The sequence below is a fragment of the Rosa chinensis genome, chromosome 1 (genome assembly GCF_002994745.2).
Source record: "Rosa chinensis cultivar Old Blush chromosome 1, RchiOBHm-V2, whole genome shotgun sequence".
Classification (NCBI taxonomy): domain Eukaryota; kingdom Viridiplantae; phylum Streptophyta; class Magnoliopsida; order Rosales; family Rosaceae; genus Rosa; species Rosa chinensis.
In genome coordinates, this window is record NC_037088.1 from 15,922,150 (window position 1) to 15,993,652 (window position 71,503).

Sequence of the window (71,503 nt, forward strand, 5' to 3'; positions counted from 1 at the left end):
TAAGATAGCAATATATTCTGCTCGGAATGTTGATGTTGCAGTTAATGACTGTTTGCTAGTTTTCCAGGATATTGCTCCACCAACAAGCATAAATATGTATCCAAATGTCAACTTTAAGTCATCTGGATCCTGCTTGTAAGAAGCATATGTAAAGCACTCTACCTTCAATTCTTGATCCTTAATTTTTCTGTAGACCAGCACATGATCTCTAGTTGCTTTTAAATGCCTCAAAACCTTTTTCCCTGCTACTCAATGCTCATGACCTGCATTGGATTGAAACCTGGATAGCATATTGACTACAAAAGCTATGTCATGTCTTGTGCAGACTTGAGCATACATTAAACTTCCCAGCAGCCTTGCATATGGAATATTTTCCATGCTTTTTTTTTGGAAATTGTTCTATGGATATTGACCCTTTTGAAGCTTATCACATTTTTACATTGGTGATTCACCATTTCTCCCTTTCTCCATGCCAAATATATGCAGTATTTTATCCACATAATGCTTTTGAGATAACCCCAACACATGTTTGCTTCTATCCCTCTCAATTTCAATACCAAGTACATAGTGTGCTTCTCCCATATCCTTCATGTCAAAATTCATTTGCCGAAATTCTTTGATTGGTTGATTTCAACAATGTTTGTGGCAAGTAGAATATCATCAACATATAAAATTAAAATATCAAATAACTCCCACTGATCTTGCAATATATGCATTCATCAAGTTTATTCTTTTCAAATCCAAAATTTGTGACCACCTTGTCAAATTTCAAGTACCATTGTCTGGATGCTTGCTTTAATCCATAAATGGACTTCTTTAAACTACAAATCTTGTTTTTATTTTCCACATATCCCTCTGGTTAAAGCATGTAAATTTCTTCCTCCAAGTTTTTATTCAAAAATGTTGTTTTGACATCCATTTGGTGCAGTTCCAAATCATAATGTGCCACCAAAGCCATGATGACTCTAAAAGCATCCTTGGTTGACACAGGTGAGAATGTCTCATTGTAATCCACTCCTTTTGATTGTAACTCTTTGCAACCAGCCTAGCCTTGTACCTCTCTATCTTTCCATTTGCATCTCTTTTGGTTTTAAATACCCATTTGCAACCTATAGGCTTCATTTCTGCACTTCTTTCCACCAAGTTCCACACATAATTCTTTGACATGCTCAACAGCTCATCCTCCATAGCCAATTTCCATTTTTCTTTGTTAACAGATTGCATTGCCTCCTTCTAACAAACAGGATCATTATCTTCTCCCAAATCAGATTCCACCTCAGTAGAAAATAGATGATAGTCATCAGAAATTGCAAGCCTTCTTTCTCTTGTTGATCTTCTCACTGGAACTATTTCTGGAACAATTTCAGGTGCTTCATTTTCAACATTTTCGTTCTCTTGAAATTCCACATCATTATTTGCTTGATTCTCTGCTACTGCAACTAGTTCATTTTGCACAACTTCTATTGGAATTTGATTTCCAATGATCATGTTTTCTTGAGTACAAGCATTATCCTCAATCACAATTTCTAGATAAACAAACCATTCTTCAAAGTTCTTCTCATTCTGATTTGTACATGATGCATCTACTACTGCTTCGCACTGGTCAAATAACTCATCAAAGAATGTTGCTCTATTAGTTTCAAAAATTCTTTGACTTCTTGCATAATTATAAAACTTGTACCCTTTGATTTTTCTGCATTTCCAACAAAAAATGTTGATATTGATTGTGAGTCTGACTTATCTTTCCTCTCCACATCATAGACTCTTGCTTCAACCTTACATCCCCATACATGAAAATGATTCAAACTTGGTTTATATCCGAACCACTGCTCAAATGGAGTATTTTTCACAGCTTTTGTAGGAGTTCTGTTACTAATGTAATTAGCTGTCTTTAAGGCTTCTCCCTTTAAAAACTTTAGCAGCCCTGATCTAACAAACATGCTCCTAACCATGTTCATTAAGGTCTTGTTTCTAGCTTCTTTTAGAAACCCCATTCTATTGAGGAGTGTAACATGTGGTATATTGAGCAATAATTCCACACTCTTCCAAATATAAAGTAAAAGGTCCTTTATGTTGTCCCTTTTCTGAGTATTTGCCAAAATACTCACCTCCTCAATCTGATCTCACCATCTTAATCAATCTCTCAGTTTGTCTTTCAACTTCATTTTTGAAAATTTTGAAACAATCCAACACTTGTGACTTTTCAGAAATAAGATAAATGAAACAATTCCTTGAAAAGTCATCAATAAAAGTGACAAAATATGAATTTCCACAAATTGTTTGAACTGGAAATGGTCCACACACATCTGTATGGATTAAGTCTAAACAATGGTCACTCCTTCCAGAATTAAACTTTCAGGAGTTTGTCATTTTTCCTTTTAAACAATCTATGAAAGTTTCAAAATCATTGAAATCTAATGTAGGCAAGATATTTTGTTTAACTAGTTCCTGCATTCTAAATTTTGAAATGTGACCTAATCTCTTATGCCACAGAAAAGAAGATGCATTTTGCTTGAACTTTCTTTTGACACCAGAAACTTTATTTATTGAAAACACATCAGCAGAACAACTATTTTTGCTGAAAACTTCATTAACACAATTAACATGCCAATAGCCATCAATGATATCAGCATTACCAAAACAAAAATCAGCTTTATAAAACAACATCCTAATATTATTACCAGAAACACTAAAATCACCATCTTTTACAAATTGAGAACCAGATACTAGGTTTCTCTTTATTTCTGGAATACAATACACATTAGATAGTTCTAACACAAATTTATTCCTAAACAATAACTTGACAATTCCTACAGCTTGAACTTCTACTTTTTGTCCACTTGCAGTACATCCTTTAGTCTCATTCCTTCTTGGGATTGTTATTCTGGATAATCCCTGCAATGAGTTCACAATGTGAATAGGTGAACCAGTATCAAACCACCAAGAATTGTCAGTTTCAAAACTATTTGACTCAATAGAGAAAACATATCTAAGTAAAAAGTTACCTTTCTATTTCGTCCAATTCTTCAAGCCATCACAGTCCTTCTTGAAATGTCCAACTTCCTTGCAAAAGAAGCATTTCACTTGATTTGGTGATGCATTGAGAGATTTACCCTTGGTGAAGTCAGATTTCACAGGGTTCTTAGATGAACTTCCCTTGAAGTATTTTCCAGAATTTTTCTTATACTTGGGTTTTCCTAAGTAGTTCATTGAGTTTCCCATGTAGTTTATGGTTACAGCCTTACCCCTCTTGGGTACCTCAGTCTCCTCCTGTACACATATGGAGAAGAGTTCATCAAGACTCCATTTTTCCTTCTGAGTGTTGTAGAGACTCTTGAGATGTCTCTATTGGTCTGGCAGTGAATTAAGTAGCAGATACACCAAGAAAGTATCTTCAACTGACACATTTCGGCCTTTCAACTTTCCAGCAGAGTCTATCCCTTGCATAATGTACTCCTTGATGCTTCCTTGTCCATTGAACCTCATCTTGATCAGTTTATTCATCAAATTTCCAGTCTTAGCTTTGTCAGACACCTTGTACTTGTTTGCAATGGAGTTGAAAAACACCCTTGCATTTTCAGAATCTGGAATTCCTCCCTTCACTGCATCTGTCATGCTTTTCTTCATACAGATCAAGGCCATTCTATTATGCCTATGCCACTACAGGTACTTGTCCTTAGTCTCCTTGCTTGCATTAGCAGTTGGCTCCTGTGGTGGATCCTCCCTTAGCACATGATCAAAGTCTAGAATTCCCAGGTTCAATTCAATGTCTCCCTTCCATTTCTTGTAGTTTAATCCATTGAGTAGTTCAATGTTACTGATGCGCATTGGAAAATGCAGTGTTGCAATATGTATTGATGTATTCAATATGGTGTCTACATATCATTGACTCAATATATAATTTCCCAACTGCAAATTGATAATTTGCATTTCATATAGTGTATATATTTAAGATAAACATTTGTCAAAATAAGAGTGCTATCATTTGTGATATACAATCTCAAAAGACAACTAAAAGTTCTTTCTTACATATACACATATCATCATACTGATTTAATTGAAATGACTTCTTTGGAAGCATATAACAATTCAGATAATGTTATCTTGATCAATGTTTTCTAACAGAAAACTATAATCTTCTTTAACTATGACTACTTTGATAGCGTACAGTATAAGAATATTGGTTCTTTATATGACATTTCATGAACTTTAACATGTCAATTTATGTGATGACCAGAATTTCTGTTATTTAATTCTAGTAATTAATAATGGACCAGTTCTACGAATAATTGTAATTGTGCTTTATTAGTGGGTTGTATGTGAAGTGTAATGGTTTTTGTACCTGTAATTATTCGAATTTCACAGTTTAGGGGGTCGTGTGAAGTTTGACTTTTATACGTTGGGATTCTCGGAAAACATCCTTCATGAAAGTTGTAGAGCGCGTCGATATAAGTTCGTAGATATGTGGTACGCGTCAATCGGAGTTGGTATGAAGAAGTTATGACCATCGGAAGACGTTTCCATTTTAGTATAAACAGAGAAAAATCAGAAAATGAATTCATAATTCCACTTTCCATTTCCGGAAAGCCATTTTCTCTCTCTTTTCTCTCTCGGTCGACTCCTTCAGAAACGAAACTTTCCGTCTGACCCAACCCGACTTTTCTGGCTGTTTCCGGAGATCTCTGGCCGTGAAACTTGGTCAACTGGTTCGTCTCCTCCGTCTGGTCATCTCTGTGGCATCCTCTAGCGGTGATATCCACCGTGTACGGCGCAGCAAGGCGGCGCAGTTGGTGTTTTCCGACCCGACCGAAAAACGCAGCTTCAGTGACTTCGTGGCTTCATGCTTCCTTGGTTTAGTTCAGAGAAGGCTCCTTGATCGATCTATGGTGTTTGTTTAAATCGATTTACGTGGAAATCGGTTCAACTCGGATTGAGCAAAAATCTAAAGCTTGTGAGGTAGTTTTCGACCCTTTATGCTTGTTTTCTGACTTCGAGCTAGTTATGAAAATTCACAAGTATGCTTAGATGAACAGCTTTGATGTTGGGAGTTTTGTGAAATATTGAGTTTTGGCCGGCGGTAGTGCACCACCACCTGTGGCGGCGTTCTGGTGGCTTTCCGGCCATGTAGGGAACAGTTTTTGGTACTATATATGTTCTATTCGTTGATACGAGCATTTCGATATATAATATGCTAGTTTTGGAGTTCGTATAGATTTGTTATGATTTTTATGGTTTCATACCAGTCGATTTATTCGATCCGTAAGGATTTGAGCTTCCAATCGACTTGTGAGTTGGTCATATCAATCGTGTAAGTATTCCGGAGACTTTGGGAGATCTCAGATGTGGTTTTGCCTCGATTGGCGCCACTTTGGGGATTTTAGTTCAAAACAGGGGTTTCGAACTTAAATCAAATGTGAATCGTGACTAAGTTGAAACCGTATGTGATTAGGTACTTGACGAAGTATTTTGGACATTTATTTTGTGGATTGGCTGGTTTGTTCTATATTGAAGACGCAGCGGGAGTTTCGAGGTGAGTAATCTCACAAGGTTCATTTACCAACGGAATTACCATTATTGTTTTGGCGTTATTTATTTAACTGCAAACTATAGTTGGTATTAGTAGGCATTCCTGAGCGAATGACTACGTATATATATATATATATATATATATATATATATCCTTGTGGATGATTGTGATGAATAATATGCATGATGGTGTTCATATTATTGTTGAATGTGACTTTTCAGGAAACAAAATTGTGGAAAAAGATGTTTTCTATTGTTTGAAAAGTATTGAGCTTGATGTTACATTTTTGAGTCAAGCGTGACTCATTTTAGATGTATTGGTCTTTGTTCCAAGGGTCACAGATGGTGAGCAGGGATTGGGAAAGCCGAAACTAGATGTTTGTAACGTTTCTAGGTCTGGTGTGACCTACTTAATGTTTGACTTTAAGACCAGACAGGATCTAAAGATCATATGTCACAGATGGTGACAGGTTGCAGACAGTCACCTTGATGTTTGATTTCATGACCAGATGTGGTCTAAAGATCATGTGTCACAGATGGTGACAGGTCGCAGATGGGGACCTTAATGTTGATTCTAAGACCAGACGGGGTCTGAACATCACATGTCATAGATGGTGACAGGTCACAGATGGTGACCAAGGAAGGAATATGGTAATCACGTTCATGGCCGGACGAGTGGTTACGATTTCAGTAGAGCTATAGGATGTCTGCCATTATAGCTTATGGGGGTAACGGTCGAGATTGCTGGAGACTCATAAATATGTAGTTAAAGGAGAGTTTCGAGAGTATTCTTTTTTTATTGTCTAGATGAGACTTGAATTGCTTCTTGATGGTTAAGTTAGCAAATAGAACATTGTGACAGCGGTGACTTATGTTGTCCTTTCAGTGGAAAGGATATGTAATGCTAGAAGGAATCATGGTTGCATGGTTTCCTTAAGTTAATGTGTGTGAGTTGTTGATTGATGTTCATGAGTTACTCATACGAGCTTTCATAAGCTTACCGGGTTTTGTTGTGTGGAAACCCGGTGCACCATTCTATGGTGTAGGGGTTAATCCTACAGGTCAGGGTAATCGTGGCTGAGTTGAGGTAGCTTGTTGGCAGCAGAACGGGTAGGAAGCATATTTTTTTGGCTTTGCCATTGTTATGACTTCCGCTATATAGTCACCTCTGAGGAGCATTTACGTCTTATTTGTTATGACAATTTAATTCGTAAGTTTTGTAATATATGACTCTGTGGAGCGGGTCAATATTTGAAATTGTGGGTTCAGGGCATCAATATGTACTTGCTGTAAAGGGAAGATGTCTCCATGTATTTTGTTTTGATGGCTGAACGATCGCGCATGTATAATTATGGGATTATATATCGATTTTTATTTGTATTAAAAATCAGGGGCGTGACAGATTGGTATCAGAGCGTAAGGTACATATTTGGTGACAATCAATACTCCTCGAGTGATGGCCCGTCTGCAGCGGATCCCCATCAGATGCTCTTCGGTATTGATATAGTCATTGGGTATATAGTGAGCGGTAGGATGAGAGTCGTTAGGGTAGTGTCGGCTCAAAGGATGAAGGGTAGGAGCTAGATGTAGCTTCTATGAGTTAATGACTTTTGAGGAATGATGACCTTTAGTTTTAACTCAAGATTGACGTAGGGGATGGAATTGTATCCTCTGACGTAGTGTTGTGGTTGATCAAGTCATAGCATTGACTTATGCTTGTGTTTGAGAGTTATACAGGTATTAACCACATGTTGCTATGCTCCTTAGGTGATGGATTCTCAAGGAAGCAGAGCTAGGGGTCGAGGTAGACCCAGAGGCAGGGGTAGAGCCCGAGGTAAGGGCAGGATTCCTCCTCCTGTTGAGGAAATGTTCGAGAATGACGTGGAGGCATTGAATGTTGAGCTGCCTATTCCACCTGTTGTGGAGGTTGCAAATGTTGTAGATCCCACTCGTTTGTCAAAGTTGGCAAAGGAGATTTCGAGACTGGGAGGAGTCCCATTTCAGGGAGGTACAGATCACATGTTGGAAGATCAGTGGATCGAGAACATTAAGACCTACTTCGAGATGGTCGTCTACAACAACATTGGGAAGAGGAAGATTGCCAAATTTATGCTCTAAGGAGATGCACGGGTGTGGTGGAATGGCACACAGAGAGTGATGGATGTGACCACCATGACCTGGGACAGTTTTGTGGAACTGTTCAGGAAGAAGTACTTTTCGCCTTCTATGAGGGAGCAATTGGAAAGGGAATTTGTCTCATTAGTCCAAAGGACTAAGAGTGTAAGGGAGTATGAGGCTGAGTTCTCAAGGTTGTATCACTTTGTGAGGCAGATGGATGCTGAGAGCTTAGCTATGAAGTTTCAGTGGGTACTGAATGCTTCGATCCAGCACGTTGTCGCTGTTCTGGAACTGAAGACGGTGGAGCCCACTTTCGTTAAGGTTATGGCCATTGAGCAGGAAAACTTGACTTTCCAGGAACAGGAATCGGCTGAGAGGGATTTCCAAAGAAAGGGAAAGGTAACTGCGGGGAGCAGTAAAGCATTTGGGAATCGAGGTGGATTCTGGAAGAGACAGAGGACTAATCAGCAGGCGTCAGCTAGGGCTGTAGCTGCACCAGCTAGGGTTTCACCTAATAGGCAGGTGGCAAACTAGAAGTGTTTCAATTGCAATGAGATGGGCCATGTTGCTCGAGCTTGCAAGAAACCGAAGAACTTGGCATGCTTCACATGTGGCCAGACGGGGCACTTCTCAAAGGATTGTACCCAGCAGGGTAGGGGACAAGGGAACCAGGAGAGGCAACAGCCTTAGGGGCAGGCTAGGGTGTTTGCTATTGGTTAGCAGAATACCGGAGTGGAAGGTACGTACCTTATCCTTATTTGATTTCTTTGCTAGAGTGTTGTTTGATACCGAAGCATCCCACTCTTTCATATCTAGCTTTGTGGTTGATGTGTTAGGTTTGACTCCTAGGCCTCTTGCTAGACCCTTGTGTGTTATTTCCTCACTTGGTGTTGAGCTTGATATGTTTTGTGATGCATGTCCGATTGTGATCAGTGGTAGGGAGCTTTCTGTAACTTTGATTGTGTTAGCAGATCATAAATATGATGTTATTTTGGGTATTGATTGGCTGAGGCCAAATCATGCTAAAATTTATTGCTTTGAAATGGTAGTGTCATTTCATATACCTGGAAAGCCATTTTCTCTCTCTTTTCTCTCTCGGTCGACTCCTTCAGAAACGAAACTTTCCGTCTGACCCGACCTGACTTTTCTGGCTGTTTCTGGCGATCTCTAGCCGTGAAACTTGGTCAGCTAGTTTGTCTCCTCCGTTTGGTCGTCTCTGTGGCATCCTCTAACGGCGATATCCACCTTGTACGGCCCAGCAAGGCGGCGCAATTAGTGTTTTTGGACCCGACCGGAAAACGCAGCTCCAGCAACTTCGTGGCTTCATCCTTCCTTGGTTGAGTTCAGAGAAGGCTCCCTGATCGATCTATGGTGTTTGTTTGGATCGATTTACGTGGAAATCGGTTCAACTCGGATTGAGCAAAAATCCAAAGCTTGTGAGGTAGTTTTCGACCCTTTATGCTTGTTTTCTGACTTCGAGCTAGTTATGAAAATTCACAAGCATGCTTAGATGAGCAGCTTTGATGTTGGGAGTATTGTGAAATACTGAGTTTTGGCCGGCGGCGGTGCACCATCGCCTGTGGCGGCGTTCTGGTGGCTTTCCGGCCATGTAGGGAACTGTTTTTGGTATTATATATGTTGTACTCGTTGATACGAGCATTTCAATATATAATATGCAAGTTTTGGAGTTTGTATGGATTTGTTATGATTTTTACGGTTTCATACCGGTCGATTTATTTGATCCTTGAGGATTCGAGCTTCCGATCGACTTATGGGTTGGTCATATTGATCGTGGAGGTATTCCGGAGACTTTGGGAGGTCTCGGATGTGGTTTTTCCTCGATTGGTGCTACTTTGGGGATTTTCGTTCAAAATAGGGGTTTCGAACTTAAATCAAATGTGAATCGTTACTAAGTTGGAACCGTATGTGATTAGGTACTTGACGCAGCTGGAGTTTCGAGGTGAGTAATCTCACAAGGTTCATTTACGAACGGAATTACCATTATTGTTTTGGCGTTATTTATTTAACTGTAAACTATAGTTGGTATTAGTAGGCATTCCTGAGCGAATGACTACGTATATATATATATATATATATATATATATATCCTTGTGGATGATTGTGATGAATAATATGCATGATGGTGTTCATATTAGTGTTGAATGTGACTTTTCAGGAAACAATATTGTGGAAAAAGATGTTTTCTATTGTTTGAAAAGTATTGAGTTCGATGTTACATTTTTGAGTCAAGCGTGACTCATTTTTGATGTATTGGTCTTTGTACCAAGGGTCACAGATTGTGAGCAGGGATTGGGAAAGCCGAAACTAGATGTTTGTAACGTTTCTAGGTCGGGTGTGACCCACTTAATGTTTGACTTTAAGACCAGACAGGGTCTAAAGATCATATGTCACAGATGGTGACAGGTTGCAGACGGTCACCTTGATGTTTGATTTCATGACCAGATGGGGTATGAAGATCATGTGTCACAGATGGTGACAGGTCATAGATGGTGACAGGTCGCAGATAGTCCTGTAAATGGACCGGATTTTGATCCAGATCTGTGACTATTGGACGGGTTTGGATCGAAAGTTTTGATCCGTTAATGATCCGAATCCGTTAACCCGTTTATTTAACGGATCAAATACGGATCTAGGTCGATCCGATCCGTTAATGATCCGGCCCGTTTTTGGAATAATAAAATTTTTTTTTATTAATATATTATTATTTTTTTAAAATATAAAATATAAAATATGAAGAATTTCTAATACAAATTTTTTGCATAAATCTAAAGGACAGTCTATCACCCAAGATTTCAAGAAGCATTAAGAATTTTGATAATGTAATTCTACTTTTGGTGATACTTTTCATGTTGTTTTAATATTTTATTAATATCTTATGAGGTATCATGATATAAATTTAATATTACTATTTAAAATTTTCAAATATTTGAAATTATAACGGGTTGGATTAGCGGATCGGGTATCCGTTAACCAGGCGGATACGGATTTGGATTGAGCTATCAAAGATCCGCTGGGTTAACGGAGCAGGTTTGGATCGAATTTTTTTTTAAGTAAACGGATTTGGATTTAGGTCGATCCGATCCAAATCCGGTCCATTTACAGGTCTAGTCGCAGATGGTGACCTTAATGTTGATTTCAAGACTAGACGGGGTCTGAACATCACATGTCACAGATGGTGACAGGTCGCAGATGGTGACCAAAGCAGGAATATGGTAATCACGTTCGTGGCCGAACGAGTGGTTACGATTTCTGTAGAGCTATAGGATGTCTGCCATTATAGCTTATGGGGGTAACGGTCGAGGTTGCTGGAGACTCATAAGTATGTAGTTAAAGGAGAGTTCCGAGAGTATTCTTCTTTTATTGTTTAGATGAGACTTGAATTGCTTCTTGATGGTTTAGTTAGCAAATAGAACATTGTCACAACGGTGACTTATGTTGTCCTTTCGGTGGAAAGGATATGTAATGCTAGAAGGAATCATGGTTGCATGGTTTCCTTAAGCTAATGTGTGTGAGTTGTTGATTGATGTTCATGAGTTACTCATACGAGCTTTCATAAGCTTACCGGATTTTGTTGTGTGGAAACCCGGTGCACCATTCTATGGTGTAGGGGTTAATCCTGCAGGTTAGGGTAATCGTGGCTGAGTTGAGGTAGCTTGTTGGCAGCAGAACGGGTAAGAAGCATATTTTGTTGGGTTTGCCATTGTTATGATCGACTTCCGCTATGTAGTCAGCTCTGAGGAGTATTTACGTCTTATTTTGTGATGACAATTTAATTCGTAAGTTTTGTAATATATGACTCTGTGGAGCGGGTCAATATTTGAAATTGTGGGTTCAGGGCATCAATATGTACTTGCTGTAAAGGGAAGATATCTCCATGTATTTTGTATTGATGGCTGAACGATCGCGCATGTATAATTATGAGATTATATATCAATTTTTATTTGTGTTCAAAATCAGGGGCGTGACAATTTATTCATGACTACTGTGGTAGCATATGAATTTCAATGAAATCACACAACATTTTTTCTAACAGAATTTAATTATGCATACAGGCTTTATTATATCAATATTGCAGATTAAAAATAACATAAGCATGTATTAGCATTCATGTAATCTCAGAATCATAGATATATCAATCTTCGTCTAAGCATAGATGCTTTGATACCAATTGTAAAATTAAAACTAGCCTACTGCAACTCGTATGCAGAACATGTATATAAACTAAAACATATTTCTATGTCAGACTAGGATTAGATATAGAGTTCAAGTAATTGACCAGTTTGATTGGTGCAGTCCATTCCTTCTCCAAGATCCATACGACAAGTTCTCTTTGCATTGGTGGGAATGTATTTATAGAGAAAAAGTTTATGTTCTTGCAGGGGAATCAATTAATCTAAAAAACAGTTATATAACTGTTTTGTAGTTACTGCAGTTCCTTCCATCAAGGAAACTGCTCATAACTTCTTATCTATTCAGACAAGACCTTATCTCAATCAATGCATAATTTGAATGTTCAAATTCAAATCAGATGCCTTTAATCAAGTGTTTATTAATGATTTTACAACTTAATTAAATCACTAGTGTTTCATTTAAATCCCAATAATTCAGTCTCACTCACTTTGTCTGCTACTGCAATTGGTGTGCATACCAGCATTATATATCTAGTTCAATATGATCTCATAGCGCCCCTCCCCCCGCCCCCCCCGCCCCCCCCCCCCCCCCCCCCCCCCCCCCCACTGCAGTGGGCGCCCAAACAATTATCTTAATCACCACCTAAGTCCTAACTTAATTCAATTCAGACGTATGAGCAGTAATGATTAACTACTTCATCAAAAATAAGAAATCATGCCAACTCATCATAGTAAACTTAGTAACCTAGCCTTTTTGGCTTTTCCATGTAAGGATTTGAGCTTCAATTTATAATGAACAAACCACAATCAATAATCAATAACACAACTTGGATGTTTGATTGAAAACTGCAGTAGCAGTTTGAAGCATGAACTGATGAATAGAAAAAATACAACAAACTTGGGTGCTTGACTTTTTTATCTGGTTCACCGCTTTTACATCAGCTAACACTTCTCTTATATAGGATACAAAGTTAACCTACAAAATATCTAGAGTCGAGCATATTAAACTAGATTAAACAAGTAAAATATGTAGCTTAATTTGAGTGGAGTAAACAGTGCAACAAGTGGAAGGAAAATATCCTTAACTGTAGCTATTCCCCGCAGCTAAGTATTCTGCTGTTAACTCACTGATGCAGTTTCCTAGTTGGAGTAGGAAAGCATTAGTTCCAACATTCCAGTTGTTATTATCTTTTATACTCTGCCTTTGGGATTTTTGCCATTTGGAAGTAAAATATGGTGAAGTATATGCATCTTAAGAGTAAAAAGAAAACTGCTACTCAATCAAAAAAATCTCGCCTACAGATGTGTTCTTAGTAATATATGATTTCTTCGTGTACATTGACATAAGTGATTATGGTCATTTAGTTGTGTAGTGTTTTTAATGGTTTTATTTTATTTGTAGTAGTCAGATTTGAAACTTAAATTGAGGCTAAAGCTGACTTTGCAAGTTCACCCTACCAGGTAATGAATGCCTGGCTCTGCCCCTGGCTGAGAGACAGACATAGGTTTTATTTCTTTTTCTTTTTCTCCTGTTTGATTTGTTTGAATGAAGGACTTCTTCACTGGACTAAGCTTTGTGGGCGACTTGGACTACAATCTCAGCACCAGGTTCGAAATCTCATGTATTTCCCATCCATCTCGGTTTGTCTCACTTTTTCGCTCTTCTATATTAGTAATGCAACCGTTGATGGCATATATATATATATATATATAATATTTATATGTAAGGGTCCTTGACCAAAAGCACCAAAATGAGCCAAAGTGATCTCACTTAACCCATAAACAGATTTTTATTCCCTACTACCTAATTTAACATAAAAAGACAATTTTATCCTCAGTCAAATTAATAAATTACACCATATGTCATCGAGTTCTCTCTCCTCTCTCCCCTCTGATCCGACTCTCTCTCCTCTCTCTCTCCCCTCTCCAATCTAACTATCTCTCTCTCTTTCTTAGCCGGCGATGGTCGTGCAGCCCAGAAGCCGGTGCTTATGCAATTGGGGCGAGTTTGTGCAACCCAGAAGATGGCGGTGAGTTCGTGCAGCCGGCGCCATCGATTGTACAGCCGGCGGCGTGCTCGGAGTTCCTTTACTTCACCTCCGTGCAGCTAGGTCGGAGTTCTGGTTCGTGCAGCTAGCTCAGAGTTCGCACCATCTCTCTCCGGCAGTGAGTTCGTGCTAAAGACGGAATTCGCCAGTCGCTTGGCTTTGCCGATCACGAAATCAAAATTGCAGCTCATCTCAGGCAGGATTTGGTGCTTGACCCAAGCTCTCCAGCTCTCAACACAGGCTGGTGGCAAAGGAGAACATTGATCTGGTATGCCGATGGCGGAGGAGAATGGAAGAGAACGACGCTTGGGTGCCCAGAGCTTTTCTCTTGGTGCCCAAATCTTTTTTTTTTGGTAGTAAATTGGTTCAAAAGCCCAAAATGAAAAAAGAAGAAGGTTCTATTGGGGCAATAGAGGCCTGTTAAAGATTTATTGGGAGGCAATTGACGTCTATTGGGGGGCAATAGACGTTATGAATTGATGTAATCTCCTCACTTTTTCTCTTTAATCATAGTTTTATTTATCTAATTTTAGGAAAATTAGTTTCTATTCCACCAACCAAAAGTCTTATTGGGGGGGGGGGGGGGGGGGGGGGGGCAATAGACATTTATTAGGGGATAATACACGGCTGATAGTCGTCTATTAGGGAGCATTAGACGTCTATTGGGGGCCAATAGACTATTGGGTCAATAGACGTCTATTAGGGGGCAATAGACATCTATTGCCCCTCTATTGGGGGGCAATAAACCTTTTCGGTGAGATTTTCAGAAAATTTCGGTGGGTGGCAGCTGGTAACCTGATTCCCTTGGTCGAGGACTGGTAACCGAAATCCAGAGATAGTTGGCCCGATTCCGGTGGTCGGTGACCGGGCTCCGGTGAAGTCTCCTATGGTTTCTCTCTCTTCCATTTTTTTTCTCTCTCTCTAAGTAATAAAGGGGTGAGGGTAAAATGGTATTTAAAAAAAATTCTTAATAGGGTATTAGGGATTAGGGAATACCTCCTTAGAGTGTTTTGAGTAAAAGGGAATTAAAAAAACTTAATGGGGTAAGTGGGAAAAAAATCTTTAAAAATGGGGTCAATGGATAAAAACCCTATATATAATTTCTCTGATTTCTCTGTTTTGAGTTTGATTTAGCATTTGATTGTTTCTATCGATTTTGGTTTCGTTGACAATTTAGTTAAAAGATTGTGATTATCTCAATAACTGGTTATGGGGTCTTATCTGGGTGTCATTTGAATGTAAAAATAAGCCTATACAAAGTGAGTAATTTGTTTGCCAGCTCAGGTTTTGTTAGCACACATCTCAACACGAACATCACAAAACAAACTCATATATATTTATCTCATTGCTCACCATGGTTTTAGAGTTAACCGACATCACTCACCTGTATCGCTTCTTTCTCATGAAACATTTGAGCCATACTTGGAGTTAAGACATACCTTATGGACCAAAGGCTGCATTATTAATTATGTGTTTTAGAATAATAGAATTGAGAGAGATTAATGAGAGAATTTTATATTCAATATTGAGAATAGGAGCCCTATATATAGGGATTACAAAGTACATGTTCTAATGTTACAAGGAAAAATATTCCGAATAGGACTAGGAATTCTAGAACATTCTCTCCTATTACAATCATGAAACTAATTCTAGTTTGAATAGGCACACATAAGTCAATTTCCTTCAACACTCCCCCTTGTGCGCTCAAACTTAGTGGTGACGCTTCATTCATTGCCTCGTTAAAAACCTTGCTCGAGTGAAAAACCTTGTGGGACAAAAACAAGCTCGAGGAGGAGAAAAAGAGTACAACACCTCCTTCGCTCTTCGAGAACGAACATGTAGACATCATAACTCCCCCTGATGTCTGTATCTCCCCCTGATTGCTACAATCGTGGGAGTTCGGATAACTTTCTCAATCCGATATACTCTTCAAATGTTTCTCGAAGGTGGATTTAGGTAACGACTTAGTGAATAAGTCTGCTACATTATCCTCTGATCAGATTTGATTCACTTCAATCTTTAGAAGTGATTGTTGTTGCTGATTATAAAAGAATTTAGGTGATATATGCTTGGTGTTGTCACCCTTGATGAAACCTAACTTCATTTGCTCAATACAAGCTGCATTATCCTCATAAATGCATGTAGGTTAATCCATGGTAGACTTCAAACCACAACTTCCTCGTACATGTCTAATTACATATCTTATCCATATACATTCACGCACGGCTTCATGTAGAGCAATAATCTCTGCATGATTTGAGGAAGTAGCAACAATGGTCTATTTTGTAGACCTCCAAGATATCGTAGTGCTTCCCATGGTAAAGACATAACCCATTTGGAAGCAACCTTTGTGAGGGTCAAAGAGGTACCCGGTATCAGTAAAACCCATCAAAACATCATTGTCGTTTTGATGTAAGAGAGGTGGGTGAGGTCGGCCACCGTTACCGCTGGCGGCTGCGCTGGCGGCAATATGGCCGGCTATGGTGTTATGGTAGACAGCGGCGCAATGCCTAATGGGGTCCAATCCCATTCTTCCGTCATTCATCTTCTCTCTGTAGGGATAAAATAGGCCCATATCAATCGTACCTCTTAGGTATCGAAAGATTGTTTTTACACCAATCTAATGGCGGCGTGTTGGCACAGAGCTATGTCGAGCTAACAAGTTTACTGCGAATGAGATGTCTGGTCTTGTGCATTGAGCTAAGTACAATAATGCGCCTATTGCAATTAAATAGGGCACTTCGGCCTCTAATAATTCTTCGTCCTCATCCTTTGGATGAAACGGATCTTTTCTGGGCTCAAGACTACGGCTAATCATGGGAGTACTGGCAGGCTTTGCTTTATCTTCATTAAAGTGCCTTAGAATTTTCTGAGTATATGCAGACTGATAGATCAAAATCCCATCACTACGATGATCTTGTTCTAAACCGAGACAAAACCGTGTTTTTTCAAGATTTTATATCTCAAATTCATATTTCAAATATGTAGCAGTTTCCTTTTACTCATCTAGAGTTCCAAGTAGGTTCATGTCATGGACATAAACTGCTACGATTGCAAATCCGGAACTTGTTCTTTTAATGAACACGCATGGGCATATTTCATTATTAATATATCCCTTCCCAATCAAGTAGTCACTTAGACGGTTATACCACATCTGTCTGGATTGTTTTAATCCATATAGTGAGCGTTTTAATCTTATTGAAAACTCTCTCTGTGGTTTAGAGCCATTGACTTGGGTAATTGAAGTCCATCTGGAACCTTCATATATATCACTGAATCTAGATCCACATAAAGATATGCTTTAACCACATCCATAAGCTGCATGTCAAGTTTTTCGGAAACTACCAACCTGACAAGGTAGCGGAACGTTATAACGTCCATTACGGGAGAATATGTCTCCTCGTAGTCAATTCTAGGGCGTTGTGAGAAACCTTGCACCACGAGGCGAGCTTTATATCTAACCCCTCATTTTTCTCATTACGCTTTCTAACAAAGACCCATTTATGGCCAACAGGTTTTACATCTGGGGGTGTCTGCGTTATAGGCCCAAATACCTGTCTCTTTGCTAGTGAATCTAATTCAGCCTAGATCGCATCTTTCCATTTAGGCCAATCCGCTCTTCGTTGACATTCTTCGACAGAGCGAGGTTTGATATCATCATATTCTATAATTCCTTTTGCAACATGATATGCAAATACATCATCAATAGCCATAGAATTTCTATCCATCATCTCATGTACACTAGTTAATTCATTGAGGTCTCTCTATTCTCTGGAATTGGTTCTCACATTGGAGCGTCCCCCAATGATGTCTCTTGGACATAACCATAATCCGGAATATCCTCATGAGATGGATTATTCACATCGATGATTAATGAATTATTTTGTGCCAGACTCGCTTTCTTTCTTGGGCGAGAATCCATAGAACCTATGGGCCTCCCGCGCTTCCTAGCAAGGGTCGTGGGCCTAGCCACAACATCACCAAGGGTGGGGACGTTGGCGCCATGCTCAGGTATCCTTGAGATGGCATCATGTTATCTAATTTTAGAGACATCAATCCTTGTAGGCATGTTTGCAGCAGGTATGTGTGATCTCATCACTTTAGCAATATCAGAAAATGCATCAGGCATCGATATGATTCTGCTACGTTCTGAAGATCAAGAATTCTCCGCACTTCAATTTCAGACTGTGCGGTTCGGGGATCAAGATGAGACAGAGTGGGGACATACCACGACAATTCCTATCATTCCTGTTGAACATTTATGTTCTTATCTCCCCCTAACGACGGGAAGACTGTCTCATCAAAGTGACAATCCGCAAATCTAGTGGTAAAGATATCGCCTGTCAAGGGTTCTAAGTAGCGGACAATGGTTGGAGAATCATATCCAACATAAATGCATAATCATCTTTGAGGACCCATATTGGTGCGCTGTGGCAGCGCAATTGGTACATAAACTGCATACCCAAATATGCATAAGTGTGAGACATCAGGCTCATACCCAGTTACCATCTGGGATGCAAAAAAGGGTTGAGTGGCAGTAGGCCTCAGACGAATAAGTACAGCTGCATGCAATATTGCATAGCCCCAAGCAGAAATAGGGAGATTGGTGCGCATTACCAATGCTCTAGCGACCATTTGTAGTCATTTAATGGCGGCTTCTGCGAGACCATTTTGGGTGTGAACATGAGGAACTGGATGTTCAACTTCAATCCCAATGGACATGCAATATTCATCAAAAAAATTTGATGTAAACTCCCCAGCATTGTCTAGTCTTATAGACTTAATAGAATGATCAGGGTGGTGAACCCTTAACTTAATAATTTGTGCTAGGAGTTTAGCAAATGTAGCGTTTCTTGTGGACAATAACATGACATGTGACCAGCATGTCAATGCATCAACCAACACCATAAAATATGTAAATAGTCCTCAAGGTGGTTGAATAGGTCCACAAATATCATCTTGGATTCTTTGCAAGAATGGTATATTTTCTTTAGTGTCCTTTGCATAGGATGGTCCGGATCCTAATTTTGCTAAAGTTTTCAGAACGAATGATGGGCTTTAGAAGCAACCAATGAGGATTTTGTTTGAGCCATAAAGTCACAATTTACTTTAGAAGTAGAAGGAGGAGTCAAAGAATGGTCCATGGCATCAAAGCCATGTTGTTGCCTTAGGGAGTAGACGGCACCGGCCCTAAGTAGCCGGTCTTGCATAGTCTTGGCACCGTGAGGCGTAAATGCATCTCCTCGAACCAATTTTTGGTTCTTACTTCTCTTCGTTCTGAAGAATGGATGTCCGTATGAAGTCTTTAATATACAGATCATCATATCACGACCTGGGTGTCCTAGATGGTCATGCCAAAGCCTATATGTGTCAGAATCCCATAAATCATCTCTCATAACATGATTGGATTCAATGATTCGAATAGTGGTTGCATACAACCCACTAGAATGACACATAAGTTTCTCTAAGACTCTTTTATGTCTGTAGTCATTAGAGGTGGTGCAAAGGAACTCTTGTCCATTCTCACAATATGTTTCCAGGATCTCAAAAGGGTTCTTTCGGCCCTAGGAGCATAGAGAGCTTCAGTGACATTAATGATTATGCCATGTGGCAACAAGAATTGAGCTGGTCCTTGACCATGAATCAATTTAGATGACCCTGTCATCATAGTCACTAAAGATCGAGTAGGCGTCATCTCAAGAAATAACTGCCTATTTCGAAGTATGGTGTGCGTAGTGGCACTATCCACGAGGCATTCTAGCTCTCCGGGAAACATACTTGAATGAATAAAATTCGAATCAAAATCGACACTTTATTAATGAAAGCCAATGATTACTTCAAAGTTTCTAAATTTAATCCGAAAAGGTTAATCAAGCTAGACAAGTAGTAGTTACTCAATTCGTTTGGTAATTCCAATTTGGTTATGACCAGGTAAGGTAAGGAGAGATTTTGGTGGAGCGTTGCTCACTTTTAAAACCGTTCTCTCAATTCAAACCTTTCCTAGACATCACAGTTACTCTTGAGTACGCCTAGTGAGAAAGAGTTATAACCACTGTCTTTGTTGATAGTTTCCAAATTTTTGGATTTGGATTGAAACCAATGACGTTTATATGGTCAAATTTTTATGTTTACTAACGCTCTTAGTCCGTAGTCTACAAACGCTCTTAGTTAGTAAAAATCGATGCTCACGGACGCTTTTAGTCTGAAGATCACGAACGCTCTTAGTTCGTATATAGCGTGAATCCCCACGATCCCGCTTTTAGCAAATCGAACCCACGTTACAGAAAAGTGGAATGTAGAAGAAGGGATTTTGTAAGTGCCCAAAGAAAAATAAAAATAAATTTAAATTTCAAAAACGGGAACAACTTACTTGTGAAAACTTACTCATGAATTTCGGAACTTGAAATTCTCAATACACGCGCGTGTTGATGTAGGCGTGTAGGATTGCAGGCGTGCTATCGATCCTGGGTCGGGGATTGCAAACTATCTTTCAATCCTTGTTGTGTGGCCGAGATGTGCAGGATTGCAACGTCGGTTTGAAAAACTTGTTTCTTGAGAAAAGGTGGCCGAAAATTGCTAGGCTCGGCCGGAGGTGCTACTTGGTTTAGCAAAAGAGTGCAGGTCTCAAAACAACTCTAATAGGGCTGAAATTCGAAGGTCAGATAGAAGAGACAGAGCGAACAACTTTGATGAATGAAGGATTTTGATCTGAGGTCTCGATTAAGACATTTCGGGGAGTGCAAGCAGGCTGATCTGCACAGGAACGAGCGTCCTGCTATGTTGCAGGGGCAGCGGGTGTGCGGCGATGCTGCAGGGGCAGTAGGAGGCACACGGGTGCCTAAGAGCTGCAGGGGCAGCGTTCAGCGCAGGGGCGCAAGCGGGCAGCAGCGGCTAGGCTAGATCGGGCTAGGTGCAACGGTGGAAAAGGTGATGTTGAAGAGAATTTCAGTTTTTGGATTTTTGGTTTTTGTGGTTAGAACTCGTGCTGATAACGTGTTTTAGAATAATAGAATTGAGAGAGAATTGTATATTCAATATTGAGAATAGAATCCCTATATATAGAGATTACAAAGTACATATTCAAATGTTACAAGGAAAACTATTCTGAATATGGCTAGGAATTCTAGAACATTCTCTCCTATTACAATCATGAAACTAATCCTAGTTTGAATAGGCACACATAAGTCAATTTCCTTCAACATTATGTAATTTTTCAGCTGACTTTCAGCGAGATAATACATAGGTTTTATACTGCTCATTCTTCTTTGATATTTCTTTGACTCCAAGTTTTCTTTGATATCTAGTGCTTAGCACCAGAGTCCTTAGATTAAGAGGGGTTTCTGATTAATCTCCCTATTTGCTTCCCAGCTTTATTAGAAATGTCACTCGGAGCTCTCCTGGCTTTAGAACTAGATTTAGGCACCTTTGCAACAACAGTTTTACATGTAGACTTCTTGCTAGCACCAGGAGAATTCAGAATTTGCTTTGTTTTGCTTACATGTAGATGATAAAGGTAAATCGACAGAGGCAACAGAACAAAAAGACATCTTTGGATGATGTTCAAGGAACAACAACACAGAGAGGGTGAAGAGATGGGAAAAGAAACGAAAGAGGGGAAGGAAGGAGAGGAAAGAGCATGGTGGGAGTGGAGATGAGAGGCTAGATGGAGCATACTTTAAAGGGAAAGCCGAGAGAAGAGGCATAAAGCCTCAGAAGAGGGAAGATCCCTAGGAAAATTGCAGATCGGTGCCGCCCCTGACTCTCAAGCCGATGATCAAGATCAATATAGATCTAGATCTGGCAAGAGAGAAGGGGGAGGAAAATTGGGGAAGCGGGTTTGGTTAGTTTAGAGAGAAGGTAGACTTTCTCTCACTAGATCTGGCAAGAGTCAGACCCAAAGTAGCTTTTATCATTGCTAGTACTACCAGTGACAAAGGATTTCCAGTTTGATTTGTGAGACATTAGCATCCAAAGGTCCAGGAGTTCCCATAGAGCCAGCAGGAATTACCTTACCAACAACAGAATCAATATTAAAGTTCATAGGACTTTTGAGTGCAGAACTAGAATTGTCCCCAAGATCACCCTCATTGACATAATGACACTGATCCTTGAAATGACCAGAACACCCAAATTTGAAACAGAATAGCACTGATACCCTCGTACACTACCATAATCTACACCGTAGAGTTATAGAAATGGTTTCAGTGGATCGGAACAATTTCAACAGAGCCACTGAATTTACCTCTAGATCGTGCTACTGTGACTACAAGGCCAATCACAGAGGCAATCCTTGACATGGTGAATTCTTCAAAGTATTTCACAGGGAGCCCTTGAATTCAAGTTCATCTGGATTGTTGGCATAGGCTTTTACATACTACATTCTCTGTCATGTATTGAAAGATGTAAATAATATTATTATAATTTTGGTTTCACTCGTGAGAGAACAAAACTACATTACTGAAAGCAAAACAATAATTAATTTATTTTGTGCTACAAATTATGTATAATATCTGGTTCTTCTACATCAACTCCACAGTCCATAAACATAAGAAACCAACGGTATTTACCAGCCTAGGAAAATTGGAATAAATCCAAGATGCAAACATTATATCCAATCATGCTTAATCCAATCACAATGCATACAAAATCTCTGAAGATCAAGGGTTTTCCGAACTAGATTATAAGGGTAATAGAATTGGTACTTTCTGATACACCCAGCAAAAGCAAAGATTATATCCAGTTAGCTCCAACAGTTTGAACCTCCTCTCTTGCATCACATCATGTCCTCTGCAGTACAAACATTACTACCATGAGTGGACTGAAACTGAGTAAGTAGAAAAGACTAATTTTTCACCAGGAAGACCGACTCGATTACCTGCTGCATTGGAAGGTATAGTTTAAATTCAGGAGGAAGTTCCTCTTCAGAGTACAAGCGGTCAGAGAAATATATCCTCCTCAGGCGACAATTTGCATGAACCTGAACTCGCAATGTCTCCACATAGTTTGTTCCATAGGCTCTCCTGGTAAAATCAGCCAGATTAAACTGGATTTGATTCCAGCCCTCATCCATCCTCAGTGGCATGGTGCAGATATACGGCTTCACTCGAGTGACAGCCTATAAAAGATAAATAAATAAATAAGTACCCACTTGTATTTTTATACCCTTTAATATTTCCAGAGCAGCATACAATCAATTTGATGCAGAGCATCATCAGCCACTGTTGTTATAATTCCAAACACAAGGATTGGTCAAAGAACACCACTTTACCCAAATTAGTTGTACTTGAATGGTATTAAACCAGTATAACAATAAAACATGCAGATTTCACCAAAATATCCCAGTAGTCCAAAATTTGTGTATACCATTCACAGACGAATATATAACAGCACCATGTTCAGACATTAAATCAAAGAAAACGGATAACAGACTACAATACACCATTCCTAAGCAATATTCTACAAGAGTGATCAATGGGTTAGAATCCTGCACTGCTCATAATAAAAGCAAACTTTCACCAAATAGGATTTAAGTTTCTTTTGTTTGACATCCTAATTAATATAGACAGCAGCCATCAGTACATACCAGAATATTACTTGAAATACCAAAAGAAAAAGAAATAAGAAAACAAGAAGAAAGGCCATGTCAATGATCAACATCAATAAACAGGGGCAAACTTACACACTTGAAAATTGGAAGCTCGAAAACGTCGCCTGACATTCTTATCATCCAGAACTTGAATCTCAAATGTGAAATATTTCTTCAGATTCTTCACAATCATAACAAGGAACGGCAGTTTTATACTCAGTGTTACTGATGGATCTGCAGGGCAAGTAATGTATGTGGACTGGATATTCGATCCAACAATTTCAAGGACATTGGATTGTATGTCTTCATCCTGTGGTCTCTTTATATGGCCATTGACAACTGCTTGACATGAAATCAAACACATGAAAAATTTCAACTAGGCACAAACATCTTAAAGGCATCTGCATATAAGACAAAGATACTTCATATTTGTTTTCACAATAGCTCCAAATTCTGTAGTAGTTTATGAACGTGTATAAGTAATGTTCTGTAGCCAGATATAAAATCAAGTCTACAAACTTTCCAAATTGTGCGTTGATTATAGCAATGCTGGCTATCAGCAGATTAAAACATCAGTCACCAATATCAACAAATAGACATGGTTGATCAACAAAGATGAAGTAGACAAACTCGCAATTCTAGTGTCTAGCGTAGCAGATGAGGGATTAAAAACAACAATAACGCATGATTAATGCCCCTTTCTGATATCAACTTTAAGAAAAAGCATACCATTTTAATCCTTGAGCTACGATTTCAACCTTATTTAAGATTCAAATAAGCCTATACAAGTTTGAACTGGCAGCACAAGGACTTGAGACTTATTTCAGATTCAAAGAAGCCCAGACCATATTCGAGAGACAAGAACAACAAATAAAAAGTACTTGAAATAGGTTGTCCGGACTCACCTTCTTTATCCCATATCTGCAAAGGTTTGCTCCTAATTACCCAGAAAAAATGCAGAGCTTAAACATCAAAATTACAACAAGTATGATAAACGAAAACTGAAAAGACAAGAGCGGCATATACCCAAGGCTGTATAGAATGGACAGAAACCCAGATTGGAATGTGTTCTTGAACATTGTTTTTACTTCCTTCTAAGTCTAGCTGCAATCAAAACCCATTTACACAATGACCCATTTGTATTTGTACGATGGAAAAAGGTAGAGAAAACGAGAGTAACAAGGTAGAGGCAGAAACGCTGGTCTGGCTCCATGGATTTCAAATTCCCAAGTTGGGTTTAGATATCATCTAAGATCCGAATTTACTTACCCGAAAAAGACTACTCCTTTGCACCGCAACGGCGATTGCAAAGCCGAAGTCCCTCAAAGCCCTAACCCCCAAATTCTCTCTGTCTCTCTCGCGCGCTCTCTCTCTCTCTCTCTCTGGAACACACCCTTGTCTTTTTGTTGGCCAATTACACCCTATTTCTTTGCCAAAAAATAAAAATACGCCTCCTTAGGCCATCTCCAATAAGGAGGGCTACATTGGACTCCAACAAGGGAAGGTCCAAAGAGCTAGATGTGGAGAGGCGGGTGGAGAGAGCTAAATTTAGCCCTATGGCTAGCCCTTTAGCCCTTGGTGGGACCCACGGAAAATCAGCCTAATCTTACTCTTTGTGATGCAATACATTAATCCAATGGTTCATAATCATGCAAACAATTGAATCTAATGGCTCATAATTAAGGAATATAATTATACACATGAGCAACTTGCCGTTGGCTTCATAACTTTTTTTTTGGGAATAGTATATATGTATTCCTAAAAAAATTAATAACATGTTATCAACAATACCACATCCAAATATACACCTTAAAAATTATTTTTGTACTCATAAATTAATTTTAGTCTAAATTAAAATATTATTAAAGGGAAATGATGGAAAAGGTCACTTTAGAGAGTGAAATGATAATAAGGTCACATAGTTTTCCACTTGATAAAAAGGTCCACTGTGAATTGTTATTAATATTAGTTTAGTCCTTATGAATAATGAGGTCATGTTATAAAAGGTCAGTTTTTAATTTTTATCATTCCGATTCTGCCCTAAGGTAATAAACCTTTATAACCTTCCATTTCAAAATCTGCGAGCTGAAATTTTCTCTCTCCTTTGATCAGAAACCTTCCGATTCGATTTGTTCGGAGATCTCTTTCCGAGATTTTTTCTTCTCCGTCCTCTCCGTCGGAAGCTTCCGATTTAGTTTTGTGCCTCTGCGACAATCTGAAATCTCAGTTTTGAGTGGTTTTGGAGCTTCCGCGGCTCTTCTCTTTTTCTGGATCTTTGGCTTCGTCGGTGTTCGTCTTGATCACGTTATTGTGTTCTTCTTCTTCGTCGACTCAGTGCTTAGTTACGGTCTCTGTATTTCTTCCTCTCTCTGGTTTTCTCTGATTTGATCTGTAAGCCTTCTCTCTGTGAATTTGTTCGTTTTGGATTTTGCAGTGTTTTTTTGTTGTTTGTGTTAAATTGTTGAATTATTCATTTTGGATTACTGTGTTCTTCTCCTTCGTCGACTCAATTCTATGTTGAATTGTTGATGATGTTTTGTGCTATTGCGGTACTATATTTGTTCTATACTGTGTTTTTTTTATCAGTGACATGGCCAGTTACATTTTTAATACTGCTGTTTTGTTCAGGCTTTAACAGTTACTTTGGCAGTGACTTGTTTGTGTTGATTCTGTTGATTTTCTTAGTAGTGACATGGATAGTGATTTTGTTTTATTCTTATGCAGTTGTTATGGATACTAGCTATGTTGTCAAGTTTATTTATTCTGGTGAAGCAGCGACAGTTCCATTGTTGCATAATTGGTCGTTTGTTGACCTATGCAAATCAATACGCTCTCGTTTTCCGGATTTGATTCAAGGAAATTTCATGTTGAGGTACATTATTCCTCCGGATTCTAGTTCATGTTTTCTAGAGAGTGAAGTTGATATGAGAATGATTTTTAGGAATTTGGTTCGTTACAATTCTGATTTCGTTGAAGTGTTTGTGACTGATTTGCCTTCTATTAGTGAAAGCGTGGTGAGTAATACAGTGTGTGAGGATTCTAGTACCATGCTTGAGGAGAATGATTATTTGGGGTGTTATAGGGCAGAGGCACCGAAGAGTTATATGACGAAAGGTTGGGAGAGTTATATTCATTCTGAAGGCCAAAAGTTTGAGGGTGGGGTTGTTGAGTTTAGAGATAAGCTGCGTAAGTATGCCATAGAAATTGGTTTTTCATATGAGTTTGTTAGAAATGACAAGGTTCGTGTTATTGCTCAGTGTTCTAAGAAACATTCTCAGGGCTGCAATTGGCTTGTGAAGGCTTATTTATGCAGGGTTAATGGTTTCTTTATGATTAAAAGGTTGGTTAATGTTCACACTTGTCATGGTGTGATTCGTTTGCAGAAGAGTAAGATGATGGGATCCAAGGTTGTCAAGTCTATTGTGCTTGATAAGATTCGTGCGAATCCAAACAAAAAGCCAATTGATATAGCTGATGAGATCAAGAGTGATTATGGTTTGGATGTTCCTTATCGTACAGTTTGGTATGGTACGGAGTTGGCAAAAACAGCCCTGCATGGTGATGAAGCTGAGTCTTATGCTCAGCTACTTTGGTTCAGTGAGTCTGTTATGAAGTCAAACCCCGACTCTAGGATAGTGGTTGAGTTTCATCGAGAAACACACAGGTTTCAGCGCATGTTTGTGACCTATGGTGCATGGATGAAGGGTTTTCAATTTTGTAGACCTATTCTTTTCATTGATGCTACATTCATTACCAACAAGTACAAGGGACAGATTATTGCTGCATCGGCAAAGGATGCCAATCAAGGTTGAAATCTCCTTCATTATTTCTAGTTTTTTATTTTTATTGCTACTGACATTGTCAGTTACATGTTCATTGACAGTTACATGTCCAGTGACTTAAATGTTCTGTGATTTGAATGACATGTCTCTGGCCATGTCACTGTCAAGTAATATGCAGTTATGTCAGCGACATGGTCAGTGACATTAACAGTTACATGACAGTGACATCATTTTGTTTTTCTGTTCAGGCTTGTATCCAGTTGCTTATGCTATTGTGGATTCAGAAAATGAGAGTAATTGGAGATTTTTTCTTGAGGTTTTGGCTGAAGAGTTTGCAAAACACCCTATGAGGAGGGTGACATTCATTTCTGATCGTCATGTTGGGCTTGTTAGTGCCTTCCCGAGGGTGTTTCCCAATAATCCACATGGGTTTTGTTTTAGACATCTGATGGCTAACCTTTCTGACAAATTTCCAGCTGGTTCTTACCTTAAGGATCGGATTCCTTACTTGTTTATGTGTTGTGCTTATTCTCGCACACCGGAGATGTATGAGTTCAACATGGAAATCTTGAGGAGTGAAGGTGGCGACATAGTTGCTCAATTTCTGGAGGATCTTCCCAAGGAGAACTGGTGTATGGCTTACTTTAACGGTGAAAGATTTGGTGAAATGACAAATAACTTGGCTGAGTCTTTCAATAATTGGGTGTTGCCTTTGAAGAGTCTTCCTATTCTTGATATTAATGATGGGATTAGAGTGAAGTCCATGGCTTCAATTGCTGCTCGGAAGCAGGATGCTCAAGAATGGTTCTCTGAGTTGTGCCCGGTGATTGAAAAGAAGCTGAAGGAGAATTTGGAAGTCGGAAGGCATTGGAGAGTGAGCAGGTCTGATACCTATGTGTATGAAGTTCACTGCCAGAAGTACAATAGCATGGTAAATTTGGAAACTCACTTTTGTTCGTGTGGAGAATGGCAGCTGTATGGCTTCCCATGTTCCCATGCCCTTGTAGTGATCCAACAACATGGTTCTTCCCCGTATTTGTATGTCAATGAGCTGTACAAGGTGGAGAAATATCGAGAAACTTATTCTTTCCCAATTAATCCTCTTCCCTCTATTTCGAAGCAAGTGCATGATTTTGGTAGAGATGCAGTGATATTGCAGCCTCCTTTGACTAGAAGACCACCGGGAAGGCCTAGAAAGAAGAGGTTCAGAAAAAGGAGCGAGCAAACCAGGGTGATCAAGTGTGGTAGGTGCGGAAAATGTGATGGTCACAACAGAAAGAGTTGTACAGCTCCGATATAGGTTCTATTCTGCTTACATGCCTTTAACAGTGACATGGCAAGTGACATAGCAAGTGACATAGCAAGTGACTCCAATACAGTTTGAAATTTTGTTTTGATTTTTCATTTTTTTCAATAAATGATTAGTGCTTACTCATTGGAATTTTTTTTGACTATGAGACAGTGTATCTGCTTTCTTCTTTTATAAATTCTTCAGTATTCTGTGTCCTACAGGTTTTTAATAGTTACATGTACAGTGACATAACCATTTTCTTTAGATTTACATTGACTTGTCCATTGACATTAGTTTTTAGTTATCTTGGCAGTTTCTTGTTCAATGACTTGTAGTTGGATCACTGCATATAGATTTGGTTATTGGCAGCGGAACGCTGTCGTTGCGGTGCAGCGGCACGCTGCAAATGTTAATGAAAAATAAAAAAATTAGCTGTAAAAATTTTTTTTTGGTTTTTTGGTGTAAAAATTAGCTGTAAAAATGTTAATGAAAAATAAAAAAATTAGCTGTAAAAAAGTATACTCTGCAAAGAATGAAGTGTAAGTAACATAGTTTGTGATGTTGGTTATTTATCAATCACATGGCCAATGACTTGGCCAGTGACTTCACTTGCCCAACTCATTGGCCAGTGACTTCCGCATTTACATGTACAGTGACTTGGCCAGCGACTTTACTTGGCCAGTTACTTTGTCAGTTACATGGACAGTGACTTGGCCATGGACAGTGACTTGGCCAGTGACTTCGCCATATACATGGACAGTGACTTTTTCAGCATTTATATGGACAGTGACTTGGCCAGTTACTTTGTCAGTTACATGGACAGTGACTTGGCCATGGACAGTGACTTGGCCAGTTACATGGAAAGTGACTTGGCCAGTTACTTTGTCAGTTACATGGAAAGTGACTTGGCCAGTTACTTTGACACTTGCCAAGTTAGTGACTTGTCCTATGAATTCAGAAGATGCATTAATCTTGAATAAAAAGATCCATACAAGTCATAGTCTGAACTAAACAACAAATTTCTGAATTTCTGAAGTAAACAAACAAATATCTAAAATTCTTAATTTGCTGAGTTCCAGCTCTGCTTATGTTCAGCAAATTTTTTGAATATTTGAGCTTTGAATTTCATGATCTGAGCTTTGGTGACTTTGTTTGGCATCTTCTCCTCTTTTGCCATCCTGTCCATGTAATACATTACAAAAGCTCCGCAATCTAATCTGTTGTCAATTAAAAATTTCATGTTAATGATTTTGACCAACTTAGTAACAGTAAAGTTATCATTTTAAATTTTTGAATATAGACTTACGATCCTTCGTCTTGTTGGGGGCAGATTCTGGCATGGTTCAAAGGGATCCTTCCACCGTCATAATTTTCCTTTATCCACCTTATTGTTCTTATCTCATCATCGCTCAAAATACTTTCAACCATCTTTAATTTTATGTGAGTGCTTTGACTCTTGTCAAATTTCATTCGGCTGCCTTGCTGCAGCATATCGTCTGCTTGATCTTTGACTGCTCTCATCCACAGCTCGACCATTTCAACCTGTATTTTTTAACAGATTAGTGAGTGATAGTTACATGGTCAGTAAGAAGTTTCTTACCAATTTTTTTATGCTTTTAAAGCACTCCCCTGTTCCTGCTCTTCTTGGTTTCATTGAATCAAAATGCAGCCATTGCGGTATGTCCTTGTCAAAGACCAATAGCGTGTGGTGAAATTCTTCATTATGGGTAATTGGGAAGAAAAGCATGCTGCATTTTCCCATGTTTTGGAACAGCGGCTCACACAAGTATTGATGGAGGTTTCTCACAGTTAAATGTATTGTCGAATACTATTTAAAAAAAGAAAGAAAGAAATACATAGAACGAGTTATAAATAAACAAAGAATGAGAGATAAGGATTCAATTTTTATAGAAATTGCTCGTCATACTTACCCAACACATGGTATGCATAAAAGCAGATCTTCCCAAATTTTGTGAACTTTGGTTTTGCATTTCATCCTTCAATATTTCCCCATAGCAATCAATCCAGTTGTTTGCTATTGATTGATTGGTTATGAACATTTTGACATCTGCCCTTGTGATTTCGCTTCCAGGCTCTTTTCCCTCCCAGAATAATACGCTGCATAACATAGAACGGTGTTAGTCCAGTGACTTAGCCAGTTACTTTTCACTTGCCAATAATCTGGACAGTGACTTGGCCAGCTACATGGAAATTGAAAATGATTTGGACAGTGACTTGGCCAGCTACATGGAAATTGAAAATGATCTGGACAGTGACTTGGCCAGTGACTAGGCCAACTACATCTCAATTGCCATGATCTGGACAGTGACTTGGCCAGTGACTAGGCCAGCTACATGTCAATTGAAAGTGATCTGGACAGTTACTTGACCAGTGACTTGGCCAGCTACATGGCAATTGAAAATGATCTGAACAGTGACTTGGCCAGTGACTATGTCAGCTACATTGCAATTGAAGTCACTAGGTGGTGGGCTGTAACATGAAATTTTACCTTTGTTCTGCCTTGTTCCAGTACTTCTCTAATTTGCTTTTATTTGGCATGTCAAGTAGGTTGTACAGTTGTAGCTTTTGCCAATCTATGACTTCAATTTCGCTTTTTTCTGTTTCTTCGTCGTCATCCACTTGAATCGTCAAATCATGTATCACTTCCTGCTCTGGCTGCTGTTCAGCTGTCTGTCCTTTTTTCTTTTTCAGTGCTTTGATTCTGGTCATTTTCGCCCTCTGCCTTTGCTCTTTCACTTCGTCCCACCAGAAAATATGATGTTTTTTTTGTACTGTCTCGTTTCTCTTCGTCCTAACCACATAACAATAGAGGCCAATAGATTCTGAGTCCTGCCCTGATATGTCATCTAATATTGGCTTTGTGAACTCAGCTCTTATCATCTGTTCCATATGAGGACAACAATTGATTGGTTCAACGTCAAAAACAGGCTGAACTTCTGGTGATACAATGATCTGATACTTGTGTAGCTCTGCTTCCATATCTTCCAAATGGACTTTTCTTGGAGGTGGAGTTTGTAACGCGCCCGGAGGTGGAAACACAAACAATGCATTGACCCAAGCAGTATTCGGTGTGCAAGCATCTTCCATCATTCTCAATTTAACATCAGGAGAGGTTGGTGAATGAACTTGTGCAGCTACTTGGGCAAGGCATTCAAGTGGTGACTGATGTCCTCGATCGATAGAGTGAGGAGGAGTTGAGTCGTTGTCATCACCTGGACGTGCTATTGGCGACTCATACTTCTCAGTTAGTGCCATTACTATGCCCTCCAATTGCTTCACTCTTTTAATCAGTGAGGCTTTCTCAATTTGCAACACCTCATTTTCCAATAACATATCCTCCTTCTCTTCGTTTATTTTGCCAATTTCCTTTTCTTTCTCCTCAATTTCTTTTTTCAAAGCACTTAGCTCTTCTTCCTTTCCCTCGAGCTTTGTCTGTAATTCATTCTTCTCTTCATTGGTCTTTCCTATCTCTGTCTCCATCTTCTCATTGTTAATGTTGTCACCTTTCTTTCTCTTGTTTCCAGTTCTTTCTCCAATTTCCTTATTTTTTCTTCCAACACTTTTTTCTCTATTTCCACCTCTCTTAGCTCTTCTTCCTTTTTCTGAAGATTTGTCTCTAATTCTTTCTTCTGTTTATCATTCGATGCAGTCTCCTTCACCATATTTCCACTGGTTCTAGTTTCAACATTTTCTTCTTGCCCATCATTCTTTTTTTCTTTACTTTCTGTGTCTGTATTAGACTCAGAATCTTCTTCCTCTGCATCTTCTTTAACTTTATCAAATATTTTCTGAAACAAAATTACAAAAGTTGTCAGTGACATAAGCAGTGACAGAAATAAAACAACAACACAATCATAGACATGTAAAGTTACATGCACTGTGACATGAAAATATAACAATAACATGAGCAGTGACATAGTCAATGACTTGCTCAGTGACCTGAGCAGTTGGAACCCTACAACATTAACAAGACCAGTGACCTAGTTTGTCTACATCAAATTAACATACCTTCAACTTCCCCATGGTGTTGAAATCCCTTTTTTTTTCTATCAGGGTCTTTAATTGCCACTTTCTTATTCCGTGTTTTTCGGTTTCTCTTCCAGAGATTGGCGGCACTACTCCCGTCTTGTGGCAAAACCAGTACTGTTTGGAAAATAAAAAATAAAAATAGAAAACTAGTTAGTTGTTTTTCAAACAGCTGCTTAGCAATATGAATATCACAAACATAAGCAATGACATATGCAAATACACAAACAGTGACATTGTCAGTGACATAAACTTGACAGTAACATCAACAGTGACCTGGCAAGTTACCTGTCCAGTGACTTGACCAATGACATGACACTGATCTAGTTTTTGTACTTACAACAGCATACGTAGTTAATTATGGTACAGCAAAATGATGCATAAACAAATTTTGAACAAGGTACGGGAATTTACCATCACCAATATCACGCAACCTGCCATGTTTTGGGATTCTTTTCCTTTTCGTTTAATTGATTTTTTAAGGAAGTCGCCAACTTCCTTTGCCCAGCTATATTTTCCCAGACTTTCCACCTCTTCACAGACTCTTATATAGTCCCAAGATATTGTTCCTCCAGAGTTTGGGAACAGGAGTTTGATGAAAAGGTTCAAGAGTATTAATATGGCAACATTTCTGTCCCGTTTCGTTTTTTCTTCCCCTGTTTCTGGAGTTTCTGCCAATGCCTTCTTCAAAGCTTCCTCTGCAGCCGCCTTGTTGATCCTCTGCTTCTTGTCAAAGTATTTAGTCACGAACTCAGATTCGTATGCCCCTTCTTTGGTCTTTGGTACTGATAACCCGGATCCCGGCACTCCTAAAATCATAGATATATCACTTGTTGACATTCTGAATTTCTTGTTTCCAAACACAAAAAGGTCTGTGTCGCTGTCGTATGCTTGTAGCAGAAGTGTGATTAAATCATCTGATTTCTTTGCATCCTTTTCTTTAATTGAACCGCCATGGAATGCATCTATCAGCGTTGCAAAGGGAGTTTTCTGCAGCAGCTCTAAAGTCCCTTCAGTCAGGTTATTTTTGTTTTCTGCAATTGTTTTCAGAAAAGCAATCATTGTGCAGCGATATTGCACATAACCCTCTTTTACATATCTTTTCCTTTTCCCTGGGACTTTTTCCTCTACCTCATCCTTTGTATCTTCTTCCTCGTCAGTTTCTTCCTTCTTCTTTGTACTCTCTTTTTTGCCTTCCTTTTATCCATTTTCTTCTTCTTCTTGGCAGGAACTTCTTCTCCATCAGATTCTTCTTCTTCATCTTCAGTTTCTTCCCTGTTTCTTCTTTTCTTCTTTTTATCCTTCTTCGTCTTCTTACCCCGGACTTGTTCTTCATTAGATTCTTCTTCAACTTTAGTTGTTTCTTCCTCATCTTCACTTGATTCTTCTTCATCTTCAGTTTTCTGCTTTCGCCTTTTTCTCTCATTTACTTTATTCCGTTTTATTTGTTTTAACTTTTCCGCAATTGTTTCTTCTAAACTTTGTTCTTCAGATTGTTCTTCTCTGGATTCCTCACTTTGTTTTCTTTTTAGTTGGGCCATTTCTCGAACTTTTTTAAAAAATCCTGTAAACAGTTAAGAAAATTAGAATTCAATAGTTATTTTGATAGTTACATAACCAGTGACATATTTATGCACATGTTTATGATAGTGATTCAATAGTTATTTTGATAGTTACATAACCAGTGACATAATATTTATGCACATGTTTAAAATAGTGACATAAGCAGTGACATGAACAGTGACATGACCAATTACATTATCATAGCCAGTGACCAGTGCAGTGACATGGGCAGTGACAAAGACATTGAACTATGACAAAATGCTGAAATTTTATGGCATTATCCCACATGTAATTCAAACAAAACTAACATGGAAATTCATTTTCTCATCAAATCCCACATGTAATTGAAACATAAATCATCATTTTCTCATCAGATTCCACATGTAAGTCAAACAAATCTCACCATTTTCTCATCAGATTCCACATGTAAGTCAAACAAATCTCACCATTTTATCATCAGATTCCACATGTAAGTCAAACAAATCTCGCATTCAAATTCATTTTCTCATGAGACTCCACATGTAATTGATATATCTTTTCTAATTCAAACAAAACGCATGCTATTCAAATCTAAATTATATGAAAGAAGTAGGAGGAAGTTACCGGCGGCTGTCTGACGAGCACAGATTTTCAAATATTTTCGGTAAATTTGTAGAACCGTAGAATTTGGGGCTTAGTCGGTGAATCGCTTTTGCTTACCCACGGTTGACGGTGGAGGAATTCAGTCGTTGTCCGCTGTTTTAGCCGGAGAGAAAATCTTTGAGCAGTTTCCCTGAATTTTGAAATTGTGAAAAGATATTGTAAAATGAACCAAGAGATATAGTCGCCCTCGGGTTAGATAACTGCCAGTGGCAGTTTTATGGAAGTTGAAGGGTTGGATAGGTAATTTGAAACATAGACAGTGACATAAGCAGTGACTTCAATTTTTACAGTTACTTGTTCTATTTATTGGCTCATGACATTATTTTTTAAGTTACTTGGCCAGTGACTTGGGCAGTTACTTTATAATGCATGTAAGGATATGAATTTTTTACAGTTTGTTTTGTGCAGCGGAATGCTGCAGTCGCGGTGCAGCGGCACGCTGCAATTAAAAATAAAAAGATCAGTTTGGTAATGTCTTGTCTTTTGCTAGTGAGTGACTTTGTCAGTTACTTTGCCAGTGACTTGGCCAGTTACTTTATGTATTTGCTCATGACATTACCTTTTACAATTATTTTGCCAAATCATGGCTGGTGACTTGTTCAGTGTCTTGGCTAGTTACTTTGGCAGTTACGTTGTCAGTGACTTTGCCAGTTACTTGAGACGGACAGTGACTTGGCCAGTGACATTCAGGTCGCCATTTTCAGTGACATTCAGTTTCTCTGTAACTTAGCCAGTGACTTCCGCATTTAAATGGACAGTGACTTGGCCAGTTACTTTGTCAGTTACATGGATAGTGACTTGGCCAGTTACTTCGCCATATACATGGACAGTGACTTTTTCAGCATTTATATGGACAGTGACTTGGCCAGTTACTTTGTCAGTTACATGGACAGTGACTTGGCCATGGACAGTGACTTCGCCATATACATGGACAGTGACTTTTTCAGCATTTATATGGACAGTGACTTGGTCAGTTACATGGACAGTGACTTGGCCATGGACAGTGACTTGGCCAGTGACTTCGCCATATACATGGACAGTGACTTGGCCAGTTACTTTGATAGTTACATAAACAGTTACTTGGCCATTTACTTACTTTAAAAGTTACCTAAGTATATGAATTCGTTTCAGAAGATCATATCAAACAAAATTTTATATACTGAAGCAATATCTGCAAGAAAATATTAAAAAATGGAAATTCCGATTGAACGAATGAATGGATATATATGATGAATCAATTCGAAAAAACTATATAAGCTATCCTATTTCCTAAACAAATTTCTACACTTCATTATGTTGTGAGTTCCAGCTGTTCCTACTTTCTGCAAATGACTTTACCACATGAGCTCTAAATTTCAAAATATCATCCTTTGTGAGCTTCTTGGGAACTTTCCCTTTTTTCGAAATTTTCTCCATTGTGTACATTACAAAAAGTCCGCAATCCAATCTGTTCATCATATAAAAATTGAAGTAAATGATTTTGAACTTTATAATGATTATATGGACATTTTTAAAGAGCTGTGTACTTACGAATCTTCTCCTTGCTGAGGGTTGTCTTTGAGTTCTGTCACTGTCATTTTTCGTTTGTAGTTATCCTTGATCCACCTTATGCTTTCTCTCTCTGTTTCAGTCAATGGAACTTCTATCATTTTCAGTTGTTCTTCTGAACTGTTCTTTTCATCAAATTTCATCCTGCAACCTTGTTCTACCATGTCATCTGCTTGTTCTTTTACGGCAGTCATCCAAAGTTCTACCATTTCAACCTGCATTTCCAACATCGCGACATAATCAATAATATGCTTTCTTTCTGCTTAAATTAAATATATGAAATTAGTATGACGAAAGTGTTTCATACCATTTTTTGAACATTTTGAAAGCATTTTCCAGTTGATGATTTTTTTGGTCTTTTTGAATCAGAGTGGAACCATTTCTTGAATTCCTTGTCAAAAATGAGCAGTGAATGATGAAATCCTGATTCATGTGAGATTGGGAAGAATATATAGTTGGATCTTGCCAGATTTTCAAATAGTGGTTCGCAGAGGTACAGATGTACATAATACACCGTCAAATTTTCTGCAGAATGCTGTTTGTAAGAAAAAAAGAAGACAAGTTATTATCAATTAAGAATTATTTGCTTTGATTTTAGATTGATAATCGCTCCACTACTTACCCAGCATAAGGGATTCATAAAAGTTGGGACATCCAAGCCTTGTGATTCTTTCTCCAACAACTGATCAGTCAAGAGAATTCCATAACATTCGATGCAATTGCTTGCTATCGGTTCATCCATGATTATGTCTTTTAAATCCTGTCTTGAAACCTGTGCACCATACCGTCTTCCATCCCAGAAGTATACTCTGCAAAGAATGAAGTGTAAGTAACATAGTTTGTGATGTTGGTAATTTAACAATCACATGGCCATTGTCTTCACATGGCCAGTGACTTCCGCATTTACATGGACAGTGACTTGGCCAGTTACTTTGTCAGTTACATAAACAGTGACTTGGCCAGCGACTTGACTTGGCCAGTTACTTTGTCAGTTACATGGACAGTGACTTGGCCAGTAACTTCACTTGGCCAGTGACTTCCGCCATATACATGGACAGTGACTTGGCCAGTTACTTTGTCAGTTACATGGACAGTGACTTGGCCATGGACAGTGACTTCGCCATATACATGGACAGTGACTTGGCCATGGACAGTGACTTGGCCAGTTACTTTGTCAGTTACATGGACAGTGACTTGGCCAGTTACTTCACATGGCCAGTGACTTCCGCATTTACATGGACAGTGACTTGGCCAGTTACTTTGTCAGTTACATAAACAGTGACTTGGCCAGCGACAATAAGTTTAAAATAGAAATTTAACTTAATTAAAGTATTACCCTGATGGTGCATTTTGCCAGTATTTCTGGACTCTCCTCTTGGTGTCCTGGTCCATAAAATTGTATACTTTGCTCTCCTCCCAGAGTACGACCTCAGCAGGTTGCTCTTTCTCTTCTGGCTCTTTATTGATTTGTGCATTTTCTGCAGTGTCCATCTCTCTTATTGCTTCCAGAACATCCTCTGGTAAATCGTCCAACTTCTGTTGTGCTACCATCTGTTCTAGCTTTTTACATTCAGCATCTGGCAGTGAGGCCTTCATCTCCTTTTCTTTTTCTCTCTTTTCAGCATCTTTCAATCTCTCTTCAATCTCCTTTGCTTTCTTCTGTCGTTTTGCTTTCACATCTCCCCACCAGTAAATGTTGTCCTTTTTCTGTGTTCTTCTCTTATTCTTTAATCTCACAACGTAAGAGTAGAGACCCATTGATGATACCGTTTCACCGGAATGTTGCTCTGTAAGGTGCATTGTTAACTCTCCCTTTTGGCTCTGCTCTGGTGTCTTCTTCTCTTTCTCTATGCTCAACGTACGAAGTTGAAATGCTTCTTCAACTATAGGACTTTTCACTATCTGCCACTTGTCAGCTTGTTGTTCCATTTCTGCCACTGTGAGCATGTGGAATGTGGGGCTCTGGAACTGTGACTCCTTGTGTGATGGAGGCGTAGATTTAGTTTCTTCTGCCACTGTGCAGTGAGGTGGAGATTGAGATGCTGCTTCTGCAGATTCTTCGACTGTGCAGATCCCATGGGACTGACCTTCCTCAACAGTCAATTGATCTTTCTCTTTTGTGTTTTCAGCAGCCTTAGATGCAGCTCCATTTAATTCATTTTTTCCTTCTGTTGAGTTAGGAGGTGGGGAGCTGTGCTGCTGAGCTGCTGTTGAGGTGCGAGTCTTTGGGCTCAACATTTTCTCCAATTCCTTCAATTTTATCTCTAACTCGTTCACCGATGAAGCAAGGCAGAAATTCTCGGTCACAAGTGTAGCATTTCGTTCCTCCAGATTCACCAAGTCCTCTGTGATTTTCCTTAGTTCCTGTTCCTTTTCGTTCAGCTTTTTCTTCAAATTATCTTTCTCCGCAGTCATATATCTTATCTCCTCCTCCTTTTTCTGAAGCTCTTTCTCCCATTTGTTTTTTTCTGAAGCTGTTTCCTGTTCAGCCACCTCAACTTCTAGGTTATCTTCTTCGTTTTCACAATTCTGATCATCAGCTCCTTTTTCCTCTCCTTCCGGAACTGTCTTTGCTTCATCTGATCTATTCTCCTCTTCCTCGGATTCTGATTCCTCTCTATCCTCCTTCAGGTTTTCAAATATTTTCTGAAAGAAACATATTCAATATGTCAGTGACATGCTATGTGACATGAGCAATGACATGTTTACAACAGTTATGAAGGCCAGTGACATGAAGTGTGACTTGACCATTGACATGTAGTGTGACAGTGACTTAGTCAGTGACTTTTAACCAAGATAGTTACTTGGCCAGTCACTTGTCCAGTGACAACTACTTTGACAAAAAAGAAAATACCTCTATTTTTTTCAAGCTGTTAAAACTTGGCCAATTCTTTATCAGTTTCTGGATGTCCCATTTTCTCATCCCATAATCTTCGTTCTCCCTTCCAGATATTGGCTTGATTTTTCCAGTCTTTTGGCAGAACCAATACTGCTTGCACAAAAAAAAAAAAAAAAATTAGTCATAGTGACTTGATGAATGACATGCAGTTTGAGTTGATCAGTGACTTGACCAGTAACTTACCAGTATTATCAGAACACAGCCCCCTGTATTACTATATGGGCTGCTTGACTCCTTTTTCTTTTTCAAAGTCTTTATAGACTTTTTTAAGAAGCTTCCAACTTCCCTTGCCCAGTCATAAGATCCGATCTTATCCAAATTTTCGCAGGCTTTTACGTAGTCCCATGAAATTGTTCCTCCTGCATTTGGGAACAGAAACTTGATGAACAAGTCCAGCAAGATTAATCTTGCCACATTTTTGTCCTTCTTCTCAATCCCTTCCTCTGTTGTTGCATTCTCTTTGAGCGCATCTTGCAGAGCTTTCTCCACGGCTCTCTTGTTAATTCTCACTGTGTTTGAAAAAAACTGCTGGATAAAGTCGGACTGATATGCTCCCTCAGAAGTCTTTGGGACCAACTCACCTTTTTCTGGCATTCCTAGGATCTTTGAAATATCTCTTGTCGAGATCCTGAATTTCTTCTTTCCAAAGAAGAAGAGGTCATTTTCATGGTCGTAGGCCTGCAGGAGGAGTGTAATGAAATCATCAGATTTCTTGGCTGACTTCTCCTCTATGTATCCACCATGGAATGCATCGACAATATTTCCAAATGGTGACTGCCTGAGCAAATCTAATGTTCTTGCACTGAGATTCTGCTTGTTATCTTTAATTGTGTTCAAGACACTTATTAAAGTGCACCTGTACTGCACATGTCCTGGTTTCACATTTTTTTTCCTCTTTGGTGCTGCTTCAGGTTTTTCTTCTACTTCTTCTTGCTCTTCAGAATCTTTTACCTTCTTTTCTTTCTGTTTTTTGCTAATAACTTTCGAAGAATCTTTCTTTGGTGATTGTTCTACTTCTTCTTCTTCTGTTTCTTCCTGTCTTTTTTTTTTTGATTTCAATCTCTTCGGTGATGGTTCTTCTTTTTCTTCTTCTTCTTCTTCATCTTCTGATTCTTCCTCTCTCCTTTTTTTGATTTCTTCAAGCTCTTCTTCGAATTCTTCTTTCTGTGTATCGTTTGATCGTCTTCTTCATCTTCCAATTCCACCTCTTGGTAGTCTTCGTTATCATCACTTGGTTCCCTTTCTTTTCTTTTTGTTCTTGTCATTTCTGATGTTTAAATTCTGTTGAAAAAATAAGAAGGTTAGCATTGAGTTTGCAGTTACATAGTCAGTTACTTGGCGAGATACATAGTCAGTTACTTGGCCAGTTACATGTAAGTTACATGGCCAGTTACATGGCCAGTTACATGGCCAGTTACATGCATGTAAGTTACATGGCCACATGGGCAGTTACATGGCCAGTTACATGGCCATGTTACAGCATGGCTATGTCACTGGCTATGTTACAGCATCAAACATATACATGTAAGTTACATGCAGAATTTCCATTCAAGTAAAGCCTAAAGCCTAAACAGCATCACACACAGTCATTATCTCCACATAAATGGTAATGACTATGTATCAAATCACACCAAAATGGAAACAGAGCCACTCCAAAATGAAATGATACCCACTCAGTAGCCTATGTCACTGGCTATGTTACAGCATCAAACTTAATTTTTAAGACAGTCACTGATCATCTCCACTCAAAAAATCTTTAAATCTTCACTCAAACCAAACCAAAACTTGGAATCGAATTGTTTTGTTTCAGAATCAAATGCAGAAATAATTATAAATCATATTCGACTTATAATTTCAAAACTAAACACTATCTCAATGACTCGAAATTAAGTAAGAGAAGTTTCTGAGAATCGAGGCTGAAAGATTACCCGGTCGAGGTAGACGATATGAGTTCTGCAATTCTTCAAATCCCTAAAATTTGGGGCTTTTTCTGTGAAGTACTTTTGCACAGTCGGCGCTGCTTCACCGTTGAGCAAAACAGTCGTCGGAGAATGTATGTGTCTCAGAATGTGGCAGCCGGAGATGAAGAGGATTAAGAATTCTCTGTTTCGGAGTAGGGTTGAGTGATTTTTTGACGTTTGAAATCCCGAAATGATATGGAGAAGATGAACAATAGTGGCGTTTTACTTTACCGGCCGTAAACTGCCAAAGAAAACTGACGGTGGCAGTTTTGTAATTAAATTGAACTATAGTGGTAGGTTGTGAACACGTGACCTTAATTATCATGGAGACATTTGTGGTGTTTGAATTATAATAAGGCACTTCAAAATGACCTTTTTTATCATTATCCCTATTATTAAAATAAAATAAAATCATAAAAATTAAAAAACATAATGTAAAATCATAAAATACTTGATAGGGCTAAAATTTAGCCCTCCTTTACTGGATATAGTTCATTTGTTCATGAATAAATAATAACATTTATGGGGGCTAAATTATAGCCCTGACCCCAATATAGCCCTCCCTTACTGGAGATGGCCTTAGTCCTTACAGTATTTTACGACTAAAAAGCTGTAATCACAATTATATTAGGTATTTGACCTAAAGTACTCAAATGAATTAAAAATATTTGTTGCCCTCGACTTAATTAATGAATTACATTCACACCCCTCCTTTCTCTCTCTCTCTCTCTCTCTCTCTCTATTCCTTTTCCCATTTTCTAGCGAGTTCTCGATGACTCTCTCTCTCTCTCTCTCTTCCAGTTTTCCAATGAGTTCTTGATCAAATCCCAAAATCACAGTCCTAATCGTATTCGTCTTCGATTACAACTAAATAAATCTTCGAACCCGAAGCCACCGAGCCCGACTCTCTCCACGACGGAGGCTCCGGCTTTAAAGACGAGGAGCCTCTTCTCGACGAGCTCAGTATTCACTCCGATCAAATCTGGCGAAAGACTAAGTCCATTCTCCACCTCTTCCGGGTCAACCTAGACCTCCACAAGGAGTCCGACATGTCCGGCCCCTTCCTCCTCTATGTTTCCCTCTGCCTCTTTCAATTATTCTCCGACAAGATCCAATTCAGCGTAATACTCGGCTGGATCATCATCTCCTTCTTCTTCTTGTACGTCGTCGTCAACATGTTGGCGGGCTGTAACAACAAGCTAAAGTTGCACGGGTGCGCCTGCGTGGTTGGCAACCGGAAAGAAGGGATAAGAGGATGTGGGTGCCCAGATCATTTTCTAGGTGCCCAAATTTTATTTATTTTTTTCTTTTGGCAAAATGGGGCAGATGCCCAGAAGGAAAGGAAAAAAAAATATGTGGGCAAGAAAGGTCTATTGGGGAGTAATAAATGTTTTGAATTGATGTAATCTCTTCGTTTTTTTTCCTTAATCAAAGTTTTATTTGTCTAATTTTAAGGAGATTAGTTCCCATTCCGGGGACCGAAAAGTCTATTGGAGGACAATATAAGACTATTGGGGGGGGGGGGGGGGATAAACCTCTCCGGCCCCATATGACATATCTGACAACCTCTTTAGGGACTTTCGGCGAGGTTTCATAAACCTCTATTGCCCCCAATAAACCTATTTGGGGGGTAATACATATCTATTTAGGAAAAATACAAATCTATTTGGTGACCAGAGTCCCGCGACTAGTGACCAGAATCCGGCAATCGTTGGTTGGAATTCGGCTGCCAATGATCGAAATCTGGCTGCAGGTGATCGGAGTCCTGCGGCTGGTGATGAGAATCCGGCGAAGTCTCCTATGGTTTCTCTCTCTTATATTTTATCTCTCTAGCAAAGGGGTGAAGGTAAAATAGTTTAGAAAAAAAAAAACGTAATTGGGTATTGGGGAACACCTTATTAGAGTCTTTATAGGTAATAAGGGGGAATTAAAAACACTAAATGGGGTAAGTGGGAAAAAAATCTCTAGAATTAGGATAAATATTCATCTATAATTAAATAGGGGTGCATCTGGAGTACGCCAGGTGTAGGGTACGCCCTTGTGGGCCCAATACTCGTGGTTGGCTCCTGTCCACGGAATTTGAATACTGAGATAACCAACGTTATAGTAAAAAAGATAGACGTTGCTGTAAAAACCTAAGGGTAGTAACGTAACATGCAAAGGGTGAAATGCTGGTTAAAGTTCTGGTAAGGGGCTTTCTACATGTACCCATCTATATACACCCAACAAATCAATTTTGCATGAAAAAACAATTATGCCCTTATAAGAAATGACGATAAAACTTATGGTAAATTAAGATAATAACAAAATGAACCATAAAATTTAAACCTAGCAGTTCATTGCATTCAGGGAACTGAAGTCGCTTTATCATTCGACATAAAAAAAACTTTGCAATTGCATAGAATTCAATCGCACTTCGATTAGTTGTTAACAACCAAATAAGCATTATTTGTTTTGGTCAATAAGCTCCAGATAGCCACCCAGTTGCGTCACCATGGCGTAGATGCATAAGGGTCAACAACATTCCAAGGACGACGGGAAAGGGAAGGAAGTTATGTCAGTCTCAGGGAGAAAACTTGTAGCTATGTTGTGGCATATCAATGAAGTCCTTAATTTGAAAAGTAAAGTTTCTAAAATCAGAGAGGAGGTGGGTATTGCTCAAATGCCACCAAAATTGCCAGATACATCTTATTTGGGGGGGGGGTAGTTCTACATTTTTCATCTTACTATTATTCTGATAATTTTGATAACATTTATGTTCGTGTTTTCATATTGGATAGTAATAGTAACACAAAAGTCATATTTCATGTGATGAATGAGTGTTAAATTTTGTGTATACGAACTGTATTTAGTTTCTCTAAGTTTTTCGAAAGAACTTTGTTCGTGTTGATTATTCAAGATTTAATACTTGCTATAATGGACAGATGGAGATATGTCAGAGGATTTATATATATTCTCATATCTGCAACCAACTAGATTGAGGTGTTGGGTATTCAAAGATCTGAGTTCGATCATTTCAGACGAACAAAGGAGTTTTTGCTCAATAATGGTTTTGTTGGGTGTTTGGGTTTTGCTGGGTTTAATTAACAAGTTTATTATTGGATATTTGCAGGCGTAGTTAGAGAAATTTTATAATTTTGCTGGTTTGTTGGGGGGGGGGGGGGGGGGGGTGGTAGTTCTACGTTTTTTTATCTTACTATTATTCTGATAATTTTGATAGCATTTATGTTCGTGTTTTCATATTGGATAGTAATAGTAACACAAAAGTCATATTTCATGTGATGAATGAGCGTTAAATTTTGTGTATACGAACTGTATTTAGTTTCTCTTAAGTTTTTTGAAAGAACTTTGTTCGTGCTGATTATTCAAGATTTAATACTTGCTATAATGGACAGATGGAGATATTGTTTGACGCGAAAATCGGGTAGGGGTACAAACTGTCTCTTTTGAGCGAGTGATTGCTCAGGCGTGCCAGCACCGCGGGGTGCAGTCGTCGGGGCAGTCCCTTGACCTGACTTCTTCTTCAAGCGCTGTGGACGAGGAGAGCACCAACCTCATCACAGGGTTCTTCTCTAGCCTTTCTGGAAAGGACTTTTGCCTTACGGATAAGGACTTTGGGTGTGATCTCTTCGCGTTCACCGTATCGATACTTAGTATTGTAGACTAAGCAGAGCAATCACTGGGAAGTTGTGAGAAAGCACGGGTTTTGCTAAAGCGTGACTTTAGCTTCGCTGGGTTGCGAGGGAGTTACCCTTGCTTCGCTGGTTGTATCGGTGGCAGTAGTACTGACAGTCGGCTCGCGAGGAGACTAGGACTGGAAGCACGGTCGCCGGGTTTCAACGTGGTTGAAGGTTTGCTCCAGGGAGGCTTTGTAATCACTGGGATTAGTTGATTCGAGAGAGGTCCGTGTTATGTCCTCGAATCCTAGTATTTATACCCAGGTCTTCGACTGTTCCTTGCTACAGAAGGATTATTGATTGAAGTTCCCTATTCAATCTCTGCTACTTGACTCCAATAAGGTTTCGTTTTCCTTATGGATTACGGAATGAGCGAAGCTGTAACCCAAACCCAAGTAGGCTTATTTTTGGGCCGCAGGTATCGGCTCGCTACGCTAAATCCACTAAAGGATCCTGCCAAAATTACTTTTGGGCTCAAACAGATATGTCAGAGGATTTATATATATTCTCATATCTGCAACCAGCTAGATTGAGGTGTTGGGTATTCAAAGATCTGAGTTCGATCATTTCAGACGAACAAAGGAGTTTTTGCTCAATATTGGTTTTGTTGGGTGTTTGGGTTTTGTTGGGTTTAATTAACAAGGGTATTATTGGATATTTGCTAGGCGTAGTTAGAGAAATTTTATAATTTTGCTGGTTTAAAAAAATTTGCTGGGTACATTTAGATAGACCATAATCCCAAATCTCCACACCTTCTCGAAAACTCGATTCTCGTTGATTTCAAATTCAAATCGATTTGATTCGATTCTAGTAGATTCCAGATGGCACAGATCAAACAAATAAATCAAGCCTCCATGATTGTTGATGACGACAAAAATAGCCATGATTCCTAGTTGGATTGCTCTGAATCGAGCTCCTCCGCCTTCGTTGTTTCGGATCTGTTCGAGGTTTTCAATTGGATGAGATTGTTTAGGTTCGAATAAAATGTTATAGAGTATGAGTTTACAAAGAAGAAGTTGACCATGGGTATGGAATCGGCCAAGGCAGAGCCCGGGTCTCGTAATGTTGGAGTTCAATTGCTTGCTAATAACTATTCTTTTGATTGTGCAATATCATCAAATCCGGATAAGAATGGGCTGAGGAGAGTCATATTGGGGAAGCTCCTGGTTCGAAGAAAGTTAATCTCAGTTCCAAGGAGTTTGATTATGATGTGGATAGTTTTATGAATCCCAAAAGATAATATCATATGAACTCTCACATTATGCCTCTTTTTGTTGTGAGCTTCAAGGCTCCTGCTAACTTGAAGGATATTGCAAGAAACCATTCAGCCAGTGCGGACTGACAAATTGTTGGTTTGGTGGTCAAAAAATTCAACAACTAATTGTAAATTGTTGTGAGCTTGAAGGATATTGTTGATTGTTGTGTCCATCAAAAACTTCAATAGCTAATTGATGATGACATTATTAAAATGGTTCTTGAGGTGACGCTAATTGTAAATCTTTGTTCAACAGCAAGCCAGCAACTCATAACTCCAAGCACAGATATAATATGGTTAGTTGCATCAGTTCTCCTTTCTTATGCATTCGATCAGGATATGCAATTAAGGTTGGTGGGCATGTACGTGGCCACCTAGCAAATGTTTAGGCCACAAAAGTTTAGGGCCACGTGTGCTATAATTTATATGTTTTTTTTTTTTGGGTACAAATTTATTTGTGTTTTAGGAAATTAGAAATTTGAAGAGAATAATCTGTAATTTCTCATTGATAATAGGAACCTCTTTATCTACAGGATTACAAGCAGAGAATATAAGTTTTATAAGGAAACTGAATCGTACAATGATTAGAATATCTCTAAAGATATCTGTAAGACTAACCCTATTACAACTTGGACAAGTCACTAAAGATTGGGTCAGATACATAAATTAGATGTCTTTAAACATTCCCCCTTGTGTCGCTCAAACGTGGTGCTCTTCTCGTTGCCTTGTTAAAAACCTTGTCGAGTAACAAAAATCCAGTGAGACAAAAATAACCTTGATCGAAGGAGAAAAATAGTACAACACACCCTTCATGTTTCGAGATCATACATGTAGACATCTCTCTCTAATGTCTGCATCTCCTCCTGATGACTACGATCATGGGAGTTCAGATAACTTCCACAAACGATGCTACCAACATATTTCTCAATAGTGGATTTAGGCTATGACTTAGTGAACAAGTCTGCCACACTGTCTTCAGATTGAACCTAGTTCATTTTGATCTTGAGAAGAGTCTGTTGTTGCTGATTATGCTTGGTGTTATCGCCTTTGATGTAGTCTTGCTTCATTTGTTCAAAACAAACAACATTATCCTAATAAATGCTCGTAGGCTCATCTGTGGTAGACTTCAAACCATAATTGCTTTGAGCATGCATAATTATGGATCCAATCCACATACATTCCGAACTAAAGAGCAAGCTTTCCAAAACGAAAAGTGGGCCTTAGAAGCAACCAATGAGGATTTTGGTTGAGCCACAAAGTCACAATTGTCTTGAGAAGTAGAAAGAGGAGTAAGGCAGCAATATTGGCATCAATGCCATGCTTTATTTAAAAATGGATTTGAATGGATTTTTTTTTCAATTGGAAATTTTCAATTAAGCCTAATACTTATTTGATTTCAATTAGGTACCAGGTCTTATACAGGTCAGTTGCGAAATACCTCGTTTGTTACAATTGCAATACTTCCTAAAAAAAGTTCATCTATTGGACTAAGAAGGTAAAGGAAAAAGTGAGTTGGTTCCTCATACTCACCAGCGATTTTCGTAGGTTGTTGTTCCTAAATAATTTAATTGTAGGATTTAAATATTAAAATAATTTGAAAAAAAAAGTGTTTGGCTCCAGTTTTGCTGTAGCTGGTCAACAATCTCTTTTATGCGCGCGGGCGTGCCAGCACCGTCGGGTGCGGTCATCAGGGATGTCCCTTGACCTGACTTCTTTCAAGTGATTGTAGACGAGGAGAGCACCAGCCTCGTCGCAGGGGTCTTTGTGCCTCATGATGAGGACTTTTGCTTAGTTTCTTCAATATCACACAATCGATACTCGTCATCGTAGATCGAGCAGAGCGAAAATCACCGGGAAGTGGGAAGAACTTGCTAAAGCTTGACTTTAGCTTGGCTGGTTTGCGAGGGCGTTACCCTTGCTTGGCTGGTTCCGTAACCGTTGTGGTCGCGGTACTACAGTCGGCTCTCTGGGAGACCAGGACCGAAGCACGTTGACAGAGGGTTTGGTGGCACTGACAGTTGGCACTTGAGGATTCTAGGACTGGAGTGTGATCACCGGTAAGAGAAGGAGAGGAGTTGCTCTTAGAGAGGGGTTGCTCTAGAGAGGCTTAGATAATCTTAGAGATTGTTGTTGAATTGTGTTGTCAATCCTTACTTGTTGTATCCTCTATTTATAGGCTACCAAGCCATAGTGGTTGGCCTTAAACAAATCATGATGGGTTAGGTTTGAGCACTTAAACACTAATGAAATTGTTAGGTTTAAGCACTTAAACACTAATGGAATTGTTAGGTTTGAGTCACTTTCTGCTCTTTTATTCCTTCAGTTATATCTCCACCAAGAAATCAGAATGGGCCTTCGACTTCTTCATTTCAAATGATCCATAATGAGTTTAGATCATTGTGGTGAAATTTCAGAGCTTAATTCCATGTGGTTGGGCCGGAAACGCCGCTGGACTCCTTACAGGTCCAGTTTTCCAGTTTTGCTTATATAGAAAATTGGACTGATTTTCCACTCAAAACTAGCTCTGACACTCTTCATAATAAATTATCCTTGGGATGTCTAGAATTAATCTAGAAAGTTTTAGCTCATTTGGATTTCGTTTGGTTAGTCTGCCGCCCTTCCTTCCTTGTTTAGCTCGATTTCTCCTAGCCGAAGTAGGAAAATATGCTAAAGTTGACTTTTTATTTCCATGCTTCCATCATTTCCTTTTCTTGCAGCTCGCATAATCATCCATAGTAGGTTTTATTTAGCCTCTAAATAATATATTTTGAACTTGTCGACAATATATAGCTTGAGCCACTAACATAGGCTCAATTTCTCCAAGACATGCCTTATCAGGCCAAAATGCTCATTTTGGGTCCAAACAAAAAGAATAGCAAATCCATGGAAATAAACAAAAATATGTGTTTTTAGGATTAAACAAAAGGATTCGCAAATAAAAAAGGCAATGCTGCAACTAGCCCATAAATTGTTAAAGCTTCCATGAAAGCTAGACTAAGCAACAAAGTACCTGTATTTTTCCTTCCGCCTCGGGTTATCTCGCGATCCCTTCTACAGCCTGTCCTGCAGCAGTACCTTAAACAACCCTAGGTCCAATAGAAGCAAGTCCAACGGCCAATCCAGCAGCAATAACTGAAGCGGAAAAAATCAATGGATTCATGATAAGTTCCTCGCGCCAAAAAAATAAAATAAAGAAATAGTTAATGATACAACCAACCAATATTCAATTCACAATTACAAACAAAATGGAAAGGCTTCTATTGAAATCCTATCTAAATTCACAATAGTAAGACAAATTAGATATATCTATACCTAGTTCATGTATACAATAGTAGGCGGCGCCGGCATTAGCCGGCCCGGTGTGGACGGCAGTGGAGCCATGTGACATGGCGGCGTCCCTTTCTCTCCTTGAATCAATTTTGGATTCTTACTTCTCTTCATTTTGAAGAAAGGATGCCCGTGTGAAGTGTTTAATATATGGATCATCATGTCACGACCTGGATGTCTCAAACGATCATGCCAAAGCTTATATGTGTCAGAATCCCAAAGATCATCCCTTATTACATTGTTGAATTCAATTACTAGAATAGTGGTTACATATAACCCACTAGAGCGAGACATAAGTTTCTCTAATACTCGTTTTCGTCCTTAGCCATTAGAGGTAATGCAAAGGAACTCTTGTCTATTCTCACAATGTGTTTCCACATGAAAACCATTAGCTCTAATATCTTTAATCAAAGGGTTCTTCCAGCCCTAGCAGCATAGAGAGCTTCGATGACATTAATGATTGTGCCATTTGGCAACAAGAATTGAGCTGGTCCTCGGCCAGGAATCAATTTAGATGACCCTGCAATCGTAGTCAGTGAAGATTGAGTAGGCATCATCTCAAGGAATAATTGCCTATCTCGAAGTATAGTGTGCATAGTGGCACTTTCTGCGAGGCATTCTACCTCTTCAGGAAACATACCTAAAAATAAAAAAGTACAAAATTAAAATATGTTCAAGACATTCAATAAAATAAATCAATACTTTATTAATAATAGCCAATGATTACATCAAAGTTTCTTAACGAAAATCTAATCCAAAATAATAAAATCAAACTTAGACAAATATAATTACTCAATCCTTTCGGTAACTCCAATTTGGTAATGACCAGGTAAGGTAAGGCGAGATTTTGGTGGAACAATGCTCACTTGTAAAACTGTTCTCTCATATCAAACATTTTCTTGGCATCACAATTAATTGGATAGGCCTAGTCAAGAAAGAGTTAAAAACTATCATCATTTATTGATTTAAGGCTAATGCCATTACATAAAATTCGTGGAAAAATAAAGACTATTTAATCAAATCTGTGGCATCCATGTGCTTGTCTTTGCCAAATTTGATATCTGCTATTGTGAGATTGACGTCATTGTCATCTCCATCTTCTCTTTCAGCTGAGAGATAGGCTTCTTTCTCTCTCAAGTCCCTATATGCCTTGTATTCTGCAGCTAACTTGTTGCTTGCAATGCATTGTTTAAACCAGTGCTCACTAGATCTGCATCTATGATATACGTCGTTGTGGTTGCCTCCCTTTGATTGAGGTGCAGCTTATGCACGTGGGAAATTTTGGCATCCCTGTTGGACGTTGAGGTCTCCCCTATGGCCAGTGGCGTTGCACCACGGCCGGCGGCGCAGTGCCCCCCTGATGTGCTCATATTATCCTATATTTCTATGCCTCTTAATCTTGGTTTTTATGTTTAGCTCTCCTTATTTATGATTCATTTACTTGTTCTAGTTTTTTTATAGGTTTGTTCCATAGAAAGAAGAAAAGAAGCTAAAATGAGCTAAGTAGGATTGAAAGGCAATGTGCAATCTGAAACTGGGAATCTGTCTGTGCAGAACTCCTAACTTCTCCGAATTACTGGGAGTTATCCAGATTGAATCAGACAATGAGCCTTATATCATTAGAAAGCTAAGGATGTCTATTTTCTGTTGAATTTTACGGATCTTGATTTCAATACTTCTGGAGAAAGTTATGATTATTTGATTGAAGATAGGTCATAACAGGAAATCTGCTCGGGAATTTACAACCATTCGTGGAGAACTCAAGTTTTATGGCACAAGATTGTCAATCCTAATGTTTCAAGGAAGTTAATTGAGATGAAGATTCAATGATGAACTTATTCCTACTTCTACAAGAGATGTTTCAAAGTTTTCCCATTTCAAATGAAGAAAGGAATCTAAACCCAAGTTTTACAAGGAAACATGAAGCCAAAGATGTGTAGAAAATCTTCCCTATATAAAGGAGCACAAATTTCATAAGAGGAGAAGTCTCGGGAGCACAATGTAGACGCCTGAGGAGCAGAGACGACTCATCCATCTTTCCCCTTCTTTTTCCCTTCCATTCTTTTTATGTTTTTCCTATGTTTTATTTAGTTATATTTTGCTAAACCTTTTTCAAGGGTTAGGATGATGCCTTAGCATGATTTTTTATGTACTTTGATGACTTATTGATTGATTTATAGTTTCCTTATGATGAATTCGTAGTCACTATTTGAATTGATGCTTTATGTTTAAGTTCTTCGATTGCTCACCTTAGGGCTTTGCATATAGTAATTAGAAGACGAATTTGAGGCGTACCTGCAATATAATTCAAATTAGCTTCTTGTGATTAAGAGTTGTGAATTACATTATTATCGTACCTGAAGTAACGGTTTGCATGATTCACTTGTTTTCTAGAACGTAATGAGTCCTATGTGTTAAATTTATGCCGTACCTAGATAAACTACATGTTAGGATATACAACCTCTGCCATACCTAGAGAGAATCATACACTTAAGGAAAACTATGGTCTAAGTGCCATACCTGGACTTAGATACAAGAATCGTCATCAAAAGAAACAAAAGAATTTGTTAATTGCATCGAAACATAAATAGGATTGTTAGTGGTTGATTCCGAAACCCTAGGTTTTATCATCTTTGCTTTTCAACTTATAAACTTTATTTTGTTTGTTTGTTTGTTTCACATTATTTCTTTATTCGAAAACCTCAAAACAATACTTTCTTTATCTTAATTGTTCATTGTGATTCTGTGTTTGGATTAATTGAGTTAGGGTTTAAATTAATTATCAATCCTCAGTTGGAACGACCTCGTACTTGCACACTATACTAACGACGATTCGTGCGCTTGCGAGTTTTAATTAAAATTTAACAACACCCCCTCTCACACGTTGGCTTGTGTTGCCACGTGTCCGCACCTCATTTTGGTGGTTACCTTCTTTTGTAGGGTGGTTATATGGACCCATACGTCCATTTTGTTGTCCCTTAACTTTAGGGTTCCGCTCCTTGCGCTCTCTTTTGGGTGCATTATAATATTTCACCTCATGAACGCTCTTAGTTCCAACGGGCCTTAAATTATAATTCTTCAGGAGTATGTTATCATGTTTCTCAGCCACAGACATAACATTGATTAGCTGATGAAACCTTATGATTTGTCCAGAATTGTACTCACCTCTGTATTGCTTAGATACCAAGAGTGCTGAGATGGGGAAGATAGAGAGAGTTTTCTCAATTAGCTCATCTTCTGTGAGATTTACTCCACAAAACCCAACATCAACTTGATGCGCCGAGCCTCTGAATTGTATTTAGAAACAGACTTGACGTTAGAGAAGTGTAGGTCATTCCACTTCACTTTCAAGTCAGGGAGGAGAGAATCTTGGACATTACCAAAGCGCTCTTCTATTGCAAACATAGAGCTCTCGGATCATTGATCGACATGTATTCTAATAGGAAGGATCCTTCCATGTGACGTCGCATCAAGATGAGAGCTTGAGCTTTCCTAGTTGGCGTTGGCTCGAGTATAACATCTGGATTCAGTGCTTGAATGATGAGCAAGATCCTTTTCGCAGTGAGATGGTTCTCAACATCGATTACCCAACTACGTAACCTATGCCTGAAGAGTCAAACTTAGGAAAGTCGAGCTTTTGTGCATTTTCATTTGACATCCTGAAAAGAAAAGGAGAGTAAATTAGTTTTAGAGTAAAAACTTCAACGACAACTAATATAAGATTTTCAAGCCTCTTTGCTACCAAGAAATTGATTTCCAAGAAGTTAGGACTAGACCGAAACAATGATATTTGAATGGTCAATTTCAATGCTCACGAACTTTCTTAGTAACGCTTTTAGTTCGTATTATGGCGTGAACTCCCCATGGTTCCTCTTTTATGAATCGAACCCGCGTTATAAGAAAGGTGAGATGAAGAAGGAATTTTGGAAGTCCCTGAGAAAGAAAACAACGAGAATTTAAATAAAGCAGGAACATTTATAAAAACTTGTTGTTCGAAGCTTGAAATTTGAATCACGTGCGTGTTGGAGTAGGCGTGAAGATGCTTGTCGAAGCGAGGCAACGGGACTGTGAGGTGAGGCTAACCGAGGCGAGTCTAGTAGTGAGGCTAATGGCGAGGCTAACCGGTGGAGGATTTTCTTGAGAATTCGGATTTTGATTTCAAGGTTAGGCCTCATGCTGATAACGTGTTTAAGAATAAAGGTTGTAGAGAAGATTGTAGGGAGAAATTGATGTGTCTTTCATTGATAATAGGAGCCCTATATATAGGGATTACAGGCACATAATCTTAGAGTACAAGGATTCTTATTCTAACTAGAAATAGGAATCTAGAATATTCTCTCCTATTACAATTACAGAAAGTAATTCTAGTTTGACAAGGCACACTAAAGTCAATTATCCTTCAATACTACTTAAAAAGTCTGAATTTTTTTTTTGAATGTGTTGCCATACTGAGATGTTGCATATTAAAAATAGGGCAGGCAGAGGATACATTACCCAGCTTTCTAAGTATAATTCAGGGATTAATGATCAATTGTCATTCGGATGCTGTTGTTATGTAGATTCTCCCTTTATATGTTGATTATTCTAGAAGACATGATGTCATAGAGTATGTAGGAGTCGGAACCATTCCTAGTTGAGGCTCATTTCCGATGGAGGAAAGTTGCCATGTGTGCTTTCATAACTATATATACAGACCATGTAAAAAGAAGAAGAAGATTCAAGACAGGAAAAATAGAGTATGATACATTTTGAGCTAATAAAGTTTTCTGCATGATCCTAAACTCAAATCTGTAGGGGGAACAGGTACAATGGGCTCTGGCAATAGATCAGTATAATCTTATTGACCTAACCATGTAGAACAACAAGACACTGCTCCAAAACTTGAAAGGAAAATCATATCAAATTAGACCTCACAGAGGAGACGAATAGGTGAGGAACTTTGTGGCTTGAGATTATATCTCAATGTCATTTGAGAATCTAAAATGCACACGTGATTATATATGAGGATTCAAATACAAGCCCGTGCTTGGATGTCAAAATGTTGTTTAACTCTAACATCATTGTATAGAACCAATTCCTAATTTTCAAGAATTTAAGAGAATTGTGTATATCTGGAAAGCACTGGAGCGCAGAGCAACCACAATGACCAATTTTTCAAGAGAGTTGAGATGGCCGAACCACTTGGCACCATCGATGGTCTCACAAATCAGAAGGTAGATCTTGAGACAAGTGAGAGTACTGGGCAACAGCCACTCCTTAGATTCTGCATATTCGTTGCATTGCAGTTCTGACATAAAGAAGAAAGCTTTAAATAAATTGGTTCAAGTTATGGTTAAATTATTTGTTGAATTTTTTTTATTTGATAGATTTCTAATAGTGGGACAAACTTCTAAGTTGACTAGACATGTCATCTCATCACCGTATTTCATAAAATATAAGCCTCACATAAGCCATAGGTCAGCAAGTTAATGGACTCACTTAATGGAAGACTAACGGATTGGACTGATTGGATCAAAATTGAAAGTGCATGGGTGTTTTTTTCTTAAATTAGAAGTTCAGGGATTGAATTGATTTTAGACTCAAACCATAGGGTAGTAATAAGTATTTAGCCCTTAACAGCATAATTGGACAGATGGGACCTATTGGAGGGAAATTGAGATATATTAGGGAATTTTTGGATGAAATTGAAATGTCAGGGACTGAAATGATGTTGGAGACAAATTACAAGGACTAAATAGATTTTAGCTCTTTTCTCATTATAAGGCTATCCCATCTTGACAAACAATTAAGATCCGAGCCAAATATGACTTAAAAAGAAAATGCTATGCATGAAAATAAAATAATCCCTGATCTGATAGTTCATAGACACAAGGGATTTTTTTCCTTATTGAAGAGCCACCTTAATCAGTCTCTCAAAATTATTGTACGATGATCCTCCAGTGTCAGTAGCTGCTATTGCTTTCTTCTTCCATTCCTCTGCCTTTCGCCTCATCTTCATGCCTTTCTCCCCTTCCAGCATTTCCTTAACAAGTGCTTCAATGTCATTGCACTTAACATCATTGTTTACCTCCATACCAATTCCCCAATCAGTACACAGGAAACGGCAATTTGTAAGTTGCTCAGAACGGAAAGGCCAGCAAAGTACAGGCACTCCCTCCGATATAGTTTCAATCGTAGAATTCCAACCACAATGTGTTAGAAAAACCCCAACTGATGGATGTGCTAGCACTTGCTCCTGTGGGCACCAACTTGTTACGTAACCCCTATCCTTTATCTCCTCAAAAAATTCTTCGGGTAAAACTACCGAATCACCTTTTACAACATCAGGCCTGACAATCCACAAAAAATGGTGCTTGCTATTTGCAAGTCCCCATGCAAATTCTTTCAAATGTTGGTCTGTCATCATAGCTATGCTCCCATAATTCACATACACAACCGAATCAGGTTTCTGTTTGTCAAGCCATTCGATGCATTTTGCGTCTTCTTTCCATAAGCCTGAGCTTAGGGACTTGACCAAATTGCTTTCGGGCCCATGCCTACCAAGCAAAGCAAGTGGACCTATTGTGTAAATGTTGGGAAACATGGCTGAGATTTCTTCTAACACTTCATGCTCCAATTCGTCAAACGTGTTGAAGATGATTGCAGAGGATTTCAAGCAGTGTTGTGCTTCAGATCTCAAGTAGTCGAACATTATATCATTGACATTAGTGACTCTGATAAAGCTAGGGATGTCCTTGAGCCTCATATTCCTCATGCCTGGGATCCAATCAATTGGCTCATCGAGTGTACCATCTTGCATGAAACTTTCATCTGATCGAAATGTAAGGCAAAAATGATTAGACACTGTTGATGTTTTACGTTTAAATATAATAGTAAATTTGGATAACAGATATCTAAATTCAAGACAGTTACCATTCATACTCTCAGCTTAGTTTTCAGTCGTAAAACTTATATTTTATTATTTTAGAATACTAAAGTAATAGGTACATGCAAAGATGATAATATGAGTGAGAACAGCTTGCTTTAATTGAAAGCCAGCCAAGAATAAGGAGCAAAACTTAGGACTATCCTATCTAGAGCCGGCCAATACGATCTACTCATTTTACATGATCGACAAATGCCCAAATATGACTATATATCCAGCGCTGCAAATTAATGAACCTTATTGGCCAGCCTCATATAGAGAAGCCTATCCAGTTCTGCACTAGATTAAGAGGATACGAATTATTGTAGTAATGGTGCCGATAAGACACGACTGCATTTTCAGTCTCGATCATGTGTTCATTAATGCACTAAATCTCAAACATAAGAACTGTTAATGATGTTATATTGTCGTTCTACTGGTGCTTGTTTATCTCTAGCTGCTGTTTTCCGATCCTTTTCTTTTCCTCTTCCTCTTCCACAGTGCCTGTTTTCTTGTCTGTTGATTAGTTCTCAAGTGGCTCTAGATCTGTTTCACTCAACCTTCCATGTATGACATGATAAGGAAAAGTTTCCAACCCAAAAAAAAAAAGAAAAAGAAATCAAAGTACATGACAAGTCATATATACTGACTATACACTTGGAGTAAGAGTATGTAATACCCAAATAAATTAATAAACATAAACAAAAACATTTGAAATTGTTCTTTCATTTGAGTTTAGATTTTATATAATTCATGGTGCTATATATACATCTCTTTTCCATTTTCCCTTTAGCTCAACAGTCAGCTGTCAGAAAGAAATGAAGTACCTTTGAATGGAACAATGCCTCGTTTGACGAGTTCGCCGTATTGCAGGTACCCCATGAAGCCACAAGCAGAAGAAGTCCAAAGCTGAACCCCAGGAATCCCCATTTCCTTAGCAACTTCCCTCCCAAATCCCATGATCCCGTCAGAAACTATACAAGTAATATGTGGCACTTCAGACGAGGAATTGCGTTTAGTCACCAGCTCCTTGAAAGGGCCTAGACATGTTTTCCTGATGGAGTCGCATAGAGTTGGAACATCTTGGGTTGCATCTTTATCTGAAGGTGGCAGCCCGTCCGGTATGGTCGCAAATTGGAAGTCCGGTAGTCCCTTGACGGAATCAGAGCCTCTGGACCGGATTAAACGCCGGTGGTTGAACTCGGTGTTGACGAAGGTTATCTGGAATCCCCTGGAATACAGAAGCTTGGCTAATTGCATCATAGGGTTAACATGGCCTTGTGCTGGGAAAGGGAGACAGACTGCATGGAGTTCTTTGGCTCCTAGTTGTGTTGAACCCATCTTAATTTATGAAATATGAAATAGTATTGCTAGGAAAATTTTGCTTTTATAGAGACATTTCTATTGCGCAAAGAGGAAAAAAAAAAAAAAACGAAACATTGCAAGCTTAACTTTGGTTTCTGGTTACATTTATATTAATCTCCCAACTACTCTCCATTAATACTGTACATATTGCAGGATAACAAGAAGATGACAAAATGCACTCCAATGTTTTTACAGAGACCTATAATTTAGTCATCCCTATCTACCTATCCAATTTACATGCATAGTTGCATACTTTACTAGGTCTCTTATATATGCACAATATAAATTTACAGAATGAATGCAACGATATAATTTTAGACATAAACACAATATTTATTCAGCTCTAAAGTAAAATTTTCATAACTTTGATTGAATTAAGTTTATTACAAACAATCGAGTAAGCAAAGTGAAAGTTGTTTTCAGTAACTCAATTTGAATTAGACCCGATACAAAAATGTTAATGTAAAATATCATGAATATCTCAACCAATTCTCGATCCAAGTGGCACAGTGTAAAGGCTATGAACCATTGACATATCTATCGAGGATGTATGATATGGAATTATCAATCACATGTAGACTTGATTGATTCAAACTTCATTGTACGTTCATGATGTCACTCCAAAGATAATTGATTGTCTTGCCAAAAGCTAACCAATCTAGTACGTTTCTGTTGATATAGTAGTCAATACTTGCATGTCCAAGTTTAAGTTGGAAGTTGGAACTGATTGAATCTGAAGGACCACAGTGAATAAATATGGAGTTAATGCCTTAAACCTAAACCACCAATTGTGGTTGCTTAAATTGAAGGATCCATCATTGATCACTTGGCTCGTTTTAGGTGACTTAAACGCTTAACGCATGGAAGCGCACGTGTCGAAATTAAAGTAAAAGAAATCTTATTAAGTTAAATCTCAAGGAGAATGGTTAAATTTTTGAACTACTTATTTTACTCACGATTCAATTAAACTCTAGAATATATCATCTAACATATAAAAGATATAACAAATTACATATTGTTTTAGAGAAACTAAAATTGAGAGGAATTTGTTGTGTGTTCTCATTGATAATAAGGGTCTCTTTATATAGAGGATTACAATGCATAGAATTCAAATCATACAAGGAAAGTAATCATACATTGAATAAGAATCTAGATCCTTCTAATTAAACCCTATTACCACTAGGTCAAGTAACCTAGAGTTTGGGCCAGACACACAAATAAGGATTTACTTGAACACTCCCCTTTGTTTCGCCCAAACGCGGTGCTTCTCTCGTTACCTCGCTAAAAACCTTGCCGAGTAACAAAAACCCAGTGGGACAAAAATAATCTCGGTCGAAGGGGAAAAAGAGCACAACACACCCTTCACGTTTCGAGACCATACATGTAGACACCTCCCCCTGATGTCTACATCTCCCCCTGATGTCTGCATCTCCCCCTGATGACTACAGTCATTGGAGTTCGGATAACTTCCGCAAACGATGCTACCAACATGTTTCTCGAAAGTGGAATTTAGGCAATGACTTAGTGAGCTAGTCTGCCATACTATCCTCAGATCGAACCTAGTTCACTTTGATCTTGAAGAGAGTCTGTTGTTGCTGATTATGCTTGGTGTTGTCGCTTTTGATGTAGCCTTGCTTCATTTATTCAAAACAAGCAGCATTATCCTAAATGCTCGTAGGCTTATCTATGGTAGACTTCAAACCACAATTTTTTGAACATGCGTAACTATGGATCCAATCCATATACATTCATGAACCACTTCATGAAGAGCAATAATCTCTGCATTGTTCGATGATATTGCGACTAGGGTCTATCCTGTAGACCTCCAAGATATCACAGTCTTTTCCCATGGTGAACACTTAACCAGTTTGGGAATGACCTTTGTATAGGTCATAGAGATACCCAACATCAGTAAAACCTTCCAAAACACTTATGTCGTTTTGGGATGGGGATAGTGGATGCAGGCCAGTGTTAGCGGCGTTCCTAGTGTGTGATGGGTCCGAATCCATCATCTCTCTGTAGGGATAGAACAAGCCTATATCAATCGTACATCTCAAGTACCGAAAGATATCTTTTACACCAATCCAATGGCGTCGCGTTGGCGCAGAGCTATATATCTAGCTAACAAGTTCATGGCAAATGAGATGTCTAGTCTTGTGCATTGAGCTAAGTACAATAATGCGCCTATTGTAGTCAAGTAAGGCACTTCTACCTCTAGCACATCTTCGTCATCATCCTTCAGACGAAGAGGATCCTTTTGAGGATCAAGACTAAGGACGATCATGGGGGTGCTTGAAGGTTTGACCTTGTCAAAATGCCTAAGCATCTATCAACACGATGCTCAAGTTCCAAATCGAGGCATAATCGTGTTCTCCTAAAATCGTTCATCTCAAACTCAGATTTGAAGTGTTTAGCGGTTTTCCTTAACTATTTAAGGGCTTCTAATGAAGATCATGTCCAACATGAACAGCGATGGAATCTGAAACTTGTTATGGAAACGCATGGGCATATCCCTTCCCAATCAAGTAGTCATTTTAGCAAGCGTTTCAATCTCTCTGTAAATGCACTCCGTGGTCTAGAGCCACTTGACTTGGGTAAATGAAGTTCACCATGAACCTTCATGTATATTCCGTATCTAGATCCCTATAGAGATACGTAGTGACCACATTTGTAAGCTGCATGTTCAGTTATTCAGAAACTACCAAACTAACAGGGTAGTGGAGTGCAATGACATCCATTACGAGAGAATATGTCTCATCGTAGTTGATTCCAGGCGTTTTGTGAGAAGCTTTGCGCCATAAGGCGAGATTGCCATTTTTTTTCTCATCACGCTTTCTAACGAAGACCCATTAGTCAATAGGTTTTATGTTAGGAGGTGTTGGCATCACTGGCTCAAAAACCTTCCTCTTCGTTAGAGAATCCAACTTAACCTGGATCGCATTTTTCCATTTAGGCCAAATCTCTCTGCGTTGGCATTCATTCATCAACGGAGTGTGGTTCGATGTCATCAGACTCAAACAAACTCATGCACAATGAAACGTGCAACTACATCATCAATTATGATGGAGTTTCTATCCCACGTCTCATGTACACTAGTATAATTTTCATAGAGCTCTATATTCTCAGGAATAGGTTCTGACGTTGAGGCGTCCCCCAACGATAACCATAACCCAGAAGATTCTTATGAGACGGATTTTGAGTCTTGATGATCAAAGGATCGGAATGTGCCAAAGTATCCTTCGAATCCACGGGCCTCCCATGCATCCAAGCTGGGGTCATGACATGTAACGCCAAAGTGCCACTCTCTTTGGCATTGGCGTCATACCTACCTCCGTGTAGGGTGGCGCTATGTCCTCTCGTAGGGACGTCCATCCTTGTAGGCATGTTTGTAGCATATTTGTGTGATCTCGTCACTTTTACTGGGATCGAGATGAGACATAGTGGGGACAGACCACGACAATTCTTATCGTTCCTGCTGAACATCTGTGTTCTTATCTCCCCCTAACGACCGGAAGATTGTCTCATCAAAGTGACATCCGCAAATCTAGCGGTAAGGAGATCGCTAAGCAAGGGCATTAAGTGGTGGACGATTGTTGGAGTCTCAAATCCAACTGAGTTGCATATTCGTCTATAAGGACCCATTATAGAGCACTGTGGCGGCGCAATAAACACATAAAGGCACACTCAAAAATGCGAAAGTATGTTCTTTTACCCAGTCACTAGCTGTAACGCAGAGGTACATTGAGTGGCGATGGGTCGTAGATGAATTAGCATAGCTGCATACGATATTGCATCACCCCAAGCGGATATAAGGAAATTAGTGCACATTACCAATGCCCGGACTACCATCGTAGTCATTTCCGAGAGACCAATTGGGTGTGTTCATGGGAATATAATGTCCAACATTAGTCCTAATGCAATAATCATTGAAAGTCTTCGATGTAAACTCTCTAGCATAGTCAAATCCAATTGACTGAATAGGATGATTTGGGGAGTGAGGCCGTTGTTGTATGATATATGCTAGGAGTGCAGCATAAGCAGCATTACAGGTGAACAATGTATGGCACAACACGTGACCAGCGTGTTTGCGTGTCAACCAACATCATGAGATATTTAAATGTCCGCAGGTTGGTTGAATCAGTCCACAGAATCTCCATGGATTCTATGTAGGAACAGAATGAGTATTTTCATATCCTTTGCATAGGATGGTCTCAGTCCTAATTTTCTTAAGGAACATGCTTTGTAAAATGAGCGAGAGGCTTTAGAAGCAACCAATGAGGATTTTGGTTAGGCCTAAGCGTCTGAAACACTATTTGAAGCAAAGTTTGTGATTGCAACATCACCTGGGGCATCATCACCATGATAGATACCATCCATGGCGTCATAGATAGGGACTGCTCCAGCCCTAGGCTGGTGGTGGATGGAGGCGGTGCAATAGGCGGCAGCGTCGGTCACACTTAGTCCAGGAATCAACTTTTGATTCATGCTTCATTTCGCTCGATAGAAAATATGTCCATGTGAAGTCTTTAGTAGATGGATTATGTCATGAGTTAATTTACTTTTTTCTCCTTAACTATTTCTTTTAACTTCTAATCCCTTTATATTGCATTTTTTTTTTAGAGTAATCCCGGATGTTACCTTTTTTTTTTTCTTTTTTTTTTTTTTTCTGAGAATAATCTATTTCTGTTACTTTTTTTCCCCTTATAAGAGTAATCCCAAAGAAAAGGAACTTATTGACTAACGGGTCTTCGTTAGAAAGCGTGATGAGAAAAAGATATGGTAATCTCGCCTTATGGCACAAGGCTTCTCACAAAACACCATGGATCGATTACGATGAGACATATTCTCTCGTAATGGATGTCATTGCACTCCACTACCCTGTTAGTTTGGTAGTTTCTGAATAACTGAACATGCAGCTTACAAATGTGGTCACTACGTATCTCTATAGGGATCTAGATACGGAATATACATGAAGGTTCATGGTAAACTTCATTTACCCAAGTCAAGTGGCTCTAGACCACGGAGCGCATTTACAAAGAGGTTGAAACGCTCGCTAAAATGACTACTTGATTGGGAAGGGATATGCCCACGCGTTTCCATAACAAGTTTCAGATTCCATCGCGGTTCATGTTGGACATGATCTTCACTAGAAGCCCTTAAAGAGTTAAGGGAAACCACTGAACACTTGAAATCCGATATTGAGATGAAGGATTATGGGAGAACACGATTATGTCTCAGTTTGGAACTTGAGCATCGTGTCGATAGATGCTTAGACATTTTGACAAGGTCAAACCTTCAAGCACCCCATGATCGTTCGTAGTCTTGATCCTAAAAAGGACCCTCTACGTCTGAAGGATGATGACGAAGATGTGCTAGAGGCAGAAGTGTCTTACTTGAGTACAATAGGCGCATTATTGTATTTAGCTCAATGCACAGGACCAGACATCTCATTTGCAGTGAACTTGTTAGCTAAGGTATAGCTCTGCGCCAACGTGACGCCATTTTGATTGGTGTAAAAGATATCTTTCAGTACTTGAGATGTACGATTGATATGGGCTTGTTCTATCCCTACAGAGAGAAGATGGATTCGGACCCATCACACACCAGAAACGCTACCAACGCTGGCCTGCGTTCTCTATCCCCATCCCAAAATGATATAAGTGTTTTGGAAGGTTTTAGTGATGCTGGGTACGTCTCTGACCCACACAAAGGTCGCTCCCAAACTGGTTAAGTGTTCACCATGGGAAAAGATCGTGATATCTTGGAGGTCTACAAAACATACCGTAGTCGCTATATCTTCGAACCATGCAGAGATTATTGCTCTTCATGAACGGTTCATGAATGTTTATGGATTGGATTCATAATCACGCATGTTCGACAATTGTGGTTTGAAGTCTACCACAAGATGAGCCTACGAGCATTTAGGATAATGCTGTTCGTTTTGAGCAAATGAAGCAAGGCTACATCAAAAGCGACAACACCAAGCATAATCAGCAACAACAGACTATCCTCAAATACCAAAGTGAACTAGGTTCGATCTGAGGATAATGTGGCAGACTTGTTTACTAAGTCATTGCCCAAATCCACGTTCGAGAAACATGTGGCAAGAATTGGCTTACGGAAATTATCTGAACTCCCATGATCATAGTCATCAGGGGGAGACTCAGACATCTGGGGGAGATGTCTACATGTTCACCTCGAAACTTGAAGGGTGTGTTGTGCTCTTTTTCCCCTTCGACCGAGGTTATTTTTGTCCCACTGGGTTTTTGTTACTCGACAAGGTTTTTAACGAGGCAATGAGAGAAGCACCGCGTTTGGGCAACACAAGGGAGAGTGTTCAAGTAAACCCTAATTTGTGTTTGGCCCAAACTCTAGGTTACTTGACCTAGTGGTAATATGGTTAAATTAGAATGATCTAGATTCCTATTCAATGTACGATTACTTTCCTTGTATGATTGAGATTCTATACATTGTAATCCTCTATATAAAGAGGCCCCTATTATCAATGAGAATACACAGCGATTTCCTCTCATTTTCAGTTTCTCTACAACAGTATGCTTATTACTTAACATTCTCTTGTTATTTTGATTCTTGAGGACTCTTTTGAAATTTGAATATTCTAAATGCAATTTTATTACTCTTTAAGCCTTATATATTTTTAATTATATAAACCAAAGCTATAAAAATAAAATAAAAATTTAAAAAAATACAAAACCGCATGGGCGCTAGTCCCTTGGCCACCGCCAGATTAGCGTCTAGCGATTTTTTGAACCTTGTTTTTAGGTACTAGTGTATAGATCATCTCTGCAAATTTTCAGCCAAAATGATGATCTTTAAGGCATTGATAACTGCCTTAAAGCTAGTACGGTTCAGGTTGACAGATTCAGTCCGTCCATTGGTTTAAGCGAGTCAGATACCTTAACGATCATCAATTTGGCTGAAAATTTGCAGAAATGATCTATACACTAGTACCTAAAAACTGAACGGTTGAGATGTGGATATGCGACCGAAAAGTGACCCAGAACTCGAACTTCACACGTTAATTTCAAAGCGGAGCTCCGCTCTAGATAGGATCTATATATATATAGTTTAGGAAAGCTAGCTAATCAGATAGTCGAAACTCCTTTTAACCAATTAATTCTTAGAATTAAATTCTGCTTACTACCTTGTACTTTTAAGGGTTCATCAGTTCAGTCCCTGCATTTCTAATTTAATCAGAAAAGTCCTTGCACTTCCCAATTTCATCAAATTGATCCAATCCGTCACTATTCTGTCAGTTTTCTCTGTTAAAATGCTGATGTGAGACCTTCTCACAAGGAAAATTCTCAAACTACTCATTGCTAGGCAGCCCACCGACGCGTCAGTGTTTTGAATGCAGATGGGTAGTTTGGAAATTTTCTCCAAAAATTGACGGAGTTGTGACAGATTGAATCGATTTGATGAAATTGGAGAGTGCAAGGATTTTTCTGATTAAATTAGAAGTAGCGGGACTGAACTAATAAACCCTTAAAAATACAAATTAATAAGCAGAATTTAGTCCTAATTCTTATATGTTAGCTCATCTAATTATATGAACGTACCTTCACAGTTTCTCAACTCTTGTAGCTACTAATAAAAGTTTTGTATCCTCACTAAACATCTGTGTGTGTGTGTGTGGTGGAGCTAGTGGACACATGGATTTTGTATAGTTTATCAAGATCTGATACTTTATATAGATTTTTGTTTCAATCATTAGCACTATTAAGCAGACTTTCATGACCATTTGTACAACAGAATAGTTTATTGCAAATTATAGAAACAACCAATACCACTTACTAGTACAGTAAGATCACATTACAATAGCAAAGTTTCACCGGATAAACTAGAAAAATCTCCTCTGTCTATTACTCAATGGTCAGTGCAAGCTATGCGTTTGAGTAAAACGAATAAACTAATAGCTTTCACTGATTCAAAGACGGAGGTGGATTCTTCATATTTCTTGCAAAACGTGTCAAAGAACTCATCTAAAATCTCTTCTCCAAAATGCGCTCGAATCATATGCTCCATTCCGGCTCTCACAGTTAAGCGAAACACATTGGGCTGTGGCTTTGCTTGAGGCAAGTTTTCCGTTCTCTCTATGCTAAAACACCCATTGCCTCTCACAATGGCTTCCACTTCTTGGAGAGAAGCATTATATATTGGTAGATTGAAGGAGTCCACTTTGTCTTCGGCAATGACACCCTACACAGGAAAATGAAAAGTCAATCACCAGCATAATCTTAATTCTTAACTTACAAGAACTTTATAACTAAGTGCTTGTGATTGTTCCCTATGTGCAAGAATGCAATGAAAGAAAATTTTGTACCTTCTTAGCCATGTCCATGAGACAGGAACCAAATAGGTCTAGTGACATGTTGTAATAGGTATGTGCATGAGGGGTTTCATTGGGGCGGCCAGGAACAACAAATGCCATCAACCCTCCTCCCACGATCTCTTGTGCTCGAGCATTTAGAAAGCACTCCATGTCCTTGGCATATTGGGCTGAATATGCCTCAACAACTTGGTGTGCAGAATTCGAGTAATGAACCCTGCCTTTGTTCCAAGCAGGGGAGCTGCTGTCCAACACTTCCTCAGGCACTTTAGAGAGACATTGCAGAGAAAATGAAGAGTATACAAAGTGAAGATGTGCCTTGGGAAACAAGCGAGAGTAAAAAGATCCCGGTACGCCCATTGCGAAGTAGTTCCTGTCTGGGGGGAGGGATTGGAAGAGCTGATTGAAATCATTTCCAGCTTGATCACTGAAAAAGACTTGAAACTCGGGGACCTCAGAATTGCGCCCTTGGGTTCGGTACTTGTCCTCCACAGCTTCAATTATGTTTTGCACAGCTACGAATGTGTTAGGCCCCATAGCGCAGCCTAAATCTGTAACTCGGAAGGTGTTGGAGGATGAGAAGCTTTCGATGTCAAGCTTGTCGAAAACTGCCTCTTTGATCAGTTCCTTGGCAGCATCTATAGCATTTCTCTGCAAAAATGAAGCTAATGGGTTACTTATTTTGTCCCCATCAATGCACAAAGAAGTATGTAGTGGTGATAAAATGAAAGTTACATGCTTGCTAATTTGCTATACCTGAAAAGAAGAGTATTTGCTATAGCTGTAGAGACTATCTGCACCATTCACTCTTGTTGCCATCTCTTAATTTCTTGTTGCTTTCTACTATGATTTTGATAATTTGATTGGTCTACAATCCCCTATTTATAACGTTGCAAAGCCCTTTACTAGATTCGAAATGGGAAACAACTCATCAGATTGCTAAGGCGGCTTGAACTTTTCTCAGGAAATGAATCCATTAATGGAGCAAGATGTCTGCAGCTGCATAGTATAAATATTCAAGTTAAGGAACAGTCAAAAGGAGGAATGATGAGAAGTCATTAAAAAAAAAAAAAAACTGCAAGATAAACAATAAACAATCTAAATAGCAAATGAGGATTGATGAGAAGTCATACATCTGAAAATGTTATTTTGGTCAACTTTGGCGACTGTTGTCATCGAACTCATCATGGAGTCATTATGTGGTTAATTGGCCAAAAGGAAGTAACAAAGCTGGAGGAAGTCAATCTTGGAAACTTGAGGTTGCTGCTGCTTCGAAGAACATAGCGTCAGTTTAGTTCTGCTAAAAGAAATCTGGAAATGGAGGAGGATAAGGTGGTGACCGAAGCTGATGTGGAGGAGGACCTCGCTGGTAAGGACTAAAAAATCAAAAAAATTGCTGAAATATCGGCGAAATTTCAGACAACCTGAGGCCCACACATGACACGCCTACCGAGATTTGAAATTGCACATAGAAACGAAACTCGCATGCAATGCACCATTGGTTGCTAATGAAGAATCAAGGCAACTTAACCATTACTACTGCAATGCTATTTGGTTATTTAGGGCATTCTATACATATAGGGTTATTATCACAAATGGTACCTGAACTTATCCTCCATTTTATCGATGGTACCTGAACTTCAATTTTGATCACAACTAGTACCTGAACTTTTCGATTTCATTTTAAATGGTACCTAAGGCCATCTTCGGTCACTATTCCGGCCAAAAAAGCCAAATCTAAGAAAACAAAAAACAAAAAAACATGTTCAAGGCAAGTCTATTACCAAAAAATCACCACTATATATGATTGCAACCCTCGAAATCATCAAAAATCATCACTATGATGGCCTCCCATGCCGTTTTTAGTCGGAATAGTGACCGGAGGTTGCTCTAGGTACTATTTAAAATGAAATCGAAAAGTTCGGGTACTGGTTGTGATCAAAATTAAAGTTCAGGTACCATCGATAAGATTGATGTATAGTTCAGGTACCATTTGTGATAATAACCCATACATATATATAGACACACACACGAGATACCTAAACTAATATACATACACATATTTGTTGTTTTGAATCAAACCCAAAGCCATATGCCAATATATAAATTTTTTTCACTTCTAAATCCGGAAATTAAGAGAAATATTTAATTAATAGGCAATTTACAATAAAAAAATATTTTACCAACAATTCTCAATCTGAAATAAACTTTATTACTTTAAATAAACTTTAGGGTTAAATTCTGTTTAGTCCCTGTACTTTGCCTCTCTCATCGTTTCAGTCCCTGACATTCTAATTTAATCTAAAAACTCCCTGACGTTACAATTTCCCTACAATAGGTCCCTGAGGCGTCAAATTAGGAGTTGATCTTGGGTGAAATGTCCAATATACCCCTCTGTTATTTCTTTTTTCTTTTTTTTTCCATTTTAATTTTTTTTTTTTTTTTTTTCTTTTTTTATTTTTCTTTTTTCCTTTTTCCATTTTAATTTCTTTTTTTCTTTTTTCTTTTTTCTTTTTAATTTCTTTTTTCCTTTTTTTATTTTTCTTTTTTTCCTTTTTCCATTTTAATTTTTTTTCTTTTTTCTTTTTCCTTTTTAATGACCATCGTATTCGGTTGCATCAATACCGCCACGTTGGCGAACCAATCCAGATCGACCCGAAACCCCAATCCTTGTTCTCCATGCCGGCGACCATTTTTCTTTTTCACTTTTGGTTTTTGTCAACTTGGCCATCAAAAACCACCATCTCAACAAAACCCAAAATCCAAATCACCATTTTGAGCATGACCCAAAAACCTCAGAGTCTGAAAAAATGGTAGTTTTCAGTGAAAAGTTAAAAAATGGTAATTTTCAGTGAAAGTTTCCAAATTGAGACTTGATGTGGAGAGATAAAGTGGGATTTGAGTGGAAGAGAGAGAAGTAAGCTGTGAAAACAAGAGGGGAGTGGTTTGGAGGCAAATTTTCGAGCTGATTGGGAAACAGATGGGTTGTGGAGTTTGATCGGAATGGGATTGGTGGGTTGAGGAAGGAGAAAGTAGGCCGAACGAAAAAGAAAAAAGAAATTAAAAAGGAACAAGAAAAAAAAGAAGAAAAACAAAAAAGAAATTAAAAAGGTAAAAGAAAAAAGGAAAAAAGAAAAAAGGAAAAAAAAGAAAAAAAAAAGGAAAAAAAAAGAAATTAAAAAGGGCTAATGATAAAAGAGGTCATTTTGAAGTGCCTTATTATAATACAGTTAACACAATTGTTCCCATGATAATTTAAGTCACCTCTTTACAACCTATCACTGGAGTTAAACTTAATTACAAAAACTGCCACTAGCATCTCTCTCTCTCTCTCGTGATGTCCAAGCCCATTTGAACCCTTATCCATACCAAAATATATATCTCTCTCTCCAATGGCTCCCAGTATGTCTCTGACCTCTACACTGTCACCGTTGGGGCTACAACGAGTCCAGGCTCAACTTGCCACAGAGGAATGTCGCTCTCTTATGCAAGATCATCCCTCCGCTCACCAAGTACTTGCCGGAGACCATTTTGTTGATTGTGTGGAATCCGGTACTTTGCTGAGGTCATAATCCGGCCGATCGTCCATCAGTTCGATTCGCAACCATGTTCGAAGCACATGTAAGGCTCTTTCTGATTTTTGCTCTCTCAATTTTGATGGTTTAGCTTTGAATTTGACTATCTGTGTTGCTTTGATTGTTGAAATTTGATGAAAGCCCCTTCGGCACTGTCCTTTGCTTGATTGTTATTGTTTATGTGTTATCTCTCACAAATCTCACTCTTTCGCTTTACGAAGATCAAGTCGGCCTCGTCGATTGGTAAATTTCAATCTCGTATAGCTTAAGCGATTTTGATTTTTGATTCTTACTCGCTCGATTTCTCTAAATGAAATGGAAGTTGATTCTCCCCTTATTGAGCTTTGAATTTGATCATTTTGGAGTTGAATATCTATTTTGTTTTCAATCCGAGCTTGAATTCTATGAACTTCATTGAATATGCTTGGAATTCGAAGTTGATTGGTTTGTTATCTTTTTCTATGAACAGTTGGTGTGTTGCCTTTTTCTATGAATCCGAGTTTGAAGCTTGAATTCAAATGTGAAAATATGTATGTGGTTCTTTCAAACCCTGTGAACGATTGGTTTGTTGCCTTTTTCCATCTATAAGAATATTGTTCCAAAAGCTTTTTCAATTGTTGCCTTTTGAACTTGCATTAGCTCTTGATCACCAATTAGGATCATCTTCATATTGCAGATTCAGAACGTAAAGGCTAAGATATTTAAGTAATATGAAGATAAAGAAACTAACTCCTATCTCATAAAAAATGTCTCATGCAGATCCATTGGCTTTTCGATTCCAATCTCTCCAAGGCTCCAACTCTCTCAATCTCTTCAAAATCTTAATCCAAACTCGATCAATTTCTAAGTTTTTTTTTTTTTTTCTTGTAGACTCATTGGCTTTGGCATGAAAACTCATAAAGAACATTTCAAAGTTTCTAGTTTCTTGAAGTAATGAACTAGTGAACTGTACTGTTGCTGATTTGAAATTTTTATAATTATGTTATTTGATCTTTCGTGCCTTTTTCATAGTTGGAATGTGATATTTAATAGATTATATTGCATTGACATTCCATTGAAGCGGGGCAGGGCAATTGTGCAGGCTGTGACCCATTACAATGACCCGAATATACTTGCTGATGTGAGCTGTGGATTGGGTAAGGCTATGGTTGGACTGAATTTGAATGATGCCAAGGTCGAAAGGTTTGTGAATCATTCCAAATAAGTGTGAACTTTGTTTCTTTGTTCACCAAGTTCTTTTTCACATTTTGTTCTTAGTATTACAGTTCTATTAGTGGTTGTTGGGCTTGGTGGATTTTACTAGTTTAGTAGTTTTACATGTAAAACAAAAAAGGAAAATTATGGTTATTTGAATTTGTTGCTAAGAATATGAAGTTCTGTTTCTTCGTCCATCTGCTTATTTGATTTCGAATTTGATGTTTTGAACATCATTTGCACTATCCATGCTTGAAATTTTGGATAGTCTAACTAGCATAGCAGCAAGTTTGGTTCACTTTGTAGCAATTTGTTTGGTTCATTTGTTCTTATCATAATTATAGTTCTAGTTTTCTGGTAATGTTAATTAGTTGGATGTGGATGGTTTTTCTGCTGCAGGAATCAATTACATAAGCATTTAGGTAACACTGGACATGCTTCACTGAAGAAGTGAAGAACCAATGATGGAACCTTGCTGAATATTGGATTGATGCGAGTAAACTATGAACCATGCTTCAACAGATTATCTGCCCTAATATGCTACATGAGATGACACCGGCCTTGTTTTGCTTCGCATGTAACAGTACCCAATCTCGTTTGTCTAGTTACACCCCATTCATGACATAGAAAATGTATGCTAAAGATGAATGCATAATAATTTGTTGAAGATGAATTTGTAATAATCTGATAGTAC

At 38.7% G+C, this 71,503-nt stretch overlaps 6 protein-coding genes across 6 annotated transcripts; 2 read left to right on the forward strand and 4 right to left on the reverse strand.

Moving 5' to 3' along the window:
- Positions 1-22,297: 22,297 nt before the first annotated feature.
- LOC112182228 (cilia- and flagella-associated protein 20) lies at positions 22,298-24,913 on the reverse strand. Its single transcript, XM_024320699.2, has 6 exons — positions 24,699-24,913; positions 24,456-24,533; positions 24,335-24,366; positions 23,527-23,768; positions 22,719-22,958; positions 22,298-22,630 (listed from the first exon to the last, which is right to left on the reverse strand). Exons 2-6 carry the CDS (start codon positions 24,506-24,508, stop codon positions 22,622-22,624), a joined length of 576 nt encoding a protein of 191 aa, XP_024176467.1. The 5' UTR covers positions 24,509-24,533; positions 24,699-24,913; the 3' UTR covers positions 22,298-22,621.
- Positions 24,580-27,113, forward strand: LOC112202235. Its single transcript, XM_040519436.1, has 4 exons — positions 24,580-24,589; positions 26,154-26,301; positions 26,434-27,026; positions 27,094-27,113. The coding sequence occupies exons 1-4, from the start codon at positions 24,580-24,582 to the stop codon at positions 27,111-27,113; spliced, it is 771 nt and encodes a 256-aa protein (XP_040375370.1).
- A 528-nt stretch (positions 27,114-27,641) lies between these two features.
- Positions 27,642-28,558, forward strand: LOC121052828. Its single transcript, XM_040518729.1, has one exon. The coding sequence runs from the start codon at positions 27,660-27,662 to the stop codon at positions 28,509-28,511; it is 852 nt and encodes a 283-aa protein (XP_040374663.1). The 5' UTR covers positions 27,642-27,659; the 3' UTR covers positions 28,512-28,558.
- A 9,076-nt stretch (positions 28,559-37,634) lies between these two features.
- Positions 37,635-39,795, reverse strand: LOC121053076 (golgin subfamily A member 6-like protein 1). The gene is made up of 4 exons (XM_040519441.1): positions 39,385-39,795; positions 39,157-39,291; positions 38,070-38,948; positions 37,635-37,862 (listed from the first exon to the last, which is right to left on the reverse strand). Exons 1-4 carry the CDS (start codon positions 39,793-39,795, stop codon positions 37,635-37,637), a joined length of 1,653 nt encoding a protein of 550 aa, XP_040375375.1.
- Positions 39,796-55,075: 15,280 nt separating this feature from the next.
- LOC112182015 (linamarin synthase 2) lies at positions 55,076-57,684 on the reverse strand. The gene is made up of 2 exons (XM_024320446.2): positions 57,153-57,684; positions 55,076-56,231 (listed from the first exon to the last, which is right to left on the reverse strand). The coding sequence occupies exons 1-2, from the start codon at positions 57,664-57,666 to the stop codon at positions 55,306-55,308; spliced, it is 1,440 nt and encodes a 479-aa protein (XP_024176214.1). The 5' UTR covers positions 57,667-57,684; the 3' UTR covers positions 55,076-55,305.
- A 7,795-nt stretch (positions 57,685-65,479) lies between these two features.
- Positions 65,480-67,397, reverse strand: LOC112202241 (loganic acid O-methyltransferase). Its single transcript, XM_024343194.2, has 4 exons — positions 67,174-67,397; positions 66,797-67,039; positions 66,035-66,691; positions 65,480-65,910 (listed from the first exon to the last, which is right to left on the reverse strand). Exons 2-4 carry the CDS (start codon positions 66,857-66,859, stop codon positions 65,578-65,580), a joined length of 1,053 nt encoding a protein of 350 aa, XP_024198962.1. The 5' UTR covers positions 66,860-67,039; positions 67,174-67,397; the 3' UTR covers positions 65,480-65,577.
- Between the last annotated feature and the right edge of the window lie 4,106 nt (positions 67,398-71,503).

Bases quoted from the DNA above. Each gene is read 5' to 3' on its own strand.
- LOC112182228 (XM_024320699.2), bottom strand. From the start codon at position 24,508: ATGTTCAAGAACACATTCCAATCTGGGTTTCTGTCCATTCTATACAGC. The intron at 23,769-24,334 runs GTGAGTCCGGAC...CATGTCAAGCAG, and splicing joins GCAGATATGGGATAAAGAAG to TTGTCAATGGCCATATAAAG. The intron at 22,959-23,526 runs GTGTGTAAGTTT...TATCTTTTATAG, and splicing joins TTCGAGCTTCCAATTTTCAA to GCTGTCACTCGAGTGAAGCC.
- LOC112202235 (XM_040519436.1), top strand. The intron at 26,302-26,433 runs GTACATTATTCC...GCCTTCTATTAG, and splicing joins CAAGGAAATTTCATGTTGAG to TGAAAGCGTGGTGAGTAATA. The intron at 27,027-27,093 runs GTGAGTCTGTTA...AGAAACACACAG, and splicing joins TGCTCAGCTACTTTGGTTCA to GTTTCAGCGCATGTTTGTGA.
- LOC121052828 (XM_040518729.1), top strand. From the start codon at position 27,660: ATGGCTAACCTTTCTGACAAATTTCCAGCTGGTTCTTACCTTAAGGAT.
- LOC121053076 (XM_040519441.1), bottom strand. From the start codon at position 39,795: ATGCCAGAAAAAGGTGAGTTGGTCCCAAAGACTTCTGAGGGAGCATAT. The intron at 38,949-39,156 runs GTATTTTCTTTT...TGTTTCTTTCAG, and splicing joins ACAGCTTGAAAAAAATAGAG to AAAATATTTGAAAACCTGAA. The intron at 37,863-38,069 runs GTATCATCAATG...GAATGTAAAAAG, and splicing joins AGCAACATTCCGGTGAAACG to CTAGAACAGATGGTAGCACA.
- LOC112182015 (XM_024320446.2), bottom strand. From the start codon at position 57,666: ATGGGTTCAACACAACTAGGAGCCAAAGAACTCCATGCAGTCTGTCTC. The intron at 56,232-57,152 runs GTACTTCATTTC...CATTTCGATCAG, and splicing joins AGGCATTGTTCCATTCAAAG to ATGAAAGTTTCATGCAAGAT.
- LOC112202241 (XM_024343194.2), bottom strand. From the start codon at position 66,859: ATGGCAACAAGAGTGAATGGTGCAGATAGTCTCTACAGCTATAGCAAA. The intron at 66,692-66,796 runs GTATAGCAAATT...TCATTTTTGCAG, and splicing joins GCAAATACTCTTCTTTTCAG to AGAAATGCTATAGATGCTGC. The intron at 65,911-66,034 runs GTACAAAATTTT...TTTCCTGTGTAG, and splicing joins TCATGGACATGGCTAAGAAG to GGTGTCATTGCCGAAGACAA.